Consider the following 72089-nt stretch of genomic DNA (forward strand, 5'->3'; position numbering starts at 1 on the left):
AAGCTAAAGCACAACGGTATAAAACGAGTTCATAATGAAGTCGCAAAGAAGTCATATGATGAAGTCATAGTGGAAAACACTAACACAGACACACGTGTGCATTTATATTGTGGTGTGTTGTAGATAGCGCCACCCTCTGATGCCTTTCGTTTCAAATGCCTTCTTGTTAAATCTTCAGGTCTGTTAGTAATTTTCTGCCATCTACTGTTTATTTACGTTTCAGTCATTGAAGTGACAGTTATCAGCTTTGCCAATTTTATGTTTGTATATCCAAAATAGGAGCAAAAGTCACCACTGCTACTACTGCTATCGTCTTTTTCTTCTTCTTCGTGTTCTTGTCTTCTTCGTCTTCCCTTGATTAATAATCTTCAGGTCACGTGAGTAATGGTTTTAGTCATGGCTGACGACTGCAGGCGACAGGGCTTTGAGTTGGAGAGAAGAATATTTGAGTTGGACATTAAGTGTTCGGGTCTCATCGCTGAAAAACAAGGTATCAGTATAAGGTTGTCAAGACGACTTGTGTTGTAGTTAATTTTTTTGCACCTTGGGTGTTTAGTTCGCAGCACTGGGCAGTTTACTAGCCAACTAGCTAGCAGCTAACGTTAGGTTTACTTTTAACAGCTGCTGTCTGAAAAAACATTGACACCAGCGTACGTTATAAAGTTGCTTTAGCTAGTGGCGTTGTAATCATGTGCACTTAAATCTTGAATAGCTTTCTCACAGACCATTTTTGTAAGCTCCAAGTATCAGCATGAATTTACTGACGTTAGATTTTATATTAAAGGAGCCACGTTCTACCATATAGTTTTTAATTTGCCTTTTGTAGATTCATATGGTTGGAGTTTTAAGGTAAAACATTCCCAAAGCCCGACAATTCTTTGCTTATAGACTCCTTTCCCATTAATCAAAAATGTTGGCCTGAATTTGCCTGTTTTAAATTCCTATGATGTAGGGATGACTGAAGTCCAGTTCGTGATGTACTGTTCCAGGATTTTGATGCTAAACAATTCCCAGCATAGGCTAATTTTCAATACCAATGCAGTGTGTTTTTGCTTGGAAAAATTAGTTTTATCTTGTTTCTGTAGACAAGCAAAGTTGCTAAAGACTATATGACAACAACCTTTGTCTTAAATTTTAGATTCTACCTGTGGAGGAGTCACCATGGAAAAGAATTTTGCAGAGATTTTTTAAAAAGTGCTCTTGTCAACAGTGTAGAGCAGGCCGCCCTATAGTATAGGAGTTGGGAACACCAATATGTACTGTAAATCTAGGCTTAATTCTTGGTGTGTGCTTTAATCCATCCAGCTGTAAGTGGATGCAAGCTGTTTTACAGTCGGGGTACATAAGTAGATTTTGAAGATAGCTTTTGGTTTAATGACAAGGTGGAAATGACCAACAAAGTTTAGTTTGCCATACATGGATAACTACTACTAGTCTATCAGCAGGGATTGTCATTTGGTTTGATACCTCCATTTGTTTACCAGCAGAACTCTAATTCTACCAGTTTTTACCAAAATATCTGCGTAATTTCCATGATCTCTAATTTTTATGGGCTGCCAGAACTATTATTTTTTAATAGGTAAACACTAAATGGGCTAATTTCCCTATCAAAGCCTTCTGTATGACAGTCTAACTCCCAGGATTGTTGCCCAGTGGGAAAATGACTTGAAACAGGCATTCAAAATAAAATGTTTGTCAAAATGTCCTCTCTGGAAATAGTGCATTTCAAACTTAAGCATCAGTGTTATGTGAATAATATATATATATTTTTGTTTCAGATAAGTAATCACTGTCTGTGATGCCACAAAAGGATGTGTATCTAATTCACTGAAATGTCTTTAATATTGGGGTGTAACTCTCTCTCTGTCAAAAACCATCCTCTCCAGTAATGTTTATAGTCCATCACTATTTGAAAATGCAGAAACACAATAGCAGTTGTATACTCTGAGTGCATACTTACCATCAACTGTTTTTAGTAGATAGTATATTGGGTAGACTGTACTAATCTTAGTCTGTATAATTATACAACCGTTATTTTAGTAAAAGAAAAAGTCCTCTCCGGAAAGTATATAGCAGATCATATCTGTGACCTCATATATGCAAACATCTGACAGGTCTGAAACTTTGTGTATTTAAGTACCCCAGTCAGCAGCTAGATATGGATGGATAACTTGACCAAAGTAACCACTTTGTTTTTGTTTTTTTGTGCCAGTGACACATACTTGTGTACCTTGACTGTGAAACAGCCCATACCAGCCTGACTGGGAAAAGGAAAACAGCAGCACTGACATTGAAAACCTCTGTAGCCCTTTATTTTTCCGTGCAGAAAATTGATCTGGAATTGATTAAGTGGGTTGAAAAAGAATTGACACGATAGGCAGAATTGATAATGGCATCAGTTTCAGTAAAATGTTATCAGTTCCCAACCCTAATGTGTTTCTGGATGTTGCTATGACTGAGCCATAAAGCAACACACAGTAATGTCCAACATTTGAGATGATTTTCTTGAATGTAAATCTGCATTTGTTATATTAATGTGTTCTTCCCCAGATGATGACTATTTAGAGAATGCGTCTTCCATACTAGACAAGTTGAAAAGCTTTTACAGACAAGGAGGGGAGAGTAGCAACCTTTCCAAGCTGCTGCAGGATTACACACAGGTACTTCATTATGACAATGTTTACGGGTAATGAGCTAGATTCTTAAATGCATGATGATGTGGAAAATTCTGAATCGATTCACAAATGTCAGTAATTGATTTTTAGAAATGTTAATTGTGGTGGTTGGAACGTGACTGCTGGAGCACTTTTCACATTCCTTCTGTTTTTACTTTTACTCAAGTCATTTTTCAAATGGTAATGTACTTTTATGTAAGTACATTTGCCATACGACTTCCTCAGAACCTCTCTCTCTGTAAAAACTGAGGAAGAGCGCCCGCTCAAGAAGCTGGAGGTTCCACTCTGCATGGCTAAATAACAGAGGAAAAACCACCTGTTTTTGGACTAAATATGACACTGCAGGACAATAAGTATTTGGTGACTAGTTCTGGTTCCATCTGTTCAGTTTTTAACTTCAAAATCTAACAAAGAAACAAAAGTTATTTGTGGGAGTGTTTATTTGCTTCTCTAAAGAAAACCTCAGCTTTTGTCCTCACTCTGTTAGCACGTTGAAGGTTCAGTCGACGCCCTCTGAAAGCAGGCTCATTCTTTTCTTTCATAAAGGGCTAAGAAAGAATCCAATAGCTTATTTTCTGAGTATCAGGGCTGATCGAAAATAGTCTCCACCTCTATTTTCATTTAATATACGCTTGGTAGTGGATTGTAGTGAAGGGCATGTGCGCGCACTGTTCACAAAATGGAGTTAAAAGGGAAATCCACAAGATGAGAACAGATGCCATGTGCTATGTTTTCTGCAGTTTTAAGAGCGTCTGTAAATCAACGGTGTAACAAACATTTAACAATTATCACAACACACATTCCTCTCTTAATTATTCTGATAGAAGTGCAAGGTGCATTAAGGCAGCACAGCCACTGTGCACATTTACGGAAGTAAATCTGTACCATCAGAGTTTGAAGTTGAATTTTTTTAGCATCAAAATCAGAGTTTGAAAATAAGCTTTTGTTTTGTTTTGGTTGATATCAGTTGTCTACCGTGATGTCATCTAAGTGTGGCCATTTGAGATAAATATCAGTTAAAGGAAACACTTTGAGGCAGACTTGAATCACCACCAAATATTCCTCACCTACTCCTAGAGATGGTCCATCTCTCCTAAAACGTAATCTGACAGTTTTTGATTCATTGCCCACAATCCTCAGTATGAATTCTCTGGGTTGTCTGAAAGGGATAAAGTACAATTGATCTCACAACAACATTAAAGGAAGAGGTGAACCGAAAACATCTGCAGCAGTTTTGGATCACTGTTAAATTCTAATCAACTCTTTCCTGTCCCCAGGACCATTTCATCATACATATAGCTGTACATTTCTGTTTGTGATATCTTGTCCACAATAAAGAGGCTGATGGGGTGATCACATGATCTCCGCTCTGTCGGGCGATTCCTCAGATTTGAGAGGCTAGTTTGTTACTAAAGCAACATTTACAAGACAATGTACTTGTTTCTTGACTCTGACATTCAGCATTGTGTGTATGTTGTTATTGTTTCTTTTTTTAAAGGTCATTCTTGACATTACATTTTATGAAGAGAATAAGCTTGTGGACCAAGAGTTCCCCGAGGACTGTTCTCCATTTAAAATCCAACAATTACTGCAAGACCTGTGACAGAGCCAGAAATTTGGCAGGGAAACTAGCACCCAGTAACAAGAGGTGTGTATCTGTGTCGGTATCTCATTGCAACCACTGTCAAGTGTGAATTTTTAATTAGAAATGCATCACAACAACAGTATATAATAACTAGTTGGTTATCCTCCCCAGGGCTGGTTTGATTTAGGTGTGACTAAACTTGCCTCAAGAAGAGACAGCTACTATTATTGCTATTATTACTACTGCTGCTACTGCTATGTGCAGCAAAAGAGAACAGAAAAGTATGACACCAACCTTTTAGCACACTTGCCAATGATGGTGCAGCACAAACATAGCTTCCCCTTTACTACTACTAAAGTGCTCATTAGCCTATATCATTCCTCATATGTCAAAGTACACACACTTGTCTCTTAGTATATAGACGAACTTGGATCGTAAGTTATTGACAATGCATGAAGCCAGTAGTATCTCTGAGCTGCAGTAATTGGCAGTCCGTTCAGAGTTGTCTGCCAGTTACGTGATTACAAAGAATGCAGTGTAGCAGCAGCTTATTATGTGCAGCTGTGCTAAAGTGAAACTTGAATGGCAGAAAACGGTAAACCTTGACAAATAATCAGACATGGAAAGGAAAGCAACAGCTCAATAGTCCTAGTGGTCACAAGGAAAGTCAGTGTTGTGAATAGGCACGGCCAAAAGATGTCTGTAATATAGCTGTTTAAGATTTGAGACTAAACAATGATTTATAAAAAAATAAAGACTGATAGGTCATCAACTTACTGTGGCATTTGAAGCACTGTTGTCCAGCATGTCGCAGAGAAGAATTCACTTATGCTGCGTTTACACATAATAGCGGCATGTCACGAATGCCACGTAGTATACATTCTTGGCCGCTGATCACGAATGTGATGATTTGGGGCAGAGGCCTCAGGTCTCCTCAGGAACTGCTGCAACCTGTTACCACACGTTTTGATTAATGGCACGTGTTGGAGAATTATCAGGAACCATTACGCACGGTCAAGAATAATGTTCCGCGTTGTTGCATGCTATCGTGCGTAACAGGGCATCGTTAAGTTCTGTCACGTTGTGAATGAGGCGAATTGTCTCCACACACACACCCATATTCATCCAACCGTCAGCTGCTGAACAATTCAGATCACTCCAGTTTTTCCTCAACAGCCACAGCAGAAGAACTTTGTGACTGCATGCTTAGTTGGGTTCTGTGCCATGGAGTGGTGCAGGAGGAGGGGAGATGGAGAGAGCCAGATGTGTGGCTTCACGTGGCTCTCGTTGCACTAGTTTTCCCAAACATCTGGCACATGCAACAGGTGGAACACCTGCAGGAGAATGCTGAGGAGCACTGGAATAAGACTTTTAGCCAACTTGGCATCACTGTCCTCCTTTAGCATACTGCAGCAATGAAACTGAATGTGGTGCAGCAGGGTTTAATTGTGCGTACGTCAGAAAACACTGTCACGCTTTATTAAGGATCACCACTAATCAAGACCGCTCAACATGCTCAGTTCCGACCTCCGCGAAATGAGGGTGGTGCATGACATTCGTGGAAGATTTTTTGAGAGCCAAAAACATGCTCCACGAAAATTCCAAATATCACGCACCAACACGTGCTATTAAGAAACCTATTCAAATGCGTTAAGTCACGTTAAGAATGTCAGGAATGTGCCAAGAACGACGCAAATATGACATTCGTAATGCGTCTTGCCTATGTGTAAACGCACCTTTAAAGATTTTATCTTGTGTGGTCTGAACCATCTCTCCTCTTTATTTCATCTCCAACCTAAATACTGTTATTTGTTAAAGGTCCAACTCTAAAATCAAAGAGTTCCCGCCACTAACCCTAAGCTTCATGAAAAGACCCAAACTTTAGGTGAAGTTGAGGCTGCAACCTGCCCTGTTGACTAATAAAATGACTTTAAAGGGGTAAAAAGCATAGTAACATAGTATGTCGGTATGCTAGCCATACAAAAGGGAAAATAAGGTGCGTCTTAAGTCTGGACTTGAAAGTCTCCCTGAACAACACAGGTACTTGCTAGTTTATTACATTGATATTTTGACATTGACGTGCTACATACCAGCTACATGCTGTTCAGAACCAAAGTGTTACAAGAATTCTACTGTTATTGTTTGCAGTTCATACAACTTATGTTTCATGTTCTGAATCTGTATTTTTTATAAGTGATTTGCAATTTGCTGTCATTTCTACACAACCTTAATCATTCATTTTGGGTTCAGAAGTAGCTACAAGGCCTCTTTGACACTATCCTTTGCCTTAAGTTCTGGTGACTAAATTCATACTGACATGGATTCTAAAGGGTTATTACCAGGCTTGCACCTACACTGCTGCTTGTGCATGCATCTAACTGGTGCTTCTGTGTGCTAATAAATGTCTGCAGAAAAATGAAATGGAAGTGCTTTTCCTACAATCTGTCCTCATCAGTTTCTTCTTGAGAAGCACTTCCAACCATGTTTTCTGCTGCATAAAATTTATTTTTAGCACACACAAGCACCTGAGTACCAGTTAAGTGTAGGCCTGGATATTGGAGTACATCAAATGATGTATTATATAAATGTAGCATTAAGTCCAGTATCAAAATGATAATGCCATGGTGAAAAGACGCACACTACTGCAAAAAAAAAGTGTTTGAGCTTCTTAGATCGTCTTTGGCTAGTCAGTTTTAAAGTATTGAGTAAAAAGTCCATTCTTCCTGAATTCTTATTTGAACAGTAGTAGCCGAAATCCTGCATGTTTATTTCATGTCATTGTTTTATAGTATGTTGCTGTTATTTGGTCTGTGGTAGGTGCAGTCTGTTTTGGGCCTGGAACTATTGGAATGTCTCTACTGGAGACGAGGAGCTTTGCTCTACATGTATTGCCACACTCTTCATCAGCGTAAACAGTGGATCAAGAAAAACAAGGAAACATTTCTTAAGGTAGCACTTTCAACATTGATCCAAGTTTATCAAGCTCATTCTTCACAAAATAAACATGGGCTTGAATAATCTGCTCAACTCCAGCTACTTGTGTAAAATTAAATTTCATATCCAAAGATTTCTTGTTGACCTGTGCTGACATGAGGTGTGATGTTCCTGTGGCTCTTTGCTTTTTCTTTCGTGTGTGTGTGTGTGTGTGTGTGTGTGTGTGTGTGTGTGTGTGTGTGTGTGTGTGTCCTGCTTTGTCATTTTTCTGTGTATTCAGGGAGGTGTGCGCTACCTGATGCGGATGCTGCAGGTGAGAAACTCTGTGAAACTCAACGATGGAGTGGTACTCCATGACCCTGCTACTGCCACTTTCCTGTCTGAAGGTAAGTTTGTCATTGATTAATTTCAAACCTGTGTCACTTTGTTATTGGGCCACAGATTTTTATACTCTTGGGTTTGGTCTTGACAACTGTGTGTGTGTGTGTGTGTGTGTGTGTGTGTGTACTACTAGACAAAGTTTGTATACATTTTCCCCCCTATAAAATGAAGGAGTCTGTCTTAAATTGAAATAATTTATTGCTAAATACTTGTTTTTATACAGGCATCTTCTCAGACACACATCTGTTGACAATGATGTATATCGGGGAAATGTGTTTCTGGGCAGTGAAATATGAGGACTGCAGTGCCGATACTATGGATCACAAAGAAGATCGTCTCCAGTTCCGGGACATTGGCACACAAATCCTCAATAAGTATGTGTTGGTCTGCGAGGGCCCTCTGCAGGGCCAGGGCTGGAACACTGAGAATGCCAAGGAAATCCTTAGTGTGTTACAGTGAACCAAGATACTTCGACACTGAAGTTGTCCTAAGGCTCAGATCTAAGATCAATTTTCAAATGTAATTCTCCCCACCCCTGTCAAAAGAGGGGGAAAAAAGAAAGGAAGAAAGTGAAATGAAACAGGTGGGGTGTAATGTTGTGAGAAGCCAGAGGAACTACAATAGGTCAGACACGTTTTCTCTGCGTGTACAGGTGACCTCATTTCATGCCAAATGACTCCAGTGTCAGCAGCTGAATGAGTGAAGTTTTACTATAGGTGGTTTCGAACGGGTATGGCCGCCAGGGGGCGGTGTTCAGAAAGAAGTCATTTTGCCCTGTCCTGCTGAAAATGCAGTTATCTTGCTTCTAATCTAGACTGTTGGCTCGGGCACAGAATGTTACAATAACATTAATATAAAAAAAGTTATGAACATAGTTGACATTTCCTTTTTTCTAAAAAAATTGTTAGTGATAATCCATTTGAAAAGACATTGCACAGTAACATTTTATTTATTGTTTAATTTTGCTTCTAATATAAATGCATATGTATACATTATATGTATGTGTGTTATGTACACACAAAGGCGCAGTGTTGAAAACCTGACTGACGTATTCATGACAAACTGACACATTTGAGATTTGTTTGTCTTGAGCGTTTTAATGCTCCGCTTATGTTCCCATCAATTGCAATTCATTTTCCTGCCACTTGAATAACTTTAATAGTAACTATTAATAGCATCTGTGTTTGGATGAAAACCTTATTTTATTCTTTACTGTCCTCGTTGACAATAAATCCACATTTTATGAGACATTTGTTTAATTCATAAACAGGCACTTTTTTGTGACATTCCACCCAAAATTGTCTTGCAAAATGAAACATTTGAATGTCACTTTAAATTGGAGATCTGACTGGTTGGTTAACTTGTTCCAGATTTATCTGTTGACGTTGCGATTTGAATAAAAAATGTAAAATGACTAACAATGCTTGTGTGTCGACTGATGTTAAAATTTGTCACCAACGTTGCTGATTACATGTTTACAGGTAAAACGTAACGTTTATTAACGGTAGATACACTTAGTATATATACTCAACAAAAATATAAACGCAACACTTTTGGTTTTGCTCCCATTTTGTATGAGATGAACTCAAAGATCTAAAACTTTTTCCACATACACAATATCACCATTTCCCTCAAATATTGTTCACAAACCAGTATAAATCGGTGATAGTGAGCACTTCTCCTTTGCTGAGATAATCCATCCCACCTCACAGGTGTGCCATATCAAGATGCTGATTAGACACCATGATTAGTGCACAGGTGTGCCTTAGACTGCCCACAATAAAAGGCCACTCTGAAAGGTGCAGTTTTATCACACAGCACAATGCCACAGATGTCGCAAGATTTGAGGGAGCGTGCAATTGGCATGCTGACAGCAGGAATGTCAACCAGAGCTGTTGCTCGTGTATTGAATGTTCATTTCTCTACCATAAGCCGTCTCCAAAGGCGTTTCAGAGAATTTGGCAGTACATCCAACCAGCCTCACAACCGCAGACCACGTGTAACCACACCAGCCCAGGACCTCCACATCCAGTATGTTCACCTCCAAGATCGTCTGAGACCAGCCACTCGGACAGCTGCTGAAACAATCGGTTTGCATAACCAAAGAATTTCTGCCCAAACTGTCAGAAACCGTCTCAGGGAAGCTCATCTGCATGCTCGTCGTCCTCATCGGGGCCTCGACCTGACTCCAGTTCGGCATAACCGACTTGAGTGGGCAAATGCTCACATTCGCTGGCGTTTGGCATTGGAGAGGTATTCTCTTCACGGATGAATCCCGGTTCACACTGTCCAGGGCAGATGGCAGACAGCGTGTGTGGCGTTGTGTGGTGAGCGGTTTTCTGATGTCAATGTTGTGGATCGAGTGGCCCATGGTGGCGGTGGGGTTATGGTATGGGCAGGTGTCTGTTATGGATGAAGAACACAGGTGCATTTTATTGATGGCATACCGTGACGAGATCCTGAGGCCCATTGTTGTGCCATCCAAGAACATCACCTCATGTTGCAGCAGGATAATGCACGGCCTCATGTTGCAAGGATCTGTACATAATTCTTGGAAGCTGAAAATGTCCCAGTTCTTGCATGGCCGGCATACTCAGGACATGTCACCCATTGAGCATGTTTGGGATGCTCTGGACCGGCGTATACGACAGCGTGTACCAGTTCCTGCCAATATCCAGCAACTTCGCACAGCCATTGAAGAGGAGTGGACCAACATTCCACAGGCCACAATTGACAACCTGATCAACTCTATGCGAAGGAGTGTTGCACTGCATGAGTCAAATGGTGGTCACACCAGATACTGACTGGTATCCCCCCCCAATAAAACAAAACTGCACCTTTCAGAGTGGCCTTTTATTGTGGGCAGTCTAAGGCACACCTGTGCACTAATCATGGTGTACCAGCATCTTGATATGGCACACCTGTGAGGTGGGATGGATTATCTCAGCAAAGGAGAAGTGCTCACTATCACAGATTTAGACTGGTTTGTGAACAATATTTGAGGGAAATGGTGATATTGTGTATGTGGAAAAAGTTTTAGATCTTTGAGTTCATCTCATACAAAATGGGAGCAAAACCAAAAGTGTTGCGTTTATTTTTGTTGAGTGTAGTTACTCACTGTAGCTGTAAACAAAGAATGTATTTTAATGAACGAACGTTGACTACAAATTATCAATTTTCAGCTATTTTTCGTTTACATTCAACGTTAAGTGGAATTTCCGACACTTCGTTAAGTGTCAGGAACGCACCATTAGAACTAAATACCCATCATGCCCCGGGAACGCCAGCAACAAGGAAGTGTGAGTTGTCAGGTGGTCGGTGTTTTGGTTTTAGTTGGAACTGTCGAAGCCATGGAAGGACCTGAGCAGCATCTGAATGAATCTGTGGTGATTCGCAGCCTCAGGCGTTTCAGAGACAGATACTTTCCCAGTAGAGGCGAAGCGCCTCCTGCTCGTGAGGCTGATGAGTCTTGGTTCGGACTTCTGGATTTCTTACCGGTGAGCTTTATCAATAAAACTCTCGTGTCATTATGGCAAGAACTAGCTTGAAGAAACTTGTGTGCGATTGACGTGGATTCGTGGCAAAAATGGCTTTAATTATATAGGATGATTGTCATTCTGAGGATTCTCGTGTCACTTTTTTATGCGCGGCGGTAAACTGCCGTGGTCGGTTTTTTTTTGGGGGGGGGGGGGGTACATTTTTCACTAACAAACTTGCATTTGCCTGTTGAGTGATTTATTTATTTAAGCATTAAGAAACGTACAGTCACTTGCCCAGTTCCGGATCACTGCTGTAGTTTTTGTGCCGCCGTTTCTCGTAATCAGCACGAATAAGCTAATACTTGGTACCAATGGATAAGACTAATGTTTTGTCTACAAACGACCACAAGCTCGACCGGATCCAGCCGTGCTTGTGACCAGCAGAGGAATCAAAACATCCCGGTGTCTGCGCTGTTTCTGACTCACTCATTCCTGCAAGTTTTAAAGTAACGATCTCTAAAACGTAGCAAAGGTCAGTTAGCCGTTCGGTGTTTTTGGTTCTAGAGTGGGAAAATACTTACTTGGGTAGAAAATGTCAGTGTGTTGTGTCTTGCTGTTTAATTGCTGCGCACATTTATCTCAGGCGCGATGCACCTCATTTCGACGTTCACCTCATCGCGACGGGACATCGGAACTAGATGAAAAGTGAATTTGTGGTGGGCACAGTTCCGCTAACCACTATCGAAGATAATGTTTTCATTATTGGATTATCTTATCAGATAACTTTGAAAACCATCATCGGACCAATTATATTCCGATAAGTTTTGGTCGGATAATTTTTAGACTGCTAACATTTTTGCAGATGTAGCTTTTCGTAGTAGATGCGCAGTTCTTTCCCCTACAAACAGAGAAGAGCTGGTTCCAGAAGAAACCGCTCTATCCTCTGCAGGCAAAGGAGAACTGGTCACAAAAAGAAAAAAGAAAATTAATTTTGTTTGACCCCATACTGATATGTTGGCAATATCACCCAAGTCATCCAGAGGCATACAGTTTTAACTTATGGTTAAAATTTTAACCAAACTATTTTCGGACAAGCTATTTAAATTAACGTGATGTCTGAAGTTTTATAAAGTGAAAATATCAGATACATGTTTTAGTTTTAAAGTACTGCACTAATTTTGAGGGTTTTAGTGTGGGCATGCTGTGCCCAGGTGCATTATGGGTACAGTCACGACAGGCAAAATGCGTTTGAGATGCTTTGATCAGGCTCCACACGGACAACAGCATTAAACTCTGGATATTGTGCCTAAACTCTTGTGAATATATTCTCTGGGTTTATAGACGTTGTTTGTTTTATGTAAAAATGGCAGAAGAAGCCGAGGTTTCTTCTCCAAAAGCCAAAAAGTCAGTTAAATTGTGATTCAGGCCGTGTGATATAACCGGCGTCAAAATGCATAGAACACTGCCATCTACTGGCAACCGGTTATATCACAGTGTTGTCGACAGCAGGATTTTAAAATTATCTGTAGGTTTCCAAAACCTGAGAGACCACGCACGTGGAGATTTAAAAAAAAAAAAAAAAATCATAGCTCTGACAGGTTTAGTTGTGCAGTGTGTGGTGTCAGCCACATGGTAAAAACAACCCAATGAACAGATTTCACACAAACATTCCCAGGTCAAACACCTCGCTTTCTGATTGGCTGCATGTCACATTTAGTTCCTCACATCCTTCTGAGCAGATCAGAGCGCTCTTACAAACCACACACAGCAGGAATATCTGATGAGATTATATTTAGCGTCATCACGATTGTCGGGGCGTCCTTAAGATTGTCGGAAGAGGAAGATTGGGTCCGATATCGACCTAATTATCTTGCCATGTGAACCAGGCTTGATGTTATGATGCCTCACGGAGCGACTGATTGATTGATTGTTGTTATGACGCCACATGGAGCCGCTAACCTATCAGATGTTATGACACCACATGGAGTGACTGATCGATGCGTTATTGACACCGGACCGCAAAGTTCAACGACCAAAATACCAACATTCTGGGCGCAATGAGCATATTTTCACTATTAGTTGATTTTTTGTGTGACTGACAATTATTCAAGCATTCAAAAGATGATTCCTATTGCCACACAATTCCAACCACACAGGAAAGTTTTTTGACAGTTCTTGTTAGTGAAAGAAACCTTGTCTCCCTAACCGTATAGAGTTGTGATGCCATCACGCGTGCGCTTAGGCGCTGTCTAGCGGGATCTTGAAAATTTCTTTCTTTTTTTATACAAATGAAAAAATGACTTTACAAAAGCATATTTATTTGTAAACACCAACACATGTTACATTGATTCACTTGTGTTGGTTTTACATAGAATGAATGAATCAACATCATGAGCGGAGGCTTAGTTACCCATAATCCCTTTGGGTATCTGTGTTAATTTTCAAATCTTCAGAATTAGTGCATTGTTTTAAAGTTAACAGATGTGTTATGTCTCACTTTGTACATTTTAAGAGTTTACATTAATGTAATTATTCTGTCCGGAATTATTTTATTTTTAGCAAAACCATAATTCAAACCTGCCTTCCATTTCAAGACCTCTGCCTCATCGTGGGACCACTGTATCCTGTCAGGGTAAATGATACTTTCCTACAGCAGGGGACAGAGTACACAAAGACAGAAGCGCTGGATCATTTGCTGTTTGGGTTTGTGATTGCCTTTGATTCTGTTCGAAGCTTTGGTGGTGTTGAAACTCAAAATCAGCTTCTTAGTAGGTGAGAGCATATGGAGGCAAAATTGAAAGTTATCAGTTATCTGTAGGTTCCGATAAGTTTTTAGGCAGGTTATTGGTTTAGCATTTAAAAAAATAACTTTTCAGTTAGCTGATTACCAGTTATCGAATCTAACTTTTTGGTTAGCTGTGCCCACCACTGGATCGAATCCAATAAGAATCGGCCGGTATCGCCAACAGAACCACAGATTTAGGCTGAACGGTCACTTGACATAGTGAGGTGGATAATTTGGGACTCTTGTATTCATCTATAAATTTGTGAGCTAAGGTGTCTACTTACTTTGGATTTATAAGCATCAATGACTATATTAATTAAATATGGGTCTTGATGATTAGTTTGTTTGATTTCTTTGTGGAATTCTCTAGCCTAGCGATACAGATGCAGGACCAACAGACAGAAAAACTCCTTTGTCCCTCAGGCCATCAGACTGTATAACTCATCACTCAGGGGGACAAGGAGTAACAGGAAGACAGAGGACGGAAAGGAGAGGAACAGTACTAGCCAGTAAACCAGTATTGATCAGTATGTCTGGTATTTATTTGTGCAAACTTTTTTCCTAAAACTTTCACTTTTGATACTCTGTGTGCTGCTATACAATGCTGCTGGAACTTCAATTTCCTTGAGGGAGTCTTCCCAAGGGATCAATAAAGTTCTGCTATAATACCTGAAGAAATTATTTTTCTTCAAGTTGTATACATCTGAGAAATGGTAAAAGGAGTCCAAATCAATGCCACAGGTTATAGTGCAAAAAGCTGTTATACCATTATACTTGTATATGCACTTTCTAATAAATCATTTATGTAAACTCACTGGTATAAACTCTGGATTGAATTCAACAATTTTGTACATTTCTAAATGGAAAACCTACAGGACCCCATCACACTAGAGCAGGAATACTGTATGAATCACACAAATTGGAAAAACAAACAGAATATGAACTGCATTTGTATGGGACAGACAGTTGTACAGCCATGTACTAATACCCAGAATATGGTACCAAGCCAGCATGAATCATTCGCGCAGGTAAGAGTGCAGCAGCACCCAAATCCAGCTGGACCACACAGAGTGCAAGTCGAATACGGGCATAATCCTTCCCCCAAGAAACAATTAGCAGAATACACCCCACAGTGACTGTGACGCAGAACGAACGGTCCCCCATAAAAATTGGTCCGCCCAGCCTTCACTGCGCATGAGTCATTTGGGACCACAGCAGCACGTCTAAGACGGACTCTCTACATCCAAAGCGATCAAAGGGAATAGTGGGATTATTAACCATCAGATGACAAAGTAAAACCTCTTAAATCATTCTAAAGTCAGTTTTAAGCAGAAACAAGGTGATAATCGGTGAGTCGTTACTGACGCACCGAAATGACGTAGGCCCAGCAGCGTGTCAGACATCTGCTATGCTGGGGTGGTGCTCTGATCGGGCCGCCGTCACGGAGACACGCTGTCTCACTGTGACACACGGTGTATTCAGTGTGATTGCGCAGTGTTCACGTCTAGCGCACATGATGATTGCGTGCCACAGACTTTGCACATTGCAATATTTCCTTTGTGCACGAACAGAATGCGCGCGGGGGGGTGTTCAGCTTTTTGGGGGCACAATCAGGATGTGCCTACCTGTTCAGAATGCTCCAACTGCTGGTGGGTTGCTAATTCAGATGCCAGTTTGAATGCCATTCGACCTAGCAGTCACACAGCAGTACAACTGCAGTATAACTTCCCCAGTTTGAATGCAGCACAACAGTAGTATGCCTGTTCTCTACATTTGTGCTGGCCTGCCAATTTGGTGTATTTTCCTAAGTGCCACATGAATGCTGTCCAAGGAATTCGAATACAGCATGTACAGCACTTGTGCAATTTGTGCTGCAGGTCGAATGCAGTTCGACTGCAGGCCGAATTGCACAAATTATGTTGTAATGTACATTTGTATGGCAGTACGAATGCGGTACGACTGACTTCACTGCCGTTGGGATGTTTCGCAGCACAAGTAAACACGAATGTGCCCACTGCTGTAGGAATGCTATATGAGGTGTTTGAGTGCAGTCTGTAATGAACTCTGCCACATGTTTATGGAAGTTGTAATTCCTGGTGGAGGTCCACGGATAGATTGAAATGTTTTTATTAAAAATTCAACGTAGTAACTGCTTGTGGAAAGAAAAAGTCTCAACTGCTGTGACTGAAGGCACTTGGATAGTCTTTGAAACCCCTAGATGTTTGAGTTCCACATTAATGGCTCAGATATAGTATATCTTTACAGGTGCCAGTGCTCATCTCCGGGTTGTGTATCATGAAGCGAATGAAAGTCTACAACTCCGCCTGGACAGGATGTCAGTCAAGTCCAATGTGGGTTTCTTCCCCAGCCAATGCTGGTACCCATATACAGCTGCACAGTAAAGTTTGCTGAGTAAATATACTCTGCCAGCATGGGTGCAATTTGGTGGGGGATAGGGAGGACATGACCCCCCCCCCCCCACCTTTTCAACCAGGGGGACAGAATATGGTATGTCCCCCCCACCTTTTGACAATATGTGTGTACTTGAAACATGCTATGTCAGTCTTATGTGCAAAACCATGTCAGAATAGTATCTTTGTTTCTACAAGTTTGTATTTTTAACAGCATTGACTTGTTTACAACACCTGTTTCTTGTTTGTCACATTCAGAATTTTCTGGGACTGCATCTGCCCAGATTGAAGCCAAAAATAGTTGCCTCTAGGGACTAGTGTCTACAAAGTATCAATGGACCATATGCTAATTTACTAAATTCTGAAAGTTATAAAAGGAAATCAGAAAAGCTATCTGGGACTTCAGAAAGCCCATCTGCAATTGCTGCTTGATCTCCAAAATCAGTCTATGCATGCGAAATTATGTTCAGTATGAGTGTTGTCATCAAGTTCAAGTTTATTTGCCTTTGCAGTATTAAAACCGTTAGGCGGAGAGATGCAGAATTCTATTTACTGCATCTCTGACCGTCTAGAGTCCAAATTTATGAAGAATATTCTTCGGTCCTCAGCAGCACATTCTTCTGCAATGCAGCGTAAATGCTTCAAGATGGTCTCCATTTTGCGTTTGAGTTCAAGAGTTCAAGGAGTCTGAGATTACACAGCACTGCCCAACTCATTAATCATGACAGACAGATGAGGGGGAGAGATTCTGGTAGCAGCCATCTTGCTAATATTCCTGTGGGTCAGGGCAGCACAGAAACCAATCAGCGCCAAACCTCCCACCATAAAAGTGAATAGAAATGAATCCTCAACGTCTTCCACAGAGAATGGAGCCACGCATGCCACGCTTCATTTCTCTCAGGCATCGAGAGCATAGCCCGCTGGATAGGTTCCATCAGGGCACGCAGGGTCCCCCAGCCCTGATTTCTTTGTCGAAAAAAATAGTGTCATTAGCGTTGAGAGACCAGCTGAGCAATTCCATGGTTAATCCAAATCTTAATTTGAAGAATTCAGTTTGGTGAAACTGGGACTTTGAAGGTCAGAGCAGAGATACAGAACAGAAAGGAGGAGAGGAGAGGAGAGGAATGCGACCGTCCTTGCTGGAGTCCCAAGCTACAGGTCTTTTACTTAGCTTTTAACACCGCTCTCTTCACTTTACACCACATTTTCTTGTAATCCGGTTAACTTTCTTAATCTGTCTGATTAACCCATTATTTACACCAACCTCTTCCTCATTACAATACTCAGTAACTTAATATATAGCCATCACCCTCACTACTTCTACAGTAGTTGTCCAGTATCTCTTCTCAAAGTGGCTGGCTCACTTCATCCCTGACGTTCAGCCTCGTCCTCTTCTTCATCTCCAAAGGCATCTCACAACCCACCATTCAATGCTGCCAGAACATTTACTGACGAGACTACACTCATGAAAGGGGCTTATGTGGAAACATGAACATGTTACTTCTCCTACATACTTACCCTGCATTGTTACTGACTGCTGTGAGACCCTTAACTCCAGTCTTGAGTAAGCTGTTGATGAGATTCTCTGGAATGCCACAAAGCCCAAAGCCTGTGTTACAAAACAGAAACAGTCACTAATACATATTATACAGAATTAAGAATAATTGCAAAAAAAGAAAAGAAAAAGAATTAAGTATGATGCCTGAGGGTGTACATATTACAGTACAGGTTACAAACAACAAAAAACAAAATGTTCATTTCTGAAAATACTACAAAGCTCACATGATGCCACAAGAGATGTAAAAAGTTAGTGAACATTATCCAAATAACAAATATCAGCTCATTTGTGTAATGTATTCAACATTTCTACTGTTGAGTGATGCTCAGCTGAGTTTTTTTATCCCACCTCCTTTAAACAGAGGTGTTACACAATGGAACCAGTTGTGAGCTTAACTAAAAATAATAGTAGAGGAATGCGTGTACTGTGAGAGTGGGGACATGAATCAGCACAACAGGCATCACTGTATATAACCTTTCTTCAGAAGTCATCTAAATAAATTATTGTGCACAGCAATAACAGTTTCATTCTCTCAACCTCCTTTACCTGTTTGATTAGTTTAAACTTAAATATCAGAGTCACGGTAACATTTCTATACAAGTGTGAGTATGTCACTTTTTTCTGGCTGTCACCATTTGCAAGTGGTCGCCACAGATCTGGTAGAAATCTGAACTGGGTTTTGGCACAAGGTGTATGTCAGATGCTCTTCCTGACAACTCCAGCTCTACATGGAGAAAAGTGTGCACTCATTTTTTGACATTAGTTGTTGTACAAAGCACTTAGTTGGCTAAAGTTTCGCATTACCCAACTAAAGTTTTTAGCCTAGTACAGAGGAGGCTAATCTTATTTTAGTCAACAGAACTTCAGTGTCTTAGCACAAAAAATGGCAGCTAGATTAGACAGAACTTTATTAACCCCTTGGAAAGACTCCCTCAGGGAAAGTGAGGTTGCAGCAGCATTGTATAGCAGCACAAAGGGTAATAAGCACACAGAGCATGAAAAGTGAAAGTAAAAAACAATGTGCAAATCATGTACTACCACTTGATGGAACACACAAGACTACCCCTACAACGCTCGTATTCCTCCAAAAGGAGAGCTTCCTTCCTTTTGGCTGTGGTTGTAGCAGATGACTGTCATGATGAGTTTGTGACAATTCTCACATTAGCTACCGGGCATCGCTGTTATGCTGAGCAGCCCTGTGTGAACAAAAAGACTTGACGGAAGTGATGTAAGTATGTAGAAGAAGAATTGCTAGACGAATAGCTATAAGCACATCGTTCTGCAGTTTGTATGTGTCTGTAAATGTCAATAAAGCCAGTTAACGACACAAAAGCTGAATAGTTCATGACAGCAACAAACTCAGATATGTGTGGGCCGCCAGAAGAGGAGGTACTGCTGGCCCACCACCAGAGGGCGCCCTGTCTGGAGTGCGGGCTCCAGGCACCAGAGGGCGCAGCCGCCTCACAGGAGCAGCCAGGGTGACAGCTGTCACGCATGACCTGCAACAGCTGTTACCAATCATCTGATCGGCAGGAGTATATCAGCAGGACGACGTCTCCACCTCTTTGCCGAGATACCGTTTCTACCGAGAAGGTAACGTACTCAGCTAACTGTTTGACAGTGATCTTTGTGACTTTGTGCATTACTCTGAGAGAACTTTCCAACGAGAGGTGGAGGTAGCTTACCTGCCGTTCGGATTCCTGGGTGCGAACGCGCCCTCCTTTAATTGTTCTTTATTCCTCGCCAGCAGTACCAGGTCCGACACGCGGACTTCTTATGCAGTGTTCGCTCGTCTTCGCACAACGTCCCGTCATGTACGCGACTGATGCTAGTAAGATAGCTTATGTAATTAATCTGCTTCGCGGCAAGGCACGCGCTTGGGCTACAGCGCTTTGGGAGCAAAATTCACGGCTCCTTCTGACATGATGGGTTTGTGAGGGAGTTCAGAACAGTGTTCGATCACCCAAATAGAGGAGAGACCGCTTCAGCCGTGCTGCTGTCAATGAGACAGGGGCGCCGGAGCGCAGCTGTTTATGCAGTCGACTTCCGCATCGCGGCTGCGAGGTCCGGCTGGAATAACACTGCCCTCCGTGCCGCCTTCGTAAACGGACTGTCGTGGTCCTGAAGGAGCTCCTGGTGGCCAAGGACGAACCGCGGGATTTAGACGGGCTTATTGATCTCGTTATACGATTAGACAATCGGTTAGAGGAACGCCGTCGGGAGCGAGGCGAAGGACGTGACCGGATACGCGCCGCCCCTCTCCCTTCCGGGTTCGAAAAGGGGCCGCCCTCCCCACGCTCCACAGCCGCAGCGCTTTGTGGGGCAACAGCTCCCCCTGTTGACGTTGTTAGGGAAACGCACAGGGCCAAAATGGGGAGGCTGATCCGTGGAGAGTGTTTTCCTGCAGCTCAACAGAGCACACACAGAGACTGCCCCAAACGGCCAAAACGTCAACACTCGCCCTTAGAGACTGGGCTAAGGGGGGTCAAGACATTCAAGTGAGACACACAAATTGCCACACGACTCCCAGTCACAATCCTGAGCGGGGATTTAACCCTTCAAGCCCGAGCACTGGTGGACACGGGGTCAGAAGGGAATCTGCTAGACAGCAGATGGGCAAAGGAGGTAGGGCTCCCTCTGGTGGCGCTTCCTACGCCATTGCAGGTGCGGGCACTAGATGGCACCCTCCTCCCTTTACTCACACACAAGACACCACCAGTAACTCTGGTGGTGTCTGGAAACCAGCGGGAGGAGATTGAGTTTTTTGTAACTCCTTCTACCTCCCGCGTGATTTTGGGCATCCCGTGGATGTTAAAGCACAATCCCCGGATCGATTGGCCGTCTGGGGTGGTGGTTCAGTGGAGCGAAACCTGCCATCGGGTGTGTTTAGGATCCTCGGTTCCTCCCGGTTCCCAGGCTAAGGAGGAGGTCAAAGTCCCTCCCAATTTGACGGCAGTGCCGGTTGAGTACCACAATCTTTCTGACGTCTTCAGCAAGGATCTGGCACTCACCCTTCCCCCGCACCGTCCGTACGATTGTGCCATTGATTTGGTTCCAGGCGCTGAGTTCCCGTCCAGCAGGCTGTACAACCTCTCACGACCTGAGCGCGAATCAATGGAGACCTACATCCGGGACTCATTAGCTGCCGGGCTGATCCGGAACTCCACCTCCCCGATGGGGGCAGGTTTCTTTTTTTGGGCAAGAAAGATGGCGGACTTCGTCCATGTATTGATTACAGGGGGCTGAATGAGATTACGGTTCGCAACCGATACCCGTTGCCATTATTAGATTCCGTGTTCACCCCCCTGCATGGAGCCAAAATCTTTACTAAGCTGGATCTTAGAAATGCGTATCACCTGGTTCGGATCCGGAAGGGAGACGAATGGAAGACGGCATTTAACACCCCGTTAGGTCACTTTGAGTACCTGGTCATGCCGTTCGGCCTCACAAACGCCCCCGCGACGTTCCAAGCATTGGTTAATGATGTCTTGCGGGATTTCCTGCACCGATTCGTCTTCGTATATCTAGACGATATCCTCATCTTTTCTCCGGATCCTGAGACTCATGTCCGGCATGTACGTCAGGTCCTGCAGCGGTTGTTGGAGAACCGGCTGTTTGTGAAGGGCGAGAAGTGCAAGTTTCACCGCACTTCTTTGTCCTTCCTGGGGTTCATCATCTCCCCCAACTCCGTCGCTCCTGATCCGGCCAAGGTTGCGGCGGTGAGAGACTGGCCCCAACCCACTAGCCGTAGGAAACTGCAACAGTTCCTCGGCTTTGCAAATTTTTACAGGAGGTTCATTAAGGGCTACAGTCAGGTAGTTAGCCCCCTGACAGCCCTGACCTCACCAAAAGTCCCCTTCACCTGGTCGGATCGTTGCGATGCCGCGTTCAAGGAGTTGAAACGGCGCTTCTCGTCTGCACCCGTTCTGGTGCAGCCCGATCCTAGTCGCCAGTTAGTGGTTGAAGTGGACGCCTCGGACTCAGGGATAGGAGCTGTGCTTTCCCAGAGCGGGAGGACCGATAAGGTCCTTCACCCGTGTGCCTATTTTTCCCGCAGGTTGACCCCAGCTGAACGGACTATGACGTCGGCAATCGAGAACTCCTTGCGGTGAAAGAGGCTCTTGAAGAGTGGAGACATCTGTTGGAGGGAACGTCCGTGCCATTCACGGTTTTCACTGACCACCAGAACCTGGAGTATATCAGGACCGCCAAGCGGCTGAACCCCAGGCAAGCCCGCTGGTCACTGTTCTTCGGCCGTTTTGACTTCCGGATCACCTACCGTCCCGGGACCAAGAACCAAAATCGGATGCCTTGTCCGGGTACATGAAGATGAAGTCAAAACGGAGTTGTCGGATCCACCGGAACCCATCATCCCGGAGTCCACTATCGTGGCCACCCTCACCTGGGACGTAGAGAGAACCGTCCGGGAGGCCCTGGCACGAAGCCCGGACCCCGGGACTGGGCCGAAGAACAAACTCTACGTCCCCCCGAAGCTAGGGCTGCAGTCCTGGACTTCTGTCACGGCTCTAAGCTCTCCTGTCATCCAGGGGTGCGAAGAACCGTGGCAGTTGTCCGGCAGCGCTTCTGGTGGGCGTCCCTAGAGGCCGACGTCCGGGATTATAGCCAGGCCTGCACCACCTGCGCCAGGGGCAAGGCTGACCATTGCAGGGCTTCGGGACTGCTCCAGCCGCTGCCCGTGCCCCATCGCCCCTGGTCCCACATCGGCCTGGATTTTGTCACGGGCCTCCCGCCGTCCCAGGGCAACACCACCATCCTCACGATAGTGGACCGATTCTCCAAGGCGGCCCACTTCGTGGCCCTCCCGAAGCTCCCTACGGCCCAGGGACAGCGGACCTCCTGGTCCACCACGTCGTCCGGCTGCATGGGATACCATCGGACATCGTTTCGGATCGTGGTCCCCAGTTCTCCTCGCAAGTCTGGCAGGAGCTTCTGCCGGGAACTGGGGGCCACGGTGAGTCTCTCATCCGGGTATCACCCAGACCAACGGGCAAGCAGAACGGCCAATCAGGAGGTGGAGCAGGCCCTGCGTTGCGTGACAGCCGCGCACCCGGCGGCCTGGAGTACCCATCTGGCCTGGATCGAGTACGCCCATAACAGCCAGGTGTCGGCAGCCACCGGCCTCTCCCCTTTCAAGGTGTGTCTGGGGTACCAACCTCCTTTGTTTCCGGTGGTTGAGGGAGAGGTCGGTGTGCCCTCGGTCCAGGCCCACCTACGGAAGTGCCGGGGTGTGGCGTGCCGCCCGTTCTGCCTTGCTGAAGGCCCGGATGAGGACGAAGGCCCATGCAGACCGTCGGCGGACCCCGGCCCCTACGTATCGGCCAGGGCAGGCAGTGTGGTTGTCTACAAAGGACATACCCCTTCAAGTGGACTCCCCCAAACTGCAGGACCGGTACATCGGTCCGTTCAAGATCATCAAGGTACTCAGTCCAGCCGCAGTGAGGCTTCAGCTTCCGGCACTCACTGCGGATCCATCCCGTTTTCCATGTGTCCCGGATTAAGCCCCATCACACCTCACCCCTCTGTACTCCCGGTCCGGCACCACCTCCTGCCCGGATCATCGATGGCGAGCCGGCTTGGACTGTGCGCCGGCTCTTGGATGTCCGTAGAATGGGCCGGGGCTTCCAGTATTTGGTGGACCGGGAGGGGTACGGACCTGAAGAACGCTCCTGGGTGAAGAGGAGCTTCATCCTGGACCCGGCCCTCCTGGCCGATTTCTACCGCCGCCACCCGGACAAACCTGGTCGGGCGCCCAGGAGGCGCCCGTTGAGGGGGGGTCCTGTTGTGTGGGCCGCCAGAAGAGGAGGTTACTGCTGGCCCACCACCAGAGGGCGCCCTGTCTGGAGTGCGGGCTCCAGGCACCAGAGGGCGCAGCCGCCTCACAGGAGCAGCCAGGGTGACAGCTGTCACGCATCACTGCAACAGCTGTTAACAATCATCTGATCGGCAGGAGTATATCAGCAGACGACGTCTCCACCTCTTTGCCGAGATACCGTTTCTACCGAGAAGGTAAGTACTCAGCTAACTGTTTGACAGTGATCTTTGTGACTTTGTGCATTACTCAGAGAGACCTTTCCAACGAGAGGTGGAGGTAGCTTAACTGCCGTTCGGATTCCTGGATGCGAACGCGCCCTCCTTTAATTGTTCTTTATTCCTCGCCAGCAGTACCAGGTCCGACACGCGGAGGCAGTGGCCACCTGGGAATTCGGGACTTGGCGGCTCCAGTATTCCCGGGGGTCTGGTGGCGGAGGAAACTGTGTGTGTTCCGGTTCTACTTTGGAGAGGCGTCTCCTATCTTCGAGCCTGCCCACACGACACCTGTGTGAATTTGACTTTGTCCATTATTGTCATCTGTTATACTTGTTGTGCATATTCACACAGTAAAGTGTGTTATTTGACCTATTCCATTGTCCGTTCATTTGCGCCCCCTGTTGTGGGCCCGTGTACTTACACTTTCCCAACACAGAAGTAAACAAAGACTCACGCATTGGAGACATTTCTTGGCAACAGCACTTGTGAGGCAGTTATGCCTGTGAAAATCAATCGACTAACGTAAGATGGCTAATCTGTTGTGTGGGCCACCAGAAGAGGTACTGCTGGCCCACACCAAGAGGGCGCCCTGCCTGAAGTGCGGGCTTCAGGCACGAGAGGGCGCTGCCGCCACGGACTCAGCCGGGAGTGACAGCTGTTACTCATTACTTCCTGACAGCTGTCACTCATTCTTCATCATCTCACTCCATAAAACCAGACGTCATCTCCACCTCATCGCCGAGATATCATACTTCATTGGAGGTAATATCCTCAGCCTTTTGTAAATCTGTTTATTGTGAGTGTTTGCAGGAGTACCAGTCCTTTTTGTGGAGGCTGTGCAAGACGGCACTCTTTTTCCTCTGAGGGATCGCTGCAACATATTGAGTGAGAGGTGGAGGTGGCATTCCCACCGCTGTTGTTACTGGGTGTACACACACCCACACTTGACTGTCTTTGTTCTTCGCCAGCAGTACCAGATCCGACAGTCGGGGACGGTGATCACCTGGGAATTCGGGACTTGGCGGCTCCAGTATTCACCAGGTTCTGTGGCTGGCGGAAATTGTGTGGTTCCGGCTCTTCTCAGGACGGACGTCTTCTATCCTCGAGCCTGCCTACACGTCACCTTTGTGGATTGACTGTAATGATATTCTGAGATTGTCTGTATGTTCGTTGTGCACAATTCACAACATTAAGTGTTACCTTTTGGCTCATCTATTGACCGTCATTTGCGCCCCCTGTTGTGGGTCCGTGTCACTACACTTCCCAACATAATCTACAAGTTGAGCCGTCGATGTGAAACGGTGATTAGATGGATAATGTTGACGACTAACCGTAGTCGACTAAGTGAGTTTATTTGACTAAACTAGATTAGACTGCTTTATGAAACCAGGTCCAGGGCCCGGTTTCATAAAGCAGTCTAAGGTAAGACGACTAATCTTGAAGGTAAGACTAAGACGAAGGTAAGACGACTAATCTCCAAGTTTAATCGTTGATGTGAAATGGTGATTAGACGGATAATGTTGGGCGCCAAACTGTACAGGGCTCGACATAGCCATTTGCCCGCTGGCCCGGCGCCGATCTGGCCCACTTTCAGGCCACTACGGGCCAGTACAATTTATCAAATGATGACCCGCTCGTGCCACTACAAAAATATGCAAAATTCTATTTATTTTACCATATTTTGCAGCGGCAAAGGCGAATTTCTTCACATCTCTGTGTCATCAAACTTCACCAAGTCCGCTAGATTGTTTTGGTCTCGCACCACACCTTGGGTTGGGTATCATTAAGAAATGATTTGATCCACCGATATCAATAGTCTTTTTGCTTAACAATTCCCTTACCAGTCTTCAGAGCGGGCCATTGTTTTTGAGGGTGTTTGTCGGGAAAATGAACATTCTCTACGTGATTGCAGACCCGGCAGCGGTTCTGTAATCAACCACTTCTGCAGAGCGACGGCACTTTGAAGTGTGAACCGATGAAGCAATGCTTTGCTCCACTGGCTCGTTGGAGTTTATCTTAATTTTTCCCCGCTAAAACCCTAAAAAGCATATGCCTGTGAGTAATATTATACCCTTTTATGTTAAACTGACCTGTTATGGTCTTCTGAAACAGTTGATAGATGTATTTTATAATTTAAAAATGGGACTGTAATTTTTTATTTACTTGTATTTATATATTAATAATAATAATAGCAAACAACAACAGCAATAATAGTAACTCTTCAGAAGCGGCAAGTCCGCTTCTTAATTACTCTCAAAGTCATTAAAATATGTCAAACGTGACTGTGACTCACTTTTGTGCAGATTAAAGTCGCTAAGTGGGATCTTGTCTTGTGGCAGTCAAGAAATGAGAATCGTCCTCCGTTCCGTTGGCACAGCTCCAAACGCTGCGCGGCTCTTTGTCAAGACAGAGTCCGGTCGGATGAATAACTTCAAAACGAACTGCAGCTTTAAATAAAACGACACCTCTTTCCAAAAGCTGTAATACAGAAATAAACTACAATCGACTAAAACATTTTTTTTCCTCCCCAAAATGAGACGTCCTACATTCTTTATGAATTAAACTGATGCGACGTGCAGCACAGCCAGCTGCAAGAGCTCAGCTCAGATATATGGAAAGACATTCATGCCAATAATGTCTGAAAGGAAATGTTTTTTGACAAAAACTACAGATTTTGTTTATTTCTATTATGTTCAGAGATCGAGGAGACACCATGTAGAGTTATTTAGGTCCAGAGTTTAAGGATCCAGTGCGCAATTCATATTTATTTACTTTAAGACTCAATAAAGTTGTTGCCATAGAAAACCTGTAAGCCTACTTTTAGTTCACAAGCAGTATCGATAAGGAATCGGATCGATAAGCGGAATCGATAATGGTATCGATATCGATAAAATCTTATCAATACCCATCCCTAACCACGCTCCATGCTCCCGCAGAATCTCGCACACATTGAAATGTATGTTGTCGAGGGTGGACGGTGCGTTCGGCCGTTTCCGTCACCGATCTTCGGCCAATGTTCGTTAGCATCTTTAAATGCGCGCGGAGCTGCAGGAAACTAAAACGAACAAGATGCAAATCTAACCAGAACGCTTTGAAAATTCGAACTGAAATATGTTTAAAATACAACCACCCAAACCCGGACAACAAGCACGAAAGAGTTTTGCTAAAGAAATTGGCCAGAAGAGGAAGCTTAGTGATGATGAGTTAAGGGAGAGAGAGACAGTCTATATGAAAGAAACAAGAGGAAGAGAGGTTTTGTCCCAACCTGGCCACAGAAATGGCCGTGACTTGGTCATGACCTAGAGAAGAATGAGGTTTCTGCTAAATCTGCAGGGCCTATCCGTCGTATGCTGACAAGTAAGTAAAATAATGCTTGGTCCTGGTAGACCCTGGCTGTTTTGAAGCTAGTTTAAACTCTAACCAGTTTGCCTTTGTGGAAACCCAACATTAGCAAAGGAGCCAAGCATTATTTTTTTAAAAATTTTTAGATCTATAACTCCAATCCAGACAAGGCACACTTTTTAGTTTTGATATGGACCTACCCCTGTATTTGTACATTTCGACTGTGAGTTAGCCAACTCTGAGGGTTGCTAAAAAATGCCCTCTAAATTTTATGGGAGTCACTTTATTTTTTTACACTTGAGAATGCCCTCTGATAAATTCTATTTTTTGTTTTTTTACTGCATGGTCCATAGACTATTTTATGTTTTTTCTCAATTGGTTTATATTATATAGGCAGTTTTATTGCAGAATTTCAGGGTGGAATATCATGAACTCTCACGCGTACAAACCATGGGCCAGTGCTCCTACACTGTGGGCCACTAACTTCTAAATTCTACTGGCCCTGTGGGCCAGTGGGGCAAACTTGGTTATGTCAAGCCGTGCTGTAGTCGACAAAGTAAGTTTAGCAGACTGAAAGATTAGACTGCTTTATGAACCCAGGCCCTGGTGTTCTAAGCAATCTAATCTTTTAGTCTACTAATCCGAACCTACTGAGAGATCTGACGGCATCAGGTGTGCACACAGCAGCATGGCCTGCACTGAGTTTGTTACTAAATTTTTAAAGACCTATGGTTGTTGAAGCAGCAGCAGAATGTGCAGATTTTCTGTGGAGAGCAGAGGGTAGCTCCGATAACAATGTCACTGTGCTCTAAAAACAAATAAGTCCAGTTTACCTCTACTAAAATAGTAGCTCCATTTGGAATATCTTTTACACGTCTGCAGGATCTGAATAGAACTGTGACATCTCTCACTGGTGGTAGAAAAATAACAGCCACAGCACTGTGAAAATCAGAAAAAAAAGGGCACATTTACAAAAGTGTGCTTCATTTTTCAAATAAAGCTCCATCACCAGTAACACTGTACTGCGAAGGCATATGTATGCAGTACATGAGTCCAAGACAAATGTCCTATGTGAAATACCACATGATAACTCACTGTAATTAATTGCAAGTTTGTTCAGCTTCTCCCCCTTTACGTGGAGGCACCACAGCAGACCAGGTATGGATCTGCATGTTGATTTTGGCACAAGTTTACACTGCATGCCTCTTCTGATGTAGCACCACATTACATGGAGAATGGGCCGCAGTTGGTCTTAAACTGGACCCCTTCTATTTTGAAAGCATGTGCACTAACTACGTGGCCCAGTAACTCACTGTAAATGATACCCAATAAAGTACTTAACCACTGAAAGGGTGAAATGTTGTTCAGATAAAGAAAGAAAAAAAGGCCAGATTCCTGTGGACAATTTGAGTTTGTACAGTTAACCCAGAGTATTCAGGAGAGAGAATGAACGATGAACAAAACCACTGTACAAATCCCACAACAAAGAAGAGATTTAGGTGGGTCGACAGCCAAACCTGACAAAGTAGGCTTAGAATTTCAAATTTGTACCTGTGAGTCAACCAGGTTCGTGTATGTGCCATATCCCACAAATCACTGGACAAATTATATCACGAGCTACATATTATTATCTGAACAGCCGCAGTTTCCTAAAAAAAAAAAAACTAAAACAAACAAAATTATAGCTCAAAATTATACTTGTGCCTCAAGAAGACCTTAAAATCGCATTTAATCAGAGATAGCAAGCCCCAGCTTCAGTGAGTAAAAGTTCTACCATGTATTGTTTAACCTGTGCATCTAAATCAGGTGATTTCACTGATTAGATCATCTACCTGCCTGATGACTTTAACAAATTAGAATCAGCTGGTTTAGTGGATGGATAGAACACATATGCAGTAGTATATCAGACTGAGCTGAGGTTTTCCACCTCTGCATTTAATGCTCCCAAAACTGGAAACATGTCTCAGTCATGGCTTTCAAAATAGTTAGCACCAAACTATGATGAAATTATAAGTGTACTAACAAAGAAACCCTTAAAACAATTTAGTTAAATGAATATTTTCGTATTTCCTTTGGTATTTTTGTCATACAAAGACGTGCAGTGATATTTGTTGGGAAATATGTAAATTGATGCTGTCCAGTGTTAAATCTCTAACTCATTTGATGTGACAAGAGTCTTCCTCTCAGGACCTGAGCCTAAAGTATTCTAAATCAAATGTGCCTCTGAGAGCACAATCGATATCTGCATCACAAGCAGGGTATATGAAACATCGAGGAACACATCTCTGTACCTTCAGATGTTAATTCACAAGTGCTAAGAAATGCAGCAGGATTTGTATATCTGCTTCGTAGACTACTCAAAGGCTTTTGACAATGCCAGATACAACCAACTTTGGTCCATAATGACAGAGATGAGATTCCCACCACATGTCAATCAATCAATCAATCAATTTTTTTTATATAGCGCCAAATCACAACAAACAGTTGCCCCAAGGCGCTTATATTGTAAGGCAAGGCCATACAATATTATGTAAACCCCAACGGTCAAAACGACCCCCTGTGAGCAAGCACTTGGCTACAGTGGGAAGGAAAAACTCCCTTTTAACAGGAAGAAACCCCAGCAGAACCAGGCTCAGGGAGGGGCAGTCTTCTGCTGGGGCTGGTTGGGGCTGAGGGAGAGAACCAGGAAAGACATGCTGTGGAGGGGAGCAGAGATCGATCACTAATGATTAAATGCAGAGTGGTGCATACAGAGCAAAAAGAGAAAGAAACAGTGCATCATGGGAACCCCCCAGCAGTCTACGTCTATAGCAGCATAACTAAGGGATGGTTCAGGGTCACCTGATCCAGCCCTAACTATAAGCTTTAGCAAAAAGGAAAGTTTTAAGCCTAATCTTAAAAGTAGAGAGGGTGTCTGTCTCCCTGATCTGAATTGGGAGCTGGTTCCACAGGAGAGGAGCCTGAAAGCTGAAGGCTCTGCCTCCCATTCTACTCTTACAAACCCTAGGAACTACAAGTAAACCTGCAGTCTGAGAGCGAAGCGCTCTATTTAAGTATAATACATGTGATATTGTTAATCAGAAACCTCTACCGTTATCAACAATCAGCAGTCAAGCTTCAGTGTGGAACAACTGATTGGTTTAACATAGAGAAGGGCGTCCGGCAGGGCTGCACACAGCCGCAGCCAAAGCAGAAATGTGAAGCGTCTCGACCAGCCATGCCCCAGGCCAATGAGGGCGAAGTCGAAGCTTCATTTCGGCTCACCTCCTGCAGCTGCCTCTCTTGGTGAACCTGCTACAGCAGAAACCTCACCCAGAGAGTTCCTGCCTCCCGCTGTCCTGAGTGACGATGAGGACTCGCCTTGTCCAACATCACATGATTATGTTGACATGGAACAGGTGTTCTAAAATGGAAGAGTTGGAACGCCTGAGAGTGGAGAACTCACAGCTGAAGACAGAATGCGTTCCTGCAAGACGAGCGTAATGAGGAGAGAAGCAGAATGTGGCGCTTGGGAGCTCGAAAAAAAAAACACAGTTTGTACAGCCGTGTTCGTGTGTTGCAGTGGCTGTACCAACTGCAACACACGATCGTGGCATTTTGTGTGAAAACTGGTGTATATTAAGTAGAAAAAGCCACGGCAGAATGGTGCAAGCGTGATGCACGTCAAGTAGGGAATGAGCGTGACAGCGATTGTTTTCAGCAGCTCGCTGGTTACTATGTGCGTTTGCTATGTGTGCGCGCATCAGGGACCTGGGATGTCCGACCGTACCTATCTGGTTGTTAAGCGCTGACGTAACACATCACGTGATAAAATCTGTTTTCCGGGTCCAAAGACCTCAAGTTTACAATTAACCCTAACCCTAACCCTCCGTTAACCGTATTCGTCTGGTTCTATGGTCAGAACACTTAATAAAAGTTTTTTTTCTTTTACTTTACATAATTTATTATGCACAGGTAAAATAAACATGTCTGTTTGTTAATAAAAAAAATATTTATACAATAAACATTACGTTAAGGTGCAAACTTCACTTTCTCCCAGAACAAAATGAACAGGAAGCGATCGCAGTTCGCAGCAACTCCCACTGAAAATAACGGAGAAACGACCTGAGCGTCTGACATTTTTACATAAAACAAACGCAGTAACAACGTCTAAAACCCAGTTAATATATCCAGGAGAGGCACAATATACAAAGAGTTTTATGTTGCGATGTTAATGCTGTTGTCTACGTGCAGCGGTGTAAGTGCAGTCTGATCAGATCGTCTCAGTGCAGTTCTCAATGTTATTGACAGCGCGCCTTTTTTGTTTGGAGCCGGAAGTTGAAAATCACACGATGCGTTACGTCACACTTAACAACCGGATTGGTACCGAGTTCGGCGATGTTTTCACCGACAACAAAACGGCCACCAGAGGGCGCTGGGCTAATGCCCGACCTTGGAATACCCTTTTGGCAACGAACAGACAGACAGAAATCGCCACGACATAATCCCCATCTCATTTTACAAATTCTTTTTGAGGAATAAACCCTTCAACCTGATAATGCAAGTGTGCTGCGTATTTAAAAAAATAAGTAAATAAAAATCAATAACAGTAACATGACTGCAACTGGTTGTAGTTGTTAATGCAGCTAGCACTGTAAAATTACCAAGATAATTCTGACAACAGAATAACAACTTAGAAGGAACATTCTTACTGTCGCTAAGACAAAGTCACCGACCTTGACGTTCGACTGGCTGTTAGAAAACGTTAATTCAGTTCTGCAAGATGCAAAGAGACTTTGAGCAACAAATGTGGGTTCCGTACACGGACTTTAGGCTCCTCATGTTTCCGCTCCACAGCTAATGGCAACAAAACCCGCTAACGCTTAGCTCCGAAAACACACCGTGTGTCAAATGATACGTCAACAATTAAAAAAAAATCAAAGGGCTGGACTCAGCGGGCTCGGCAAAAATGAATTTTATCACTGCTACTCATATGATGCCTGACAATACTCGTGTGTTGTATTTTAAAACAACACCATTAGTCAAACTCGGAATTTTACCATTATTTTGCTAAAAATACACACACGAGCCTGAGTGTGTGTATGACGTTCAACACTAAGGCGTAATACCGCCACCTAATGGTCGAAGGAGTTCATTGCTCAAAAGATAGTAAACTACTTCTTCTTCTCCCGTAGTTATATTGGCAGTTGTCACCCCTGTTGTTGCATTACCGCCACCACCTGGATAGCAGTGTGAACCAGCAGACGGACAAAAACAACAACAAAACCAACCCAACAAACAATTAAAAATATTGGTGAAGGGATATGCTGTTAAAGTGGGGTCACATGTTTCAGAACTTTGTATGACAGTCCAGTAGTGTCATTAGGGTGGAATCTATCAAATAAAACAGTAACAATTAGTGGCCCATTTCTGTTTACAACCTGAAGTTTTTAATCAGGCATACACAGTCCATTATGTGCATGTAAGCAGTAGACGTTCTGTCAGTCCAAGGATACAACAGTGGATGTGACAGATACATCTCTTTAGCTATGTATATCGTCTATCATCATCATCACAACCACATCAGCCACACTGCTGTTTGCTTACAAATAGCAGCAACGTGCCCAAAGACCAGCCTGGTTTTATGGCAAGTAGAGGATCAAAGTCTGTTGATTTGGTTTGTGTCCTGGTTGTTGGCAGGACACTGCAAATAGATTTGAAAGAAATTCAAAAATTTGGTGAAGTGGATGCCTTGAGTGAAGGAAACCGAGGATTAGATTTTGAGTCAGTGGTTTTCAAACTGTGGGGCATGTGCTCCCCCCTACTTCAGGGAGCCAGAGTACTTCAGGGGGTGTGAAAAAAATAACTGTAAACACTGTTCACCAAAAATAGGAGAAGAAAAAGGAAAAAGCAACATTTTGTTAGCTAACATGCCAGGAGCAAAACAGAGTTTGGGGCAACCCCCCAAAAAAAGAAAGTAGAGGACGATCTTCGTTTGCTCCTCTTCATAGTGCATCCCCGCATCAGCAGTCTGTGTGCGTCAAAGACCCAGACTCATTGCTCATACTAAACACAAGGTGAGACTAAATGAGAGACTAAATATGTATAAAAGTTGAATTAATATTATTTATGTTAAAATATGTTAGTTATGTTAAAGACGTTTCTAAAACACACAGAGATGTTTATATGTTAAAAAACGATGGTTAAAATATGACAAAAGGTAAAAATAGAAGAATAGAAAGTTTTTTAAAATCTGGAAAATCAGCATAGCAGGGGCCGTATTGCATTTGCTCTCCTGCACTTTGTGCCAAAACGGAGCTGAGCCAAAGGCAAAGCTCTTGATCTACCAGTCCGTCTTCGTTCCTACTCTCACCTATGGTCATGAGGGTTGGGTCATGACCGAAAGAACTAGATCACGGGTACAAGCAGCCAAAATGGGTTTCCTCAGGAGGGTGGCTGGTGTCTCCCTTAGAGATAAGGTGAGAAGCTCAGTCATTGGTGAGGAGCTCGGAGTAGAACTGCTGCTCCTTCGCGTTGAAAGGAGCCAGCTGAGATAGTTCGGACATCTGGTAAGGATGGCTCCTGGGCCCATCCCTAGGGAAGTTTTCCAAGAACATCCAGCTGGGAGGAGAACCCGGGCGAGACCCAGGACTAGGTGAAGAGATTATATCTCCACACTGGCCTGGGAACACCTTGGTATCCCCCAGTCAAAGGTGGTTAATGTGGCTCGGGAAAGGGAAGTTTGGAGTCCCCTGCTGGAGCTGTTGCCTCCACAACCCAATCCCGGATAAGCGGTTGAAGATGTATGTTTGTGTATGGTGTGTGGACCTCATGCTTTTTTTTTTTTTTTTGCTAAGCCTCCTCAGCACACACTGTTTATTTGGTTGGATCTAAGTACCTTTGAACAGTTTTGGATTTCCACAGCAGAATCAAACTAATAAAAATGAAACCAACCTTTTGTTCCACATAGCACACATCTGGAGCAAATGCTCACATTACACCTGTTTGGGCTGTCTGTTTATTTCACAAGAAAATAATTTTAAAAAAAATGAACGCACTTGCCAGGTCCTGTGCCAAGTCTTCTGGATGTAAATCATTCCATAAGAACAGGTCCATGGCTCATTGGCCTTTTAGTACATGGGCCAAGCAGGTTTTCTGTACCACTTAAGGGGACGAAACAACACTTAGAATCCACGCTCAGTGTCTCATGGCCTACACAAAAATCTATGATAGCCATCCCAGGGTGGTAGCTGTAGACAGTTAGGGATCAACAAAGAATTACACACAGGTCAAACTTTAAAAATGTTCCAATCATGTTGAAAGTTAAAGTTGCTCCAGTTTCAGTAAAAATGATGCAAATTATTGTTTGGATTATTAAGGTTCTAATAAGGAATAGTTTGCCCCATCTGTCATGCTTAGTTATCATGTTATAGGTAGGGTTGCCAACTCTCTGAAAATAAATAGGGACACCTCACCGCCAGGGCCGACCGGCCGACTGACCAATTGCCTTCACCCTTCCCAGCGTCTGTGTGAAACGATTTTTAACCATTTGACTGACTTGACGAGCAGAGGTGGTGGACAAGTGGTTAATGCGCTTGGTTTCAGTTCAGAAGGTTCCGGGTTCAAATCCCACCCCTGCCACATTTCTCCATGTAATGTGGAGTTGCGTCAGGAAGGGCATCCGGCGTAAAACTTGTGTAAACCTTGTGCCAATTCAACATGCAGATCCACCTTGGGTTTGCTGTGGCGACCCCAAGTGCAAACAAGGGAGCAGCCGAAGGGACTTACCTACTGTTGACTTGATCCTGAATTTAGATAGATGCATACATGCATTTGTTCTGATATGAACACGTGGAAAACAAATATTATTTAGCAATTTATTTTTAGTGCAAAATAAATTTCAATCACAATTTCAATATGAGCATTCTGTCTTCTTTAAAAATAAATCTCTGTAGTGTTATTGCTTAACTTAAATTGTATAAGTAAGTCCCTTCGGCTGCTCCCTTGTTTGCACTTGGGGTCGCCACAGCAAATCCAAGGTGGATCTGCATGTTGATTTGGCACAGGTTTTACGCCGGATGCCCTTCCTGACGCAACTCCACATTACATGGAGAAATGTGGCAGGGGTGGGATTTGACCCAGAACCTTCCGAACTGAAACCAAGCGCATTAACCACTTGGCCACCACCCCTGCTCTTAACTTAAATTGTATAAATTTAAAAAAAAATTTAACAAAAAAAAAGACAATAGAAAATTTGCATCATCCAAACAATGTAACAGTGCAAAACAATGTAACAGTGCATATTTACACATTTAGTGTAATAAAAAGTGCAAAAAATAAAGTCTGAAAAGTAAACAATACTGTTGTCGCGCACCTTTTCCACCCAGCCATTTTCCTTTTCTCATTCGCCCCTGTATTTTTGCATTCTTTTTTGTTTGTTGTTTTTTTTTTTTAGGAGGAGTAGTAACGACGTTACAGACATTGCTGTCCGTAGTGTCGGTGTCCATATAGATATCAGCCATGCTGCTTTGTTATTGTCGTCCAGCGACCGTCGTCGGCTCATGACGTCGGTATCTTCTTGCGAGCAGATGTCCCTCGACCAATGAGATAAGAGTGATTCTGTATTGTCAACTCGTGTCTGTCAGCTCATTGGTGAAAAGCAGGAGAGAGGCTGGGATCAAATTTACCATAAGTTTCCATATAAAGCGCCAGTCAATTCCATTGACATTTTACAGACTTTTTGATTCTCACAGAAATACGGGACAAACTGCGTCCCGTTTCAGGTCAATACGGAACGCACACTTTTATTTCCAAATAAGGGACGATTCCGTTTTTCAAGGGACGGTTGGCAACCCTAGTTACAGGGTAACATATGTCACATGTCATGGAATCCAGTGGATGTTGACCTTGTTTGACCTTTTTCTTTGGAGACCAAGCATTCACCACAGTCAAAACTATTCCATTTATTAATCCTTCAACCAATAATTTGCATATTTTTTTACTGAAATTGGAGCAACTTTAACTTTTGACCCCTGTACAAACTGAAATTGGCCTTTGTCACCATTTTTGCTGTTTTTACCTCATAACTCCAGAACATTCCATCATAGATAGTCCAAGCTATACCTTTTTGGAATCATTATGATCAGACATAATGCAATATAGTTTTCAACATGATTGGAGCATTTTTAAAGTTTGACCTCGGTGTAATTCTTCATTAACCCCTATATGGCAGCAGCTACCACCCTGGCATGGCTATCATACATTTTTGTGTAGGCCAATCATACACTGAGGCTGGACTCTATGTGTTGTTTTGTCCCTTTAAGTGGTACCAATTAGGTCAAAATTGATGACTGGCTCATGGACTATTTCTGTGTAAATCCACAGCTGCTGTGCAATCCATCCACATAAAAAAAAAAAAATCCTCCATGGGTGTTCTTGAATAAAACTACTGAATAAAAATGACATTTTTCCAGTTGTTGACAAGCCTCTTTTTTTTTTGAGTTTCTGGGGGTTTATTTCTGTCTTCTGCCATGGAAAAACTCAGAGTAACATATAAACACATGCACACGTGTGAGTGCACACACACACACACACACACACACACACACACACACACACACACACACACACACACACACACACACACACACACACACACACACACACACACACACATCAAATTAGAGGACAACACTTGAAAATACATGACGAATGGCCATATCTCAGGAACTCAGTAATGAAACATGCTTTTCTGCACAGACATCTGTCATGGGACTGTGTCAGACCTCTGATGTCACTGATGTGTTGCAAAATAAAAAAAAATAGCTGGTGGCAGTGAAACATTGCAATCATTTGTTTGCTTTGTTTTACCCTGAGTATTGGCAAAGCAGGAGGGTCTTGTTTTCACAGGTATGGGTGTGTGTCTGGACAAGATAATTCAAACGCAGCTGGGCAGATTTCCTTCAGGCTTGATGGGAATATTGCTTGAATACTCGTACATTTCTTTGGGTGATTAGATTTTTGAGTCATTTGGTCAAAGGACAAGATCAAGGAAATCATGGTCTGAAAACACCTTTTTTTTGGTATAAACAACCAAGATGAATGAGCTAAGCTAAAGCACAACGGTATAAACGAGTTCATAATGAAGTCGCAAAGAAGTCATATGATGAAGTCATAGTGGAAAACACTAACACAGACACACGTGTGCATTTATATTGTGGTGTGTTGTAGATAGCGCCACCCTCTGATGCCTTTCGTTTCAAATGCCTTCTTGTTAAATCTTCAGGTCTGTTAGTAATTTTCTGCCATCTACTGTTTATTTACGTTTCAGTCATTGAAGTGACAGTTATCAGCTTTGCCAATTTTATGTTTGTATATCCAAAATAGGAGCAAAAGTCACCACTGCTACTACTGCTATCGTCTTTTTCTTCTTCTTCGTGTTCTTGTCTTCTTCGTCTTCCCTTGATTAATAATCTTCAGGTCACGTGAGTAATGGTTTTAGTCATGGCTGACGACTGCAGGCGACAGGGCTTTGAGTTGGAGAGAAGAATATTTGAGTTGGACATTAAGTGTTCGGGTCTCATCGCTGAAAAACAAGGTATCAGTATAAGGTTGTCAAGACGACTTGTGTTGTAGTTAATTTTTTTGCACCTTGGGTGTTTAGTTCGCAGCACTGGGCAGTTTACTAGCCAACTAGCTAGCAGCTAACGTTAGGTTTACTTTTAACAGCTGCTGTCTGAAAAAACATTGACACCAGCGTACGTTATAAAGTTGCTTTAGCTAGTGGCGTTGTAATCATGTGCACTTAAATCTTGAATAGCTTTCTCACAGACCATTTTTGTAAGCTCCAAGTATCAGCATGAATTTACTGACGTTAGATTTTATATTAAAGGAGCCACGTTCTACCATATAGTTTTTAATTTGCCTTTTGTAGATTCATATGGTTGGAGTTTTAAGGTAAAACATTCCCAAAGCCCGACAATTCTTTGCTTATAGACTCCTTTCCCATTAATCAAAATGTTGGCCTGAATTTGCCTGTTTTAAATTCCTATGATGTAGGGATGACTGAAGTCCAGTTCGTGATGTACTGTTCCAGGATTTTGATGCTAAACAATTCCCAGCATAGGCTAATTTTCAATACCAATGCAGTGTGTTTTTGCTTGGAAAAATTAGTTTTATCTTGTTTCTGTAGACAAGCAAAGTTGCTAAAGACTATATGACAACAACCTTTGTCTTAAATTTTAGATTCTACCTGTGGAGGAGTCACCATGGAAAAGAATTTTGCAGAGATTTTTTAAAAAGTGCTCTTGTCAACAGTGTAGAGCAGGCCGCCCTATAGTATAGGAGTTGGGAACACCAATATGTACTGTAAATCTAGGCTTAATTCTTGGTGTGTGCTTTAATCCATCCAGCTGTAAGTGGATGCAAGCTGTTTTACAGTCGGGGTACATAAGTAGATTTTGAAGATAGCTTTTGGTTTAATGACAAGGTGGAAATGACCAACAAAGTTTAGTTTGCCATACATGGATAACTACTACTAGTCTATCAGCAGGGATTGTCATTTGGTTTGATACCTCCATTTGTTTACCAGCAGAACTCTAATTCTACCAGTTTTTACCAAAATATCTGCGTAATTTCCATGATCTCTAATTTTTATGGGCTGCCAGAACTATTATTTATTTAATAGGTAAACACTAAATGGGCTAATTTCCCTATCAAAGCCTTCTGTATGACAGTCTAACTCCCAGGATTGTTGCCCAGTGGGAAAATGACTTGAAACAGGCATTCAAAAATAAAATGTTTGTCAAAAATGTCCTCTCTGGAAATAGTGCATTTCAAACTTAAGCATCAGTGTTATGTGAATAATATATATATATTTTTGTTTCAGATAAGTAATCACTGTCTGTGATGCCACAAAAGGATGTGTATCTAATTCACTGAAATGTCTTTAATATTGGGGTGTAACTCTCTCTCTGTCAAAAACCATCCTCTCCAGTAATGTTTATAGTCCATCACTATTTGAAAATGCAGAAACACAATAGCAGTTGTATACTCTGAGTGCATACTTACCATCAACTGTTTTTAGTAGATAGTATATATGGGTAGACTGTACTAATCTTAGTCTGTATAATTTATACAACCGTTATTTTAGTAAAAGAAAAAGTCCTCTCCGGAAAGTATATAGCAGATCATATCTGTGACCTCATATATGCAAACATCTGACAGGTCTGAAACTTTGTGTATTTAAGTACCCCAGTCAGCAGCTAGATATGGATGGATAACTTGACCAAAGTAACCACTTTGATTTTTTGTTTTTTTGTGCCAGTGACACATACTTGTGTACCTTGACTGTGAAACAGCCCATACCAGCCTGACTGGGAAAAGGAAAACAGCAGCACTGACATTGAAAACCTCTGTAGCCCTTTATTTTTCCGTGCAGAAAATTGATCTGGAATTGATTAAGTGGGTTGAAAAAGAATTGACACGATAGGCAGAATTGATAATGGCATCAGTTTCAGTAAAAGGTTATCAGTTCCCAACCCTAATGTGTTTCTGGATGTTGCTATGACTGAGCCATAAAGCAACACACAGTAATGTCCAACATTTGAGATGATTTTCTTGAATGTAAATCTGCATTTGTTATATTAATGTGGTGTTCTTCCCCAGATGATGACTATTTAGAGAATGCGTCTTCCATACTAGACAAGTTGAAAAGCTTTTACAGACAAGGAGGGGAGAGTAGCAACCTTTCCAAGCTGCTGCAGGATTACACACAGGTACTTCATTATGACAATGTTTACGGGTAATGAGCTAGATTCTTAAATGCATGATGATGTGGAAAATTCTGAATCGATTCACAAATGTCAGTAATTGATTTTTAGAAATGTTAATTGTGGTGGTTGGAACGTGACTGCTGGAGCACTTTTCACATTCCTTCTGTTTTTACTTTTACTCAAGTCATTTTTCAAATGGTAATGTACTTTTTATGTAAGTACATTTGCCATACGACTTCCTCAGAACCTCTCTCTCTGTAAAAACTGAGGAAGAGCGCCCGCTCAAGAAGCTGGAGGTTCCACTCTGCATGGCTAAATAACAGAGGAAAAACCACCTGTTTTTGGACTAAATATGACACTGCAGGACAATAAGTATTTGGTGACTAGTTCTGGTTCCATCTGTTCAGTTTTTAACTTCAAAATCTAACAAAGAAACAAAAGTTATTTGTGGGAGTGTTTATTTGCTTCTCTAAAGAAAACCTCAGCTTTTGTCCTCACTCTGTTAGCACGTTGAAGGTTCAGTCGACGCCCTCTGAAAGCAGGCTCATTCTTTTCTTTCATAAAGGGCTAAGAAAGAATCCAAATAGCTTATTTTCTGAGTATCAGGGCTGATCGAAAATAGTCTCCACCTCTATTTTCATTTAATATACGCTTGGTAGTGGATTGTAGTGAAGGGCATGTGCGCGCACTGTTCACAAAATGGAGTTAAAAGGGAAATCCACAAGATGAGAACAGATGCCATGTGCTATGTTTTCTGCAGTTTTAAGAGCGTCTGTAAATCAACGGTGTAACAAACATTTAACAATTATCACAACACACATTCCTCTCTTAATTATTCTGATAGAAGTGCAAGGTGCATTAAGGCAGCACAGCCACTGTGCACATTTACGGAAGTAAATCTGTACCATCAGAGTTTGAAGTTGAATTTTTTTAGCATCAAAATCAGAGTTTGAAAATAAGCTTTTGTTTTGTTTTGGTTGATATCAGTTGTCTACCGTGATGTCATCTAAGTGTGGCCATTTGAGATAAATATCAGTTAAAGGAAACACTTTGAGGCAGACTTGAATCACCACCAAATATTCCTCACCTACTCCTAGAGATGGTCCATCTCTCCTAAAACGTAATCTGACAGTTTTTGATTCATTGCCCACAATCCTCAGTATGAATTCTCTGGGTTGTCTGAAAGGGATAAAGTACAATTGATCTCACAACAACATTAAAGGAAGAGGTGAACCGAAAACATCTGCAGCAGTTTTGGATCACTGTTAAATTCTAATCAACTCTTTCCTGTCCCCAGGACCATTTCATCATACATATAGCTGTACATTTCTGTTTGTGATATCTTGTCCACAATAAAGAGGCTGATGGGGTGATCACATGATCTCCGCTCTGTCGGGCGATTCCTCAGATTTGAGAGGCAGTTGTTACTAAAGCAACATTTACAAGACAATGTACTTGTTTCTTGACTCTGACATTCAGCATTGTGTGTATGTTGTTATTGTTTCTTTTTTTTAAAGGTCATTCTTGACATTACATTTTATGAAGAGAATAAGCTTGTGGACCAAGAGTTCCCAGAGGACTGTTCTCCATTTAAAATCCAACAATTACTGCAAGACTTGACAGAGCCAGAAATTTTGGCAGGGAAACTAGCACCAGCACAAGAGGTGTGTATCTGTGTCGGTATCTCATTGCAACCAATGTCAAGTGTGTAATTTTAATTAGAAATGCATCACAACAACAGTATATAATAACTAGTTGGTTATCCTCCCCAGGGCTGGTTTGATTTAGGTGTGACTAAACTTGCCTCAAGAAGAGACAGCTACTACTATTATTGCTATTATTACTACTGCTGCTACTGCTATGTGCAGCAAAAGAGAACAGAAAAGTATGACACCAACCTTTTAGCACACTTGCCAATGATGGTGCAGCACAAACATAGCTCTCCCCTTTACTACTACTAAAGTGCTCATTAGCCTATATCATTCCTCATATGTCAAAGTACACACACTTGTCTCTTAGTATATAGACGAACTTGGATCGTAAGTTATTGACAATGCATGAAGCCAGTAGTATCTCTGAGCTGCAGTAATTGGCAGTCCGTTCAGAGTTGTCTGCCAGTTACGTGATTACAAAGAATGCAGTGTAGCAGCAGCTTATTATGTGCAGCTGTGCTAAAGTGAAACTTGAATGGCAGAAAACGGTAAACCTTGACAAATAATCAGACATGGAAAGGAAAGCAAACAGCTCAATAGTCCTAGTGGTCACAAGGAAAGTCAGTGTTGTGAATAGGCACGGCCAAAAGATGTCTGTAATATAGCTGTTTAAGATTTGAGACTAAACAATGATTTATAAAAAAATAAAGACTGATAGGTCATCAACTTACTGTGGCATTTGAAGCACTGTTGTCCAGCATGTCGCAGAGAAGAATTCACTTATGCTGCGTTTACACATAATAGCGGCATGTCACGAATGCCACGTAGTATACATTCTTGGCCGCTGATCACGAATGTGATGATTTGGGGCAGAGGCCTCAGGTCTCCTCAGGAACTGCTGCAACCTGTTACCACACGTTTTGATTAATGGCACGTGTTGGAGAATTATCAGGAACCATTACGCACGGTCAAGAATAATGTTCCGCGTTGTTGCATGCTATCGTGCGTAACAGGGCATCGTTAAGTTCTGTCACGTTGTGAATGAGGCGAATTGTCTCCACACACACACCCATATTCATCCAACCGTCAGCTGCTGAACAATTCAGATCACTCCAGTTTTTCCTCAACAGCCACAGCAGAAGAACTTTGTGACTGCATGCTTAGTTGGGTTCTGTGCCATGGAGTGGTGCAGAGAGGAGGAGGAGATGGAGAGAGCCAGATGTGTGGCTTCACGTGGCTCTCGTTGCACTAGTTTTCCCAAACATCTGGCACATGCAACAGGTGGAACACCTGCAGGAGCATGCTGAGGAGCACTGGAATAAGACTTTTAGCCAACTTGGCATCACTGTCCTCCTTTAGCATACTGCAGCAATGAAACTGAATGTGGTGCAGCAGGGTTTAATTGTGCGTACGTCAGAAAACACTGTCACGCTTTATTAAGGATCACCACTAATCAAGACCGCTCAACATGCTCAGTTCCGACCTCCGCGAAATGAGGGTGGTGCATGACATTCGTGGAAGATTTTTTGAGAGCCAAAAACATGCTCCACGAAAATTCCAAATATCACGCACCAACACGTGCTATTAAGAAACCTATTCAAATGCGTTAAGTCACGTTAAGAATGTCAGGAATGTGCCAAGAACGACGCAAATATGACATTCGTAATGCGTCTTGCCTATGTGTAAACGCACCTTTAAAGATTTTATCTTGTGTGGTCTGAACCATCTCTCCTCTTTATTTTCATCTCCAACCTAAATACTGTTATTTGTTAAAGGTCCAACTCTAAAATCAAAGAGTTCCCGCCACTAACCCTAAGCTTCATGAAAAGACCCAAACTTTAGGTGAAGTTGAGGCTGCAACCTGCCCTGTTGACTAATAAAATGACTTTAAAGGGGTAAAAAGCATAGTAACATAGTATGTCGGTATGCTAGCCATACAAAAGGGAAAATAAGGTGCGTCTTAAGTCTGGACTTGAAAGTCTCCCTGAACAACACAGGTACTTGCTAGTTTAACATATTACATTGATATTTTGACATTGACGTGCTACATACCAGCTACATGCTGTTCAGAACCAAAGTGTTACAAGAATTCTACTGTTATTGTTTGCAGTTCATACAACTTATGTTTCATGTTCTGAATCTGTATAATTTTTTATAAGTGATTTGCAATTTGCTGTCATTTCTACACAACCTTAATCATTCATTTTGGGTTCAGAAGTAGCTACAAGGCCTCTTTGACACTATCCTTTGCCTTAAGTTCTGGTGACTAAATTCATACTGACATGGATTCTAAAGGGTTATTACCAGGCTTGCACCTACACTGCTGCTTGTGCATGCATCTAACTGGTGCTTCTGTGTGCTAATAAATGTCTGCAGAAAAATGAAATGGAAGTGCTTTTCCTACAATCTGTCCTCATCAGTTTCTTCTTGAGAAGCACTTCCAACCATGTTTTCTGCTGCATAAAATTTATTTTTAGCACACACAAGCACCTGAGTACCAGTTAAGTGTAGGCCTGGATATTGGAGTACATCAAATGATGTATTATATAAATGTAGCATTAAGTCCAGTATCAAAATGATAATGCCATGGTGAAAAGACGCACACTACTGCAAAAAAAAAAGTGTTTGAGCTTCTTAGATCGTCTTTGGCTAGTCAGTTTTAAAGTATTGAGTAAAAAGTCCATTCTTCCTGAATTCTTATTTGAACAGTAGTAGCCGAAATAAATCCTGCATGTTTATTTCATGTCATTGTTTTATAGTATGTTGCTGTTATTTGGTCTGTGGTAGGTGCAGTCTGTTTTGGGCCTGGAACTATTAGAATGTCTCTACTGGAGACGAGGAGCTTTGCTCTACATGTATTGCCACACTCTTCATCAGCGTAAACAGTGGATCAAGAAAAACAAGGAAACATTTCTTAAGGTAGCACTTTCAACATTGATCCAAGTTTATCAAGCTCATTCTTCACAAAATAAACATGGGCTTGAATAATCTGCTCAACTCCAGCTACTTGTGTAAAATTAAATTTCATATCCAAAGATTTCTTGTTGACCTGTGCTGACATGAGGTGTGATGTTCCTGTGGCTCTTTGCTTTTTCTTTCGTGTGTGTGTGTGTGTGTGTGTGTGTGTGTGTGTGTGTGTGTGTGTGTGTGTGTGTGTGTGTGTGTGTGTGTGTGTCCTGCTTTGTCATTTTTCAGTGTATTCAGGAAGGTGTGCGCTACCTGATGCGGATGCTGCAGGTGAGAAACTCTGTGAAACTCAACGATGGAGTGGTACTCCATGACCCTGCTACTGCCACTTTCCTGTCTGAAGGTAAGTTTGTCATTGAATAATTTCAAACCTGTGTCACTTTGTTATTGGGCCACAGATTTTTATACTCTTGGGTTTGGTCTTGACAACTGTGTGTGTGTGTGTGTGTGTGTACTACTAGACAAAAGTTTGTATACATTTTCCCCCCTATAAAATGAAGGAGTCTGTCTTAAATTGAAATAATTTATTGCTAAATACTTGTTTTTATACAGGCATCTTCTCAGACACACATCTGTTGACAATGATGTATATCGGGGAAATGTGTTTCTGGGCAGTGAAATATGAGGACTGCAGTGCCGATACTATGGATCACAAAGAAGATCGTCTCCAGTTCCGGGACATTGGCACACAAATCCTCAATAAGTATGTGTTGGTCTGCGAGGGCCCTCTGCAGGGCCAGGGCTGGAACACTGAGAATGCCAAGGAAATCCTTAGTGTGTTACAGTGAACCAAGATACTTCGACACTGAAGTTGTCCTAAGGCTCAGATCTAAGATCAATTTTCAAATGTAATTCTCCCCACCCCTGTCAAAAGAGGGGGAAAAAAAGAAAGGAAGAAAGTGAAATGAAACAGGTGGGGTGTAATGTTGTGAGAAGCCAGAGGAACTACAATAGGTCAGACACGTTTTCTCTGCGTGTACAGGTGACCTCATTTCATGCCAAATGACTCCAGTGTCAGCAGCTGAATGAGTGAAGTTTTACTATAGGTGGTTTCGAACGGGTATGGCCGCCAGGGGGCGGTGTTCAGAAAGAAGTCATTTTGCCCTGTCCTGCTGAAAATGCAGTTATCTTGCTTCTAATCTAGACTGTTGGCTCGGGCACAGAATGTTACAATAACATTAATATAAAAAAAGTTATGAACATAGTTGACATTTCCTTTTTTCTAAAAAAATTGTTAGTGATAATCCATTTGAAAAGACATTGCACAGTAACATTTTATTTATTGTTTAATTTTGCTTCTAATATAAATGCATATGTATACATTATATGTATGTGTGTTATGTACACACAAAGGCGCAGTGTTGAAAACCTGACTGACGTATTCATGACAAACTGACACATATTGAGATTTGTTTGTCTTGAGCGTTTTAATGCTCCGCTTATGTTCCCATCAATTGCAATTCATTTTCCTGCCACTTGAATAACTTTAATAGTATAACTATTAATAGCATCTGTGTTTGGATGAAAACCTTATTTTATTCTTTACTGTCCTCGTTGACAATAAATCCACATTTTATGAGACATTTGTTTAATTCATAAACAGGCACTTTTTTGTGACATTCCACCCAAAATTGTCTTGCAAAATGAAACATTTGAATGTCACTTTAAATTGGAGATCTGACTGGTTGGTTAACTTGTTCCAGATTTATCTGTTGACGTTGCGATTTGAATAAAAAATGTAAAATGACTAACAATGCTTGTGTGTCGACTGATGTTAAAATTTGTCACCAACGTTGCTGATTACATGTTTACAGGTAAAACGTAACGTTTATTAACGGTAGATACACTTAGTATATATACTCAACAAAAATATAAACGCAACACTTTTGGTTTTGCTCCCATTTTGAATGAGATGAACTCAAAGATCTAAAACTTTTTCCACATACACAATATCACCATTTCCCTCAAATATTGTTCACAAACCAGTATAAATCGGTGATAGTGAGCACTTCTCCTTTGCTGAGATAATCCATCCCACCTCACAGGTGTGCCATATCAAGATGCTGATTAGACACCATGATTAGTGCACAGGTGTGCCTTAGACTGCCCACAATAAAAGGCCACTCTGAAAGGTGCAGTTTTATCACACAGCACAATGCCACAGATGTCGCAAGATTTGAGGGAGCGTGCAATTGGCATGCTGACAGCAGGAATGTCAACCAGAGCTGTTGCTCGTGTATTGAATGTTCATTTCTCTACCATAAGCCGTCTCCAAAGGCGTTTCAGAGAATTTGGCAGTACATCCAACCAGCCTCACAACCGCAGACCACGTGTAACCACACCAGCCCAGGACCTCCACATCCAGTATGTTCACCTCCAAGATCGTCTGAGACCAGCCACTCGGACAGCTGCTGAAACAATCGGTTTGCATAACCAAAGAATTTCTGCCCAAACTGTCAGAAACCGTCTCAGGGAAGCTCATCTGCATGCTCGTCGTCCTCATCGGGGTCTCGACCTGACTCCAGTTCGTCATAACCGACTTGAGTGGGCAAATGCTCACATTCGCTGGCGTTTGGCACATTGGAGAGGTGTTCTCTTCACGGATGAATCCCGGTTCACACTGTCCAGGGCAGATGGCAGACAGCGTGTGTGGCGTTGTGTGGGTGAGCGGTTTTCTGATGTCAATGTTGTGGATCGAGTGGCCCATGGTGGCGGTGGGGTTATGGTATGGGCAGGTGTCTGTTATGGATGAAGAACACAGGTGCATTTTATTGATGGCATACCGTGACGAGATCCTGAGGCCCATTGTTGTGCCATACATCCAAGAACATCACCTCATGTTGCAGCAGGATAATGCACGGCCTCATGTTGCAAGGATCTGTACATAATTCTTGGAAGCTGAAAATGTTCCAGTTCTTGCATGGCCGGCATACTCACCGGACATGTCACCCATTGAGCATGTTTGGGATGCTCTGGACCGGCGTATACGACAGCGTGTACCAGTTCCTGCCAATATCCAGCAACTTCGCACAGCCATTGAAGAGGAGTGGACCAACATTCCACAGGCCACAATTGACAACCTGATCAACTCTATGCGAAGGAGATGTGTTGCACTGCATGAGTCAAATGGTGGTCACACCAGATACTGACTGGTATCCCCCCCAATAAAACAAAACTGCACCTTTCAGAGTGGCCTTTTATTGTGGGCAGTCTAAGGCACACCTGTGCACTAATCATGGTGTACCAGCATCTTGATATGGCACACCTGTGAGGTGGGATGGATTATCTCAGCAAAGGAGAAGTGCTCACTATCACAGATTTAGACTGGTTTGTGAACAATATTTGAGGGAAATGGTGATATTGTGTATGTGGAAAAAGTTTTAGATCTTTGAGTTCATCTCATACAAAATGGGAGCAAAACCAAAAGTGTTGCGTTTATATTTTTGTTGAGTGTAGTTACTCACTGTAGCTGTAAACAAAGAATGTATTTTAATGAACGAACGTTGACTACAAATTATCAATTTTCAGCTATTTTTCGTTTACATTCAACGTTAAGTGGAATTTCCGACACTTCGTTAAGTGTCAGGAACGCACCATTAGAACTAAATACCCATCATGCCCCGGGAACGCCAGCAACAAGGAAGTGTGAGTTGTCAGGTGGTCGGTGTTTTGGTTTTAGTTGGAACTGTCGAAGCCATGGAAGGACCTGAGCAGCATCTGAATGAATCTGTGGTGATTCGCAGCCTCAGGCGTTTCAGAGACAGATACTTTCCCAGTAGAGGCGAAGCGCCTCCTGCTCGTGAGGCTGATGAGTCTTGGTTCGGACTTCTGGATTTCTTACCGGTGAGCTTTATCAATAAAACTCTCGTGTCATTATGGCAAGAACTAGCTTGAAGAAACTTGTGTGCGATTGACGTGGATTCGTGGCAAAAATGGCTTTAATTATATAGGATGATTGTCATTCTGAGGATTCTCGTGTCACTTTTTTATGCGCAGCGGTAAACTGCCGTGGTCGGTTTTTTTTTGGGGGGGGGGGGGGTACATTTTTCACTAACAAACTTGCATTTGCCTGTTGAGTGATTTATTTATTTAAGCATTAAGAAACGTACAGTCACTTGCCCAGTTCCGGATCACTGCTGTAGTTTTTGTGCCGCCGTTTCTCGTAATCAGCACGAATAAGCTAATACTTGGTACCAATGGATAAGACTAATGTTTTGTCTACAAACGACCACAAGCTCGACCGGATCCAGCCGTGCTTGTGACCAGCAGAGGAATCAAAACATCCCGGTGTCTGCGCTGTTTCTGACTCACTCATTCCTGCAAGTTTTAAAGTAACGATCTCTAAAACGTAGCAAAGGTCAGTTAGCCGTTCGGTGTTTTTGGTTCTAGAGTGGGAAAATACTTACTTGGGTAGAAAATGTCAGTGTGTTGTGTCTTGCTGTTTAATTGCTGCGCACATTTATCTCAGGCGCGATGCACCTCATTTCGACGTTCACCTCATCGCGACGGGACATCGGAACTAGATGAAAAGTGAATTTGTGGTGGGCACAGTTCCGCTAACAACTATCGAAGATAATGTTTTCATTATTGGATTAGCTTATCAGATAACTTTGAAAACCATCATCGGACCAATTATATTCCGATAAGTTTTGGTCGGATAATTTTTAGACTGCTAACATTTTTGCAGATGTAGCTTTTCGTAGTAGATGCGCAGTTCTTTCCCCTACAAACAGAGAAGAGCTGGTTCCAGAAGAAACCGCTCTATCCTCTGCAGGCAAAGGAGAACTGGTCACACAAAAAGAAAAAAGAAAATTAATTTTGTTTGACCCCATACTGATATGTTGGCAATATCACCCAAGTCATCCAGAGGCATACAGTTTTAACTTATGGTTAAAATTTTAACCAAACTATTTTCGGACAAGCTATTTAAATTAACGTGATGTCTGAAGTTTTATAAAGTGAAAATATCAGATACATGTTTTAGTTTTAAAGTACTGCACTAATTTTGAGGGTTTTAGTGTGGGCATGCTGTGCCCAGGTGCATTATGGGTACAGTCACGACAGGCGAAATGCGTTTGAGATGCTTTGATCAGGCTCCACACGGACAACAGCATTAAACTCTGGATATTGTGCCTAAACTCTTGTGAATATATTCTCTGGGTTTATAGACGTTGTTTGTTTTATGTAAAAATGGCAGAAGAAGCCGAGGTTTCTTCTCCAAAAGCCAAAAAGTCAGTTAAATTGTGATTCAGGCCGTGTGATATAACCGGCGTCAAAATGCATAGAACACTGCCATCTACTGGCAACCGGTTATATCACAGTGTTGTCGACAGCAGGATTTTAAAATTATCTGTAGGTTTCCAAAACCTGAGAGACCACGCACGTGGAGATTAAAAAAAAAAAAAAAAAATCATAGCTCTGACAGGTTTAGTTGTGCAGTGTGTGGTGTCAGCCACATGGTAAAAACAACCCAATGAACAGATTTCACACACAAACATTCCCAGGTCAAACACCTCGCTTTCTGATTGGCTGCATGTCACATTTAGTTCCTCACATCCTTCTGAGCAGATCAGAGCGCTCTTACAAACCACACACAGCAGGAATATCTGATGAGATTATATTTAGCGTCATCACGATTGTCGGGGCGTCCTTAAGATTGTCGGAAGAGGAAGATTGGGTCCGATATCGACCTAATTATCTTGCCATGTGAACCAGGCTTGATGTTATGATGCCTCACGGAGCGACTGATTGATTGATTTGTTGTTATGACGCCACATGGAGCCGCTAACCTATCAGATGTTATGACACCACATGGAGTGACTGATCGATGCATTATTGACACCGGACCGCAAAGTTCAACGACCAAAATACCAACATTCTGGGCGCAATGAGCATATTTTCACTATTAGTTGATTTCTTTGTGTGACTGACATCATTATTCAAGCATTCAAAAGATGATTCCTATTGCCACACAATTCCAACCACACAGGAAAGTTTTTTGACAGTTCTTGTTAGTGAAAGAAACCTTGTCTCCCTAACCGTATAGAGTTGTGATGCCATCACGCGTGCGCTTAGGCGCTGTCTAGCGGGATCTTGAAAATTTCTTTCTTTTTTTATACAAATGAAAAAAATGACTTTACAAAAGCATATTTATTTGTAAACACCAACACATGTTACATTGATTCACTTGTGTTGGTTTTTACATAGAATGAATGAATCAACATCATGAGCGGAGGCTTAGTTACCCATAATCCCTTTGGGCATCTGTGTGTTAATTTTCAAATCTTCAGAATTAGTGCATTATTTTAAAGTTAACAGATGTGTTATGTCTCACTTTGTACATTTTAAGAGTTTACATTAATGTAATTATTCTGTCCGGAATTATTTTATTTTTAGCAAAACCATAATTCAAACCTGCCTTCCATTTCAAGACCTCTGCCTCATCGTGGGACCACTGTATCCTGTCAGGGTAAATGATACTTTCCTACAGCAGGGGACAGAGTACACAAAGACAGAAGCGTTGGATCATTTGCTGTTTGGGTTTGTGATTGCCTTTGATTCTGTTCGAAGCTTTGGCGGTGTTGAAACTCAAAATCAGCTTCTTAGTAGGTGAGAGCATATGGAGGCAAAATTGAAAGTTATCAGTTATCTGTAGGTTCCGATAAGTTTTTAGGCAGGTTATTGGTTTAGCATTTAAAAAAATAACTTTTCAGTTAGCTGATTACCAGTTATCGAATCTAACTTTTTGGTTAGCTGTGCCCACCACTGGATCGAATCCAATAAGAATCGGCCGGTATCGCCAACAGAACCACAGATTTAGGCTGAACGGTCACTTGACATAGTGAGGTGGATAATTTTGGGACTCTTGTATTCATCTATAAATTTGTGAGCTAAGGTGTCTACTTACTTTGGATTTATAAGCATCAATGACTATATTAATTAAATATGGGTCTTGATGATTAGTTTGTTTGATTTCTTTGTGGAATTCTCTAGCCTAGCGATACAGATGCAGGACCAACAGACAGAAAAACTCCTTTGTCCCTCAGGCCATCAGACTGTATAACTCATCACTCAGGGGGACAAGGAGTAACAGGAAGACAGAGGACGGAAAGGAGAGGAACAGTACTAGCCAGTAAACCAGTATTGATCAGTATGTCTGGTATTTATTTGTGCAAACTTTTTTCCTAAAACTTTCACTTTTGATACTCTGTGTGCTGCTATACAATGCTGCTGGAACTTCAATTTCCTTGAGGGAGTCTTCCCAAGGGATCAATAAAGTTCTGCTATAATACCTGAAGAAATTATTTTTCTTCAAGTTGTATACATCTGAGAAATGGTAAAAGGAGTCCAAATCAATGCCACAGGTTATAGTGCAAAAAGCTGTTATACCATTATACTTGTATATGCACTTTCTAATAAATCATTTATGTAAACTCACTGGTATAAACTCTGGATTGAATTCAACAATTTTGTACATTTCTAAATGGAAAACCTACAGGACCCCATCACACTAGAGCAGGAATACTGTATGAATCACACAAATTGGAAAAACAAACAGAATATGAACTGCATTTGTATGGGACAGACAGTTGTACAGCCATGTACTAATACCCAGAATATGGTACCAAGCCAGCATGAATCATTCGCGCAGGTAAGAGTGCAGCAGCACCCAAATCCAGCTGGACCACACAGAGTGCAAGTCGAATACGGGCATAATCCTTCCCCCAAGAAACAATTAGCAGAATACACCCCACAGTGACTGTGACGCAGAACGAACGGTCCCCCATAAAAATTGGTCCGCCCAGCCTTCACTGCGCATGAGTCATTTGGGACCACAGCAGCATGTCTAAGACGGACTCTACATCCAAAGCGATCAAAGGGAATAGTGGGATTATTAACCATCAGATGACAAAGTAAAACCTCTTAAATCATTCTAAAGTCAGTTTTAAGCAGAAACAAGGTGATAATCGGTGAGTCGTTACTGACGCACCGAAATGACGTAGGCCCAGCAGCGTGTCAGACATCTGCTATGCTGGGGTGGTGCTCTGATCGGGCCGCCGTCACGGAGACACGCTGTCTCACTGTGACACACGGTGTATTCAGTGTGATTGCGCAGTGTTCACGTCTAGCGCACATGATGATTGCGTGCCACAGACTTTGCACATTGCAATATTTCCTTTGTGCACGAACAGAATGCGCGCGGGGGGGGTGTTCAGCTTTTTGGGGGCACAATCAGGATGTGCCTACCTGTTCAGAATGCTCCAACTGCTGGTGGGTTGCTAATTCAGATGCCAGTTTGAATGCCATTCGACCTAGCAGTCACACAGCAGTACAACTGCAGTATAACTTCCCCAGTTTGAATGCAGCACAACAGTAGTATGCCTGTTCTCTACATTTGTGCTGGCCTGCCAATTTGGTGTATTTTCCTAAGTGCCACATGAATGCTGTCCAAGGAATTCGAATACAGCATGTACAGCACTTGTGCAATTTGTGCTGCAGGTCGAATGCAGTTCGACTGCAGGCCGAATTGCACAAATTATGTTGTAATGTACATTTGTATGGCAGTACGAATGCGGTACGACTGACTTCACTGCCGTTGGGATGTTTCGCAGCACAAGTAACACACGAATGTGCCCACTGCTGTAGGAATGCTATATGAGGTGTTTGAGTGCAGTCTGTAATGAACTCTGCCACATGTTTATGGAAGTTGTAATTCCTGGTGGAGGTCCACGGATAGATTGAAATGTTTTTATTAAAAATTCAACGTAGTAACTGCTTGTGGAAAGAAAAAGTCTCAACTGCTGTGACTGAAGGCACTTGGATAGTCTTTGAAACCCCTAGATGTTTGAGTTCCACTCATTAATGGCTCAGGATATAGTATATTCTTTACAGGTGCCAGTGCTCATCTCCGGGTTGTGTATCATGAAGCGAATGAAAGTCTACAACTCCGCCTGGACAGGATGTCAGTCAAGTCCAATGTGGGTTTCTTCCCCAGCCAATGCTGGTACCCATATACAGCTGCACAGTAAAGTTTGCTGAGTAAAATATACTCTGCCAGCATGGGTGCAATTTGGTGGGGGATAGGGAGGACATGACCCCCCCCCCCCCACCTTTTCAACCAGGGGGACAGAATATGGTATGTCCCCCCCACCTTTTGACATATATGTGTGTACTTGAAACATGCTATGTCAGTCTTATGTGCAAAACCATGTCAGAATAGTATCTTTGTTTCTACAAGTTTGTATTTTTAACAGCATTGACTTGTTTACAACACCTGTTTCTTGTTTGTCACATTCAGAATTTTCTGGGACTGCATCTGCCCAGATTTGAAGCCAAAAATAGTTGCCTCTAGGGACTAGTGTCTACACATAAGTATCAATGGACCATATGCTAATTTACTAAATTCTGAAAGTTATAAAAGGAAATCAGAAAAGCTATCTGGGACTTCAGAAAGCCCATCTGCAATTGCTGCTTGATCTCCAAAATCAGTCTATGCATGCGAAATTATGTTCAGTATGAGTGTTGTCATCAAGTTCAAGTTTATTTGCCATTTGCAGTATTAAAACCACATTGGAAAAATGGTGCAAGGAGCTCAAAAGTGCACTAGCAAGACATACACAAACAATAAAAAAGACATAAAAGAACATAAAAATGCCATAAAAACAACAAAACCACAAAATAATTTAAGATACATTTAAAACTAATCAAAGAGTGTTGATCATTGCTACGGCTTGTGGGAAGAAACTTTTTCTATAACGTGATGTCCCACATTTAATAGACTGATAGCGCCTACCCGAAGGTAGAAGCTCAAACAGGTCCCTGGCAGGATGCAGGAGATTCTTAGTAATAGCCAAAGACCGGGACTTAAGCCTTTTTTTGTAAATGTCCTCCAGGACAGACAGTTCCACACCAGTAGTTCTACTGGCTGAATGAACCACTCTATTCAAAGCCTTCCTTTCTTTAGCAGTGGCATTTCCAAACCATGCAGTTATAGCATTTGTAAGAAGACTTTCAATGCAGCTGTGATAAAAATTTGAGAATATTCTTGTTCAGAGTAAATTCTTTCAGCTTACGCAGGAAAAAAAAAAGCCGTTGTCGAGACTTTTTAACAATTCCATTGGTGTTATAATTCCAGCTCAAGTCATCAGATAAAAACAATCCCAGAAATTTACAGTTTTCAACTGTTTTCACCTCAGCGCCATTTAATATGATGGGAGCATAAGATCTATTTTTACTGAAGTCAACAACCAACTCAAAAGTTTTTGCAGTGTTTAACATCAAATTGTTTTCCTCACTCCAGGAAACCACGTTTTGCACTTCAGATCTATACAAAGAGTCATCATGAGAAGAGATCAAACCAATAATAGTTGTCATTAGTGCCACTTAGAAAATTAAATTCATAAGTAATTTGTCCTAAACTTATGATCTGTTGTTTTTTCAAACTTATGCAAAAACAAATCTTGAGGGGAAAAAAATACAATATGCGATAGTTAATAATTATTAAGAGCCTGTTCTTTCATATTCATGAATACATTTTACCACATTGCAGTTGTGTTTTGTTTTTTGTTTTTTTAATGAGAACTCAACCTATCATTCTTTTTGAGTTCTACACATGTGGTGATACCTTATTTACACCAGGATGTTAATAAAATCAATTCTGGCTGTTCTCAGAATAAAGTACTTATATCCACAGTTTCAAATTGTATAAGTCAAATGGTGTCCACTTTATGGTCTTCTCAAAACATTAAAATTATGAGGTCTATTAGAAAAGAAACCGACCTTTTTATTTTTTTCAAAAACTATATGGATTTGAATCGTGTGATTGCGTCAGACAAGCTTGAACCCTCGTGCGCATGGGTGAGTTTTTCCACGCCTGTCGGTTGCGTCATTCACCTGTGAGCAGGCTTTGAGTGAGGAGTGGTCCACCCCCTCGGCGGATTTTCATTGTCAGGAAATGGTGGAATGATTTGGGCTTTTTTTCCATCAGAATTTTTTCAGAAACTGTTACAGCGCGAATCCTCCGCTCCTCTTTCCATGACAAAAACTCCTGTAACAGTGGAATGTGCCGTTCATTTCCAAACTGGACGCTGTGTTTTATCCGGGACATCGTCTGACTAGCACAGGAATTGTGAAAAGACGTGGACATCAGCACTTTTTCGGCACATTGAGACAGACGTGCGGAGGAATTCCGCGCGTCGCGGCGGTGCCGCATGGCGCAAAGCAACGCCGTGATGAAGCCTCACGGGACATGTTCTGGCATGTCCAGGCACATCCACAATTTCTCAGATAATCACTCGTTGGAAAAACCACCGACAGCTGTCTGAACGCCATCTCAAAGCCATCCTGTGAGACCAAAACTGAGGTGTTCCTTTGTCTCGCTCCATCAGCAAATCGGTCATGACGCGCGAAGCCTCCGCTCAGCTTTCCATGACAAAATCTCTTGTTAAAAGTGAAATCTGCCGAAAAATGGCTGATGTCCAGCTCTTGTGATAACCAGAGAAAGTGCACACAGCGGTCTCGGATCCACAGAGCCATCCGTTTAGAAATGATCCGGTGGTTTGTGGCTCTCGATGGCGGCACGGAGCGCGGCGCGCCGAGCATCCTTGAAGCTGTAGTAACAGTCCTTATTCTCTGTGAAGCTCGTAAAATTTTCACCAAAAGCCAGATAAATTTTTCTAATGGTTTCCAGCTGCCAGTCTGTAACAGTTTCTGAAAAAATTCTGATGGGGAAAAAAAAGCCCAAATCATTCCGCCATTTCCTGACAATGAAAATCCGCCGAGGGGGCTGGACCACTCCTCACTCAAAGCCTGCTCACAGGCGAATGATGCAACCGACAGGCGTGGAAAAACTCACCCATGCGCACGAGGGTTCAAGCTTGTCTGACGCAATCACACGTGATTCAAATCCATAAAATCCAAAAAATAATAAGGTCGGATACTTTTCTAATAGACCTCATACTGTTCTGGATGCTCAGAATGCATCTGAGTTTATCTAGAAACCGTTGGCTTCTGGGGGCCTAAAGCAGCCCCCAGATCCCCGGCCTATGGGCTTCGGCCCTGCGGGCCTCTATTTGGACTTGAATCAACTGTTATCCTGGCAGAGTACATTTTACTCTGCAAAATTTACTGTGTAGGTGGACTGAGAGAGTGTAGATGAACTGTACAAGGACATGAGATGGGTAGCGTGACCTGAAATTAAACTTAAATCTCCATGTGGACAGCTCATCTCCTGACCCTGGTCTTCATAGTACACACTTGGTACATAGGAAACAAAATAAATCACATATCCTCCTCTCTGTAGGTGGATGTTCAGTTCCTGATCATGACCTTTCTCTCTCCTGTGGATATCTGTCGATTGGGAGCCACCAGTCGGTATTGGAAGGCTATGGTCAAAGATCCATTACTGTGGAGATATTTCCTGCTCAGAGACATGCCCTTCTGGCCCTCCATAGACCACATGACTATGCCTCAGCTGGAGTACTTGCACGTACCGCTAAGCAGCGAAGACGAGAGCCTGGATGATGGAGAACAAGGGGTAGATGAGGAGAAAATGACAAAGCACGACTACATGGCAGAGTGAGTATGTTGAGTCATGTTTCTAAAAAACAGACTTTGATCCAGTGGTCACTGATTTCCTTGAAAGGTTTTTGAGTATCAGGTTAATGTTTATTTCAACAGATACCTCAAAGGCTGTCCATCCTGCAGACATCAGTGGCTTCCTTCAAGGCCACGCTACGAGATTGTAACATCATTCCTACAGAGTTTGGTTGCTTCATATGAGCCACGTTATGCCATGTTTGGTTCTGGCATAGAGCAGCTGGATGTCTCTCTAGTCACAAAACTTATGCACTCCCCAGATGTGCTTCCAGTGTCTGGGACCCCACACCGACAAGTTAATGGTAGGTTACAGTAGCTGTTACATTGGAAAGTTGCGATGATGTGTTGAATTTTTGAATGCACAGTATACATTTAGAAGTAGTTGTACAGTACCTGGATGACCTACTACAGTGCATCTGGACAGTACCGTAATTTCTGGACTATTGAGTGCTCCTGAATATAAACCCCACCTACCAACTTAAAAAAAAAGTACATATACAGGCCGCACTGGTCTATAAGCTGCAAGTGTCCATGTTGTAACATGAGATATTTACACAGGAAGTTTTTTTTTTTTTAAACTTTTAATTAAATACGTATCGTAACATACACAAATACAGACCATAAATGCTTTTTTTTCCGAAAGTGGAACATGTAAATATTGACGGGGACAGCATCGAGCGCATGCACGGTGTCGCGTGGCGTCTCTGCTCCACACGGAGGAAAAGCTGAATAATTTTAACTTTAATTAATTAAGTTTTTTATTTATGGATCATGGGCTAATTTGATAGCGTGCAGACAGAATCGCCTGATGCCTGTGGTAACTGAGACGTTATGAATGAGGTGCAGTGACTCTTTCGACTTGTGGTGCAAAGGAGGGAGAGGAGACGCCGCTCACACTTGAGACTCAAACGAGACCCGATCACTGGATTACACCTGTAGCAGACTGTGCCGGTCATGCAGCGGCCCAGTCACACCGGGGACTGCAACTCAGCAACCTGATGCACGATCTCTGGTGCAGAAACCATGATCTGATGGAACAACTGTAGCGCAAAGTGCTGGTGTCACAGAGGGACTTTTCTTCAGCCATGACAAGGAATTAAAGTATTTTCAGATGCCGTTTTCCAAAATCGGGAGGCTTTTTGTGCATAATTTTACTTGGGATGTGATAATGAATCCCACTGAAACAAACAGTTAAGACTTTATATTTACTCCATGTGTCATGGTTTAATATTTGAAACAGTCTGTTCGCATGAGAACAGTGGCTTTCAGCCAATCAATGGACAGCATTAAGGGCCCCTTCACACAAACGTTAGGCGAAAGACACAGAAACCGGAAGAAAATCTGCGCACAAAAAACAGTGGGGAACCGTGAAACATTCCACCTGCTGTCGCGAGGGACACACGGTCGGATAGGTGTGCACGATACTGCGGCGACGGTTTGTGCACGCTCATGTTTGCATGCATGAACATAGTGCGAGCACGTGGAAAGTCGAGCACACAGCAACAGAGCAAAAAATAAAAACACGATTTATAATACTTAATTCCTGTTGTAAAGAGACGCCTAGACGTACACCAGGAACTAATGAAATGACTTGGATTACTGTACTCCCTTTTATGTTTTACATGAATTACCTAATGCGCTCGTCTCATGCATACATCAGCCGGGCTCTGGTCTCATGAAGAGCTGGCTCCCGTGTCATAAACACATCAGCCGGCATGACGTGTGTCCAGTGCGCAGTGATCCGCTGCAACTGTGATATGTGTTTTAATTATTACAATGTGGGGAAATCCCACAGATAAACGTGCCTCACGGGGGTGTCCCATGAGGTGATTTTCTGTGTGGCACGATATTCACCAGCATCGCGGTGTGCTGACACGGCGGTCAGCTGAAGCGATGTCTTTTAATTTATTTCCATGTGAGGACAGCAACCTGACATCTGTGCTGCATGGTAAAGGTATGCAATGTCATATTCTACAAGCCACTACAGGTGTTATCCGGCTGTGACTTGCGAGCACAGATATCTGAACAGCTGCAGGTGGCAGGGACACGTCCACATTTATCTGCGGACCTTGGCAGCTCACAGAAAAAAGACTCATCTCTGTTCCTTTTATTCTGTGATTTTTATTTTTTTGTCTTGCATCTGTCTCTCTGTGTTTTTAATTTACCACCTTGCGTGCACGGTCAGGTCCAGCTGATAGTCGGCGTCAGCTGACATGCACTGTGTGTCCACAGCAAAGCATATGAGCAATGGGATCACACATGAATGACTTCACGCCTTTAACGTTATTTGTTTTATTTGATCTCCACTTTTTCTGTCTGTCATGTAAGTTACAATTTATGTGGTGGAAGTGGCATCAGCCTGCCCGGCCGGCTTCACGCCATGCCGCACTCTGATGCTACCTGGTCCTCATGTGATCATGTCTGTACGAAATTATCAGCATATCATGAGGGCATGAGCGCCCGCCCACACATGTGCATTGCATGTTCACCAGCTGAGTTGCAGTACACAGTGGTCAGCTGTCCCAGCAGCACACTGCGCTGAACAGCGACTGGACTCCAGGACCCTCAGCCACAGCTGGCAGTGTGTGTGTGTGTGTGTGTATGTGTATGGGGGTGACACTACACTACACAAGCCATGTATGTGTGTGTGTGGGGTGGGGTAGGAGATAGCGTTCGGCACAGTCACACCCATGTCTGTTGCTAGGTTACGCCACACTCGTGTTGCACTTAGTTTTCACAGACAGCTCGAATCTGGTCGCCTGCTCTCTGTTCTCGTGCCACGAGCGCGAATAGCCCCGCCTTTTCTAAGCGTCCAGCAAGCGGTGTTAGATGTTCATGTGTGACACCTGGAATTTGGCTGTCACCTGGTGAGAGGGGGGTCGAATGAGCACTCGCAGAGCACTCGCTGTCTTTCGGCCGCTTGTGTACGCAAATGGTTGTGGCAACAGCTGTACGAGGCGTTTGAGGCGGCCCTGATTTTTCATAAGTGCCATGCAATTCCTCCTTTGTGCGCTAGTTGGCTTCAATTGTGTTATGTCTGAAGGGGGCAGGGCTGTGAAAACTCTGCAGAATTCTGCAGATTTCATCATCATTGTTGTCAGTGTTATACTCTGTAATAATTGTGGTTGTCACTGAGTTTTTAAAATGTCTGTCGCAAAGCGTTTTTTTTTTTTTTACACAACATCGTGCACGTTTTATAAGTCCGCAGACTCTGATCTGTATAACAGATACAAATCTGTGTCCTCAGATCTGCGGAAGTCCACAGAGAAGAATGCCTCTCTCAAAGCATGGCTGTTGCGACAATTGTTGTAAAGCGGGACTGATTGGTTCCTACAGCGATGCTGTGTGGCTGCTCCAAGCTAAACATAGCATGTGGACATCGCATAATTTAAGTGTCAAGTTTTTGAAAGAAGAATTTTGTGGCATTTCTGTGTCACGGAGCGATGTCTGAGAGAGGGAACATGGCGAGTAACACTATTTGAAAAAGTTTAATAAGGACAAGAATCCATGGAATTGGCACTGGCTTGAATTTAAAGTTCGTCGTTGTGAACACAGATAAGAAACGGGAAAAGCTCACTGCATCTTGTGCCCTCAAAAAACATGGTTAAAAAATTTTTGTCTCTGGAAAATAAACGTGCTGTTCAAACAGGATTTCAGACAAGATTATGTGACTTTTTTAATTAATGTAGACTTTCTTTTATTGGAGGGAAAAAAAGGCATTGTCGCTTTGAATGGATTTACAGGAATTTACAAAAGGATATAAGTGACTTTTTTTAGAATAAAGTATGTTATTGATATTTTACCATGATTATCAAAATATTCTACAAGCTTTAGCTGTGGTTTTTGATATGCTGTAACAGTCTTTTCAGTCTTCATGAATTTTATGTAGATTAATTGTTCTGAGTTAATGCATAATTTAGTTTACCATTAAAAGGAAAATCGTTCCAGGTCCTACTTTCACGTCATATTCTGTTATTTCATGATCATTGACAGTTCAAATGAAAGTTGGAATCTAGGATCATTTAAATATGCACTTTTGAGATTTTTTTCTTCCAGGAGATGCTGAAAATGTATCATTAGATACAAAATTAATTTGGTTTCTGGGGCTCCGTGGGCCCTAGATCCCCGCTGCTGGGGGGCTGCATCCCTCAGACCCCCTACAAATCTTCCTTGGTTTTCGCCATTTTCATTTCACAGCCATAAGGGGGTATTATGGACGTATTTTGACTAAGTAAATGACAAGAAAAGCTCCAAAAATTCACAAATTAGCCGCATCATTGTTTAAGCCGCAAAGTGTATGAAAAAAGTAGAGCCTTACAATCTGGAAATTATGGTATTCACAGTGCTTCACTATTTCTACATTTTGTTATGTTACAGCCTTATTCCAGACTGGAGTAAATTCATTTTTTTCCTCAAAATTCTACTCACAACACCGCATAGTGACAACATGAATTTTTTTTCTTTTTGCTAATTTAACAAAAATGAGAAAAAAATTAAGAAATCACATGTACATCAGTATTCACACCCTTTCCTCAAGATTTTGTTGATGTACCTTTGGCAACAATTACAGCCTCAAGTCTTCTTGAATATGATGCCCTTAGTGGAGTGATTTTCCAGTGAGGCTGGGGTTTGAACCGAGGATCCTCTGGTCTCAAACCCAATGCTATACCACTAGACAATCACGTCCCCAGTTTCATTACTTTGTTGATGCACCTTTGGCAGCAATTACAGCCTCAAGTCTTCTTGAATATGATGCCACAAGTTTGGTGCACCTATCTTTGGGCAGTTTTGCCCATTCCTCTTTGCAGCACCTCTCAAGCCCCAGCAGGTTGGATGGGGAGCGACAGTGCACAGTCATTTTCAGATCTTTACAGAGATGTTCATTCAAATTCAGGTCTGGGCTCTGGCTGGGCCACTCAGAGACATTCACAGAGTTGTCCTGAAGCCACTACTTTGATATCTTGGCTGTGTGCTTAGGGTCATTGTCCTGCTGAAAAATGAAATGTCGCCCCAGTCTGAGGTCAAGAGCGCTCTGGTTCAGGTTTTCATCCAGAATGTCCCTGTAAATTGCTGTATTCATCTTTCCCTCAATCCTTGCTAGTCTCCCATTTCCTGCTGCTGAAAAACATCCCCACAGCATGATGTTGCCACCACCATGATTCATTGTAGGGATGGTACCTGGTTTCCTCCAAACATAAAGCCTGGCATTCACGCCAAAGAGTTCAATCTTTGTCTCATTCAGTGGTGGGCACAGTTCGCTAATCCATTAACCGCTAATTATTGAAGATAATGTTTTCATTATCGGATTAGCTTTTCAGATAACTTTGAAAACCATCATCGGACCAATTATCTTACGATAAGTTTTGATCCCATAATTTTTAGACCGCTAACATTTTTGCAGATGTAGCTTTTCTTAGTAGATGCACAGTTCTATCCTCTACAAATAGAGAAGAGTTGGTTCTAGAGGAAACCGCTCTATCCTCTGCAGGCAAAGGAGACCTGGTTATAGAAAAGAAAAAAGCTCATTTCTTTTGACCCCATACTAATATGCTGGCAATCGCACCCAAGTCATCCAGAGGCATACAGTTTTAACTTATGGCTAAGATTTTAACCAAACTAATTTCGAACAAGTTATTTAAATTAACGTCACGTCTGAAGTTTTATAAAGTGAAAATATCAGATATGTGTTTTAGTTTTAAAGTAATGCACTAATTTCGAAGGTTTTAGTGTGGACATGCTGTGCCCAGTGCATTATGGGTATTCACGACAGAAGAAATGCATTTGAGACGCTCTGATCAGGCTCCACAGGGACAATGGCATTAAACTCTTTGTATATTGTGCCTAAAACTAGGGATGTCCAGATCCGATCACCTGATCAGAAATCGGGCCCAATCACGTGGTTTCAGACTTGATCGAAATTGGACATTGCATCCCGATCAGTAATCCAATATAGATTATTTTGATCAGCGCTATTTCAAGATCATTATTGCAGATTAATGGGCTTTTCACGCGTCGGAAGCGTCAGGCGTCAAGAATCTGCATTATTTTCAGACGCGTTGCTTTTTAGAGGCATCAGAAGCGTCGCGTCAAAAGCTGAGCTAAAGCGACGCTTCTGACAAGTGCGCATTGCCACTTGTCGGCAGGCTGACGCGGTCAAAGTTCAACCCAATCTTTTTTTTTTTTTTTTTCTTTTTTTTTTATTGAATAAAAGAAAAAACATAAGTTCAACCCAATCCAACTTTCGACGCTCTGAGCTGTGACGTACCTTTGCACTGTCCAATAGGAATGACGCGTCGGAAGACTAGTGGCAGAAACCACTGATCAGTACAAAACAGAAACGTGTCACAGGACTGCTCATTTATAGAGCAGTTTTCTGAAGAAAAATCCTTGGAAATGTTTTTTGTTGTTTGTTACCTCAATTTCTGATTACTGTTTAAAACGTTTAGAACACTTGTAATTAAAATAGCTAAATCAATAAATGGTTCATAAGAAACATTTCATCTGTAAATTAAAACCACCTGTTATTTCAGATTAGATAATTTCTTGTTTAACATAAGAAACCTTGGACATTTATTTTTAGACAAATAAAATAACATGGAAATTTGTACATTTTTTTTTAAGTCTGGTAGATTATCACTTGATTGTTCAAGCTACCTCAAGGAGAAGTGCACTGTTTAAGTGATAAATAATAACATAAGGTGATTAAAATTAAAATATTATATATTTAGCATTTGTTCATTCAGTTTTTTAAAGTATCGGATCGGGACTCGGTATCGGCAGATACTCAAAATCAGATGACTCGGAATCGGATTGGGGCTAAAAAAAAAACCTGATCGGGACGTCCCTACCTAAAACTCTTGTGAATATATTCTCTGGGTTTATAGACGTCATTGTGTTTGTTTTATGTAAAAATGCCAGAAGCCCAGGTTGCTTCTCCAAAGGCTGAAAAGTCTGTTAAATTGTGATTCAGGCCGTGTGATATAACCGGTGTCAAAATGCATAGAACACTGTCATCTACTGGCCACCAGTTATATCACAGTGTTGTTGACCGCAGGATTTTAAAATTATCTGTAGGTTTCCAAAACCTGAGAGACCACACACATGGAGATAAAAACAAATCACAGATCTGACAGGTTTAGTTGTACAGTGTGTGGTGTCAGCCACATGGTTAAAACAACACACACAAAGATTTCACACACGAACATTCCCAGGTCAAACACCTCGCTTTCTGATTGGCTGCCTGTCACATTTATCTCCTCACGTCCTTGTTAACACACCACACACGGCAGGAATATCTGATAAGATTATATTTAGCGTCATCACGATTGTCAGGGCTTCCTTAAGATTGTCGGATGGGGAAGATCGGGTCCGATATTATCCTAATTATCTTGCCATGTGAACCAGGCTTGATGTTATGATGCCTCACGGAGCGACTGATTGATGCGTTATGATGCCGCATGGAGCCGCTAACATATCAGATGTTATGACACCACATGGAGCGACTGATCGATGCATTATTGACACCGGACCGCAAAGTTCAACGACCAAAATACCAACATTCTGGGCGCAATGAGCATATTTTCACTATTAGTTGATTTCTTTGTGCGACTGACATCGTTATTCAAGCATTCAAACAGAGATTCCTATCGCCACACAACTCCAGCAACCACACACGAGAAAGTTTTTTGACAGTTCGTTATTGAAATAAACTTTGTCTCCCTAACTGGGTAGAGTTGTGATGTCATCACACGTGCGCTTAGGCGCTGTCTAGCGAGATCAGAGCGCACAAAGACAGAAGCGCTGGCTCATTGGCTGTTTGGGTTTGTGATCACCGTTGGTTCTTTTAGAAGCTTTGGCGGTGTTTAAACTCAAAATCAGCTTCTTAGTTCCTGAGAGCGTATTTGAGGCAATATCGAAAGTTGTCGGTTATCTGTAGCTTCCGATAAGTTTTTAGGCAGTTTATCGGTTTAGCTTTAAAAAAGATAACTTTTCAGTTAGCTGATTACCAGTTATCGAAGCTAACTTTTTGGTTAGCTGTGCCCACCACTAGTCTCATCAGACCACAGACATTTGTTTCTCATGGTCTGAGAGTCCTTCAAGTGCCTTTTGGGAAAACTCCAGGCAGGCTGCCATGTGTCTTTTACTAAGGAGTGGCTTCTGTCTGACCACTCTACCATACAGTCCTGATGGGTGGATTGCTGCAGAGATGTTGTCCTTCTGGAGGGTTCTTCTCTCTCCACAGAGGAATGCTGGAGCTCTGACAGAGTGGCCATCGGGTTCTTGGTCACCTCCCTGACTAAGGCCCTTCTCCCTCAATTGCTCAGTTTAGATGGGTGGCCACTTTTTAGAAGAGTCCTGGAGGATCTGAACTTCTTCAATTTACAGATGATGGAGGCCACTGTGCTCATTGGGAACTTCAAAGCAGCAGAAATGTTTCTGTACCCTTCCCCAGATTTGTACCTCGAGATAATCCTGTCTTGAAGGTCCACAGACAATTCCTTTGTGCTATGAAATGCACTGTCAACTGCAGGACCTTCTATGTAGGCAGGTGTGCACCTTTCTAAATCATGTCCAATCAATTGAGTTTACCCCGGTGGACTCCAATTAACCCTCTGGGGCCGACGCCGTCGTATACAACAGCTAAGACCAAGCCTTACTAAATTATAAATAACTTTTTAATGATATGAGAGAAACTTACTTTTTTTTGCTGAAAAGTTAACTCTGCGGACTTTCGAGCCAGCCATCAGCCAGCTTTTTAGTCCTCATAGAAGCTGTGATGACATGCGCAATGTGAGTGTCCAATGGGAATTGGTTCACCATCACATGGTTTTCCAAAATCCAATCGTAGGGCAGATTTACTTCACGTGAAAAGCCAAAGATCGTTTTCAGGAGTGATATGTTACTAGTTGGCCCTTTTGAATAACCTCCTGGGTGCTCCAGTGAGTACATACTATTGGGCTCCTGTGCACCCTGTGCCATTACGCACAGCGATCAGTGAAAGCAGACGGAGAGCCTCTGATGACAGTCTCACATGCTCAGTGTGTAACTATCAGGATTGCTCCACTAGTTTGCATGTGAATGTTACTGGATAACTCTGTTGCTTTCTCGGCGTAAAGCACTGTTTACCATATCAATGGAGCGAGGGGGAGGGCCGCTCCTCAGACTGTAAGGAGAAAGTGGGCCAAAGTGTGAATGAAAGCTGAGTTAGGACTCCAAAACACAGTAGAATTAGAGGTTTGTGATGTAACTTTTGTGTATAGCAGACAGAAATTGCTGTGAGATGAGACAAACAAAACGCATAGACCATTTTGTATATATTGTTCAAAATGTGCATTTGTGTTTATTGTTTGAACCTTTTTATTGTAAAGTCTTTCACACAATACCCCAAATTACCTTTATAAAGTGTCAAAACAGTTGTTTATTATAGTTTGCTGTGTGTTTTGAATAAATGTGTGTGGAAAATTATTTTCTGCTTTACTTTTTCCTTTATTTCTGAGTGTAAACCTTTATTACACTTATAAAACACAATAAAAGCATATATATTATGAAAGCACAGATTGTCCTGAAAAAAGAGAGACATAAAACTTGATTGTGGGATGCAGGGAGAGCGGTTAACAGCAATAATAAAACATTTATGTCAGCAAGTGAACTGTCCAAAAAATGCCCTCGGATCCCAGAGGGTTAAGCTGTAGAAACATGTTGAGGATCAGTGGAAACAGTATGCACCTGAGCTCAATTTTGAGCCTTATGGCAAAGGCTTTGAATACTAATGTACATGTGATTATTTCCTCCAAAAATGTAATAAATAATCTGTGTTTATTTGTCTGTCAGCAGGATTATATCAAAACTACTGCACAGATTTTAAAGAAATTTACACTCCAGATAGACATTAGGGCATGGAAGACCACTGAATTTTGGAGGTGATCCGGAGTCTGTTTTAGGATATCACTGTCTAGGCTTTTAAGGATTATATCAAAACTACTTCACTGATTCTCACCAAATTTGCACCACAGATAAATATTAGGGCATGGAAGACTCCACTGGATTTTGGAGGTGATCCGGATCCGATTATGCAGACATCAATAATCTCTGATTGCTCTCGTTTCTCACTGTTTTATTTTTATTTTTTTTATTGCAAAAATAAAAAAAAGATCTTTCATATTGGGGTATTGTCTGTAGAATTTTGAGGAAAAAATAAATAAATTTAATCTATTTTGGAATAAGGCTGTAACATTAAAAAATGTGGAGAGCTGTGAATACTTTCCAGATGCACTGTATTTCCACAGTAGGTAAACGGACTACAGTATGCTATCGCATGAGGCATCCAGATCCTGATAATTGAAGAACAACTTCCCAAGAAATTTCAACGAAGGTAGCTAGTGGACATCCATAGGTCGCTAACCCTATGTCGTCTGCGTCAAGTTTATTGCATTATCTCAAAAACTAACTCTTTTTCGACTTTGCCAAGGGTGCAGTATGAGTCATTGACCTTGTTTGTGTCTGAAATTGTGGACATTTTTATGCAGAAAATAGCTATTTTGGGCACTTAAAGGCAATTTTCTCAAAAACTGTCCAGTAACATTTCTTTTAATTTAACAAGAGTACAATATTGGTCATTGACATTGTTCCTGTCCCAAAATTATTTGCACAGATTTGTTTGTTTGGAAATGATAGCCATTTTTATGCTGAAAATGGCCATTTTGCCTTTGGCTTTAATTGAGCCGGTAACCCACAAGGTCTTTGGCACTCTAGTTAATGATTAATATGGCAGTCATAAAAATAAACTTTCCCTAAATGACTTTGAACACCTGCTTTTTCTTATGTCAGAGCAACTGTCAATTGAATTATTGTTGTGCAGCTAAATAATAGTATTGTAATAGCAAAATGTTTGTCTGCTGTCATTTTGTGTGATGCAGGTTTATGTTTCTACCAGTAGGTGGCTTTCTTGTACTGTTAGCCTACTGAAGGATGTACCCAAACTAAGGTCCTCTTTTTGTATTATGATTCTAGGTATTGGTTCGGGGATTAGTTACATGTTCAACAACCAACATAGGTTCAATATTCTCACTCTTTACTCAACCAACAAGTAAGCATTTTGTGTTTTGATTTATAATGTTTTTTACTCTGTCAAGGTATGTCTTTGTGATTATTGCTACAGTTATTAAGGTTTTTATGTTTGTGGCTGCAGAGCAGAGAGGGACAGAGCCAAAGTGCAGCAGCAGAGTACCAATAGCAAGCTCTTCACTGCTGAAGGAAAGGATCAGTCAGGCCACCCCATCTTCAGTCCTGCTCCTCAGGTCCAGCAAGTATGCCAGGTGGTCGATGGCTTCATCTATGTCGCCAATGCAGAGCCTGGGAGAGGTGAGACGGTAGTTCTGTTTGCTTGTTGTAGGCAACATCAGCAATGAGTGAACTTTGCAATTCAGTAATTAAAAAAAATAAGGATATAGCCGACCTTCAAAGGTAAAAGAAGCAAGCTTTTTAATGAAAAGATATCACATAATCTGTTAATAGAAAAATATGAAAATCAGTTGGTTTATTTTGTAACGCTGAAGAAATGTATGGAAAAAGCAGTGTGCGTTTTGCATAGTTGAGTGGTTGTTCCATGCATCACACACTGCGAAAGTTTGGGGAAACACTTATACACTCACCGACCACATCTTGTTCCGGTCCCCACATTTTTATTAATGACTGACAAACAAATACTCATTTATGTTGGTTAATGTTGCAGTCCAGTTGATCAGCCTGCTGTCTGGGACAAACTAAGGATTATTATGATCACCAAGAAGCTGCTGGACATCATGGTCAGCTGATAGATGTGGTGTGCTTTGTCATCTCATGGCATGCTGCTGTGGTGTGGGCACTTTCATTTCTTAATCACCAAGACGGAATGTTTCAACCAGTATTTATCCTCAGCAGGTGACTGGGAAGTAGAGGCAGCTCAGATCCGTGCAGTGCTGAGTTCTGCCTGGGGCTCAACATCAAGGCCTCTAGTGGTTCTATCTTGCATCTCCAGAGAAGAACCCCAATCAGACAGGATCACCAGAAACAGGGCCAGGTGTCGATCTCCTTGTGTTGAGATGGCAAAAAAGCTTGACCTCCCACAGCTGACTAACCCCTGGATGGTAAAGAATTGGCTCATACTGTATATTTGAGATGAAATATTTTCTTTGCAAGTCCAAGGAGTGGAACATCTTCATCTCTTCCTGTGTGGAATTGTAGGTACCAAGTGTTTGTGTTTTTCTGTCATTCAGGTGCAGGACACAGTGGCAGAATCGCTGTTTGGGCTTTTGGATGGTATATCCTGGCTGCTGAGATGCTCTGGAGTCAAACTCTAGGACAGCTTGATATCTATAGTTTTGTTTGCTTGTTTGTTTGTTTTTAAATCCCATATCTATCTATCTAGTTGTGTGTGTGTGTATATATACACTGCAGTATGTCACTTGTTTTTTTCAATATTGTCAGTTCATTAATTTGATTTTTTTTTTTTTTTTGCAGCGATAAAGTGTACTTCTTATTGGTATTTAATCTTTTATTGTTGAAGTTTATTTTGTTTAATGCTTTGATTAATCTGAAAGTCCTATATAAATACTTTAATTATTATGATGAATAACAAACTCATGATTTGTCTGTCCCACCTGAGTATAAGTCGCAGGGCCTTCCAGACTAGTAAAAAAACAAAAAAAAAAAGTGACTTATACTCCAGAAAATATGGTAAAATCTGTTGAGTCATCACTGGCTCATACCATTAACAGTATATTCAGTATTTTGTATCGCAGCAGCAATTTTACCCCCACAAAAGAGCCATTTCACAAATAGCGACAGTTATGGTTACAGTGATGTATTGTCTTCAACATCATTGCTTAAAAAAAAAAAAAAAAAAAATGATGAAACAACATGCTGCTTACTAGAGAGAGTGACGACAGTAGTAATCATAGAAATATGTAGTTGTACCCAGGTTAAAGACATTGAGTAAACTAATGCTCTTGGTGAAATCCTGTTGCTTATTGAAGTAGGTATGAGTTCCATGCATGTATTTGTCTGAGAGAGAGAGCTATACATCGGTGTATAGATTGTGATTAATTTCATGAAATGTGCAATAATGTGAATGAGGAGTTGCATCAGTGCCATTTATCCCCCAACTGCAAGCATGGGGCCCACGGCTACATATGTTACCCATAGCCATGGCAAGTAACACAGAGACAGGACACATGGGAGAGGATATGCACAGCAAGAGGATCAGAACCCTCACCACCAGGAGGTGAGACTCTACAACAGTCCAGTCCGGGTGAGAAGGTGCCCCCTGCCACTCAGCTTGTGGGGCTCAACCACCCCTATGAACATAAGAAACTGAACACAGACCTTCAGTCTGAACATTTGGTGGGACCCAATACCTCAAGGGAGATTGAGGCAGTGCCCCACCTATGACTGCCCATTGGTGCAAGAGCCAGCAACTCCCCAAGCCCCACTGCACACCACCAGGGATGAATCTCCAGTACAGAGGCTTGAGGGGATCCTGATTGGGCAACAGGAGGACCACCAAACAAGTCCGTTAAAGAGCCCACACAACACCACATGGCAGTGCTAGACTAGTGGAGACCAGGGGCACATGGGGGCAGCCAGAGGTCAAATTTGGAATATGCTCCAATTATATTGAAGAGGGTACCATATTATTTGTCTGATCATAAAGATTCCAAAAAGGGTATATGTAGTTTGGACTGTCTATCACTGAATGTTGAGTTATAGGGTAAAAACAAAAACGGTGGCAATGGCCAATTTCAGTTTGTACTACAGGAGGTAAATCTTGGTAAAAAGTGATGCAAATTATTGGTTTGGTTAATGGAGTTTTTAACAGAAATAGTTTGCACCATATGCCATGCTAGTTATCATATTACAGGGTAACGTATGCCGCAGAATCCAATAGACGTCAACCTTGTTTGACCTTTACTTTGGAGACCAAGCATTCAACACAGTCAAAACTATTCCATTTATTAATCCCATTAGCTCAACCAATGACAACAGTTGAACTTTTAAATAATGTTCAGAAATGCATGTTTTGACCTTTGATCCAGATGACCTCTTAAATAAATGTTCTGGTTGAACATTTTATCTTTATCCCCCCCAAGAAACCCCAACGATGTGTTTTCTCCTAATGAACATCTGTCTCAAAATTTCTGGAAACAACTTTTACGACCTTTGACCCAAATGAAATGTCCCCTTGTTGTCTTTAAAAAGCAGGTCAGCAAAACTGTTCCACTGTGGAGATTAGAATCAACTGAATAAACATCTTCCAAGCTATGGTGATGTAAAACATTAGGGAGTTCATTTTGTCTGTTGGAACCAATTTTGCACCAAATTCAAGACAAAATAACCGGTCTAAAAATCTGCTGGCGTTGGCCTGTAACGCAAAAGGTGGAGGTAAAATGTACCTGGTTTAATCCATAAGAGTTTCATCTGTTTTAGAGGTGGCACTGTTCACACGTGGGGTTTGGCAAGCATCTGCATAAAGACATTTACTGCTGCTTTTAATCAAATCTGTTTCCCAAATGAGAAACCATTAAGAAAATGTTTTTCCCTTCAACTCTTCCAACAAAAGATTCCTTCATTTCCACAATCGTTTCAGAGGGGCACAAGTTCATAAGAGAACAATGACAGCAGCAATTCAAGTGCATTAAGCTGAGCTGGTGAAGAACTGCTGATTGATTCAGGTTTTTTCTGTTTTCAAATGACAAGCAAATGTAAATGACAGGCATTCGTGTGTGTGTGAGAGAGAGAGACTGAAAAGGGCTTTTCATCTCAACTTGTGTCTGTAAACAGGATGTCTGGCTCTTTGGTACATTCTCTCCTGAAATATATGACATACTGACAGCAGAAACAAGGTTTAACTGTGAACCACATTTGAAAAATTTGCTTGACAAAATGA

General features: G+C 42.2%; 2 protein-coding genes, 1 long non-coding RNA gene and 1 pseudogene across 4 annotated transcripts; 3 read left to right on the forward strand and 1 right to left on the reverse strand.

Moving 5' to 3' along the window:
- The first annotated feature begins 360 nt into the window (after positions 1–360).
- On the forward strand, positions 361–8989 carry LOC117510717 (annotated as a pseudogene).
- Positions 7407–27508, reverse strand: LOC117510718. Its single transcript, XR_004560801.1, has 3 exons — positions 27481–27508; positions 26396–26398; positions 7407–7644 (listed from the first exon to the last, which is right to left on the reverse strand). It is a non-coding gene; the product is annotated as an uncharacterized LOC117510718 (long non-coding RNA).
- Positions 27509–37644: 10136 nt separating this feature from the next.
- LOC117510719 (UPF0600 protein C5orf51 homolog) lies at positions 37645–46316 on the forward strand. The gene is made up of 6 exons (XM_034170541.1): positions 37645–37774; positions 39844–39953; positions 41468–41614; positions 44390–44521; positions 44798–44912; positions 45122–46316. Exons 1-6 carry the CDS (start codon positions 37669–37671, stop codon positions 45355–45357), a joined length of 846 nt encoding a protein of 281 aa, XP_034026432.1. The 5' UTR covers positions 37645–37668; the 3' UTR covers positions 45358–46316.
- Positions 46317–48193: 1877 nt separating this feature from the next.
- Positions 48194–69769, forward strand: fbxo4 (F-box protein 4). Of its 2 annotated transcripts, none has more exons than XM_034170544.1 (7): positions 48194–48412; positions 56871–57145; positions 57248–57468; positions 68177–68252; positions 68355–68527; positions 69086–69291; positions 69421–69769. In XM_034170544.1, exons 1-7 carry the CDS (start codon positions 48266–48268, stop codon positions 69502–69504), a joined length of 1182 nt encoding a protein of 393 aa, XP_034026435.1. In that variant the 5' UTR covers positions 48194–48265; the 3' UTR covers positions 69505–69769. The 2 variants fall into 2 exon arrangements, with proteins under 2 accessions (XP_034026435.1, XP_034026434.1); XM_034170543.1 differs by having other exon boundaries at positions 48195–48412; positions 69083–69291.
- Positions 69770–72089: the final 2320 nt, after the last annotated feature.

Source organism: Thalassophryne amazonica, chromosome 5 (assembly GCF_902500255.1).
Source record: "Thalassophryne amazonica chromosome 5, fThaAma1.1, whole genome shotgun sequence".
Lineage (NCBI taxonomy): Eukaryota > Metazoa > Chordata > Actinopteri > Batrachoidiformes > Batrachoididae > Thalassophryne > Thalassophryne amazonica.

Coding starts and splice junctions, on each gene's coding strand:
- LOC117510719 (XM_034170541.1), top strand. CDS start 37,669: ATGGTTTTAGTCATGGCTGACGACTGCAGGCGACAGGGCTTTGAGTTG. Junction 37,775..39,843: donor TCTCATCGCTGAAAAACAAG/GTATCAGTATAA, acceptor GTTCTTCCCCAG/ATGATGACTATTTAGAGAAT. Junction 41,615..44,389: donor AACTAGCACCAGCACAAGAG/GTGTGTATCTGT, acceptor GGTCTGTGGTAG/GTGCAGTCTGTTTTGGGCCT.
- fbxo4 (XM_034170543.1), top strand. CDS start 48,266: ATGGAAGGACCTGAGCAGCATCTGAATGAATCTGTGGTGATTCGCAGC. Junction 68,528..69,082: donor CAATGCAGAGCCTGGGAGAG/GTGAGACGGTAG, acceptor ATTTATCCTCAG/CAGGTGACTGGGAAGTAGAG. Junction 69,292..69,420: donor AGCTGACTAACCCCTGGATG/GTAAAGAATTGG, acceptor TCTGTCATTCAG/GTGCAGGACACAGTGGCAGA.